Raw genomic sequence first — 69562 nt, forward strand, 5'->3', positions numbered from 1 at the left:
ATCCCTTCCCTCCAGTGTGTCGACTGCACCACACAGCTTGGTGTCGTCAGTGAACTTGATGAGGGTGCCCTCGATCCCACCGTCCACGTCGCAAAGAAAGATGTTGAACAGTATCGGCCCCAGTACCAATCCCTGAGGGACACCACTTGTCACTGGTCTCCACATGGACAATGAACTGTTGACCGCACCTCTTTGCGTGCGGCCATCCATCCAGTGGTCCATTCATCAAACCCATGTCTCTCCAATTTGGAGACAAGGATGTTGTGTGGGACAGTGTCAAACACTTTGCACAAGTCCAGGTAGATGATGTCAGTTGCTCTGCCCCATCTGTCAATGCTGTAGCTACATCATAGAAGGTCACCAAATTTGTCAGGCATGATTTTCCCTTTGTAAAGCCATGTTGGCTGTTACCAATCACCTCTTTGTTTTCCATGTGTCTTAGCATAGTTTCCAGGAGAATGTGCTCCATGATCTTGCCTGGAACAGAGGTGAGACTGACTGGTCTATAGTTCCCCAGGTCTTCTGCTTTCTCCTTTTTAAAAATGGACATTATATTTCCCATTTTCCAGTTATCAGGAACTTCACCTGACTGCCACCATTTTTCAAAAATGATGGATAGTGGCTTAGCAACTTGGTCTGCCAGCTCCCTCAGGACCTGCAGATGGATCTCATTGGGTCCCATGGACTTGTGCACATTCAGGTTCCTTAGATGGTCTTGAACCTGATCCTCTCCTACAGTGGGCTCAGGGTCTTCATTCTCCCAGTCCCTGCATTTGCCTTTCCTGACTTGGAGGATGTGGCTGGAGCACTTGCCGTTGAACACTGAGGCATAGAAGTCTTTGAGAACCTCAGTCATCTCTTTGTCCAGAGTAGCCAGGTCTCCCGTTTCCTTTCAGAGAGGGTCCACATTATCCCTAGTCTTTCTTTTGTTTGCAACATATCCATAGAAGCCCTTCCTGTTATCCTTGATATCCCTGGCCAGTCTCAATTCTAACTGGGCCTTGGCTTCCCTAACCTTGTCCCCAGCTGCCTGTACAATTTCCCTGTATTCTTCCCAGGCCACCTGTCCTCGTTTCCACTTCCTGAAAGTTTTCTCAACAACTCCTTATCCATTCATGGAGGCCTCCTGGCATTTTTGCCTGATATCCTCCTTGTTGGGATGCATCGCTCCTGAACTTGGAGGAGGTGATCCTGGAATATCAGCCAGCATTTTTGGGCCCCTCTGCCCCCCAGGGCTCTATCCCATGGGAGTCTACTGAGTAGGTCCTTGAAGAGGCCAAAGTCTGCTCTCCTAAAGTCCAAAACTGTGAGCTTGCTGTGTGCTCTCCTCACTACTCTGAGGATCTCAAACTCAACCATCTCATGGTCACTGCAGCCAAGGCTGCCTTGGAGCATCGCAATCCCCACCAGCTCCTCCCTGTTGGTGATCACAAGGTCCAGCATAGCACCTTTCCTTGTTGGCTGCTGTGGTGATTTAGGAATGGTACTCCCCAATTTGGAGACACAAAAGGTGAAAATCAGGGGTTGAGAGAAGAACAATTTACTGGAGAAAGAAATGAGATAAGAAAATGAACAGTAACAGCAACAATACTAATGACAGGGTACAAGAAAAGAAACACACCCACACACACACCCACACACACCATCGAGGTGGTATAGAATAACATCCAGGTCCTAGTCACTGCCCTTCCAGCTACTGCAAAAAATTAACCCTGTCCTGGCCAGAACCAGGATGTTATCCACCCCTTATTCCATACCATCTACATCATGCCCAGATCCTACACCTTTCCACTATATACATGTATATATAAATATATGTATATGTACACAAGCACATGTATCATTTCCATAGTCAATGGCTGTCCCTTCAAGATGTCTGTTGAGTTCATTAGTCCATGACTGTGGGTTCTATCCATCCTAAATGTCCTCCAGGGCAGGAGAGCTGGTGTGCTGTCAGCTGGTTGCAAACTGCATCAGGAGCTCATGTCTGCTGTATCTGGAGCAGTCCATCCTCATTGTCCATGGTAGTTATGACATACAGTGGCAGTGTCATTCAGCAACCAATATCATACAATTTAACATTACAGACTGTTCTCACAAAAAAATCAAATCCCCTTGAAGTACACATTGTGTTTCCCCGTTCCTCTGCAGTACCCACCAAGTGCACTCAGGTCCTTGAGCATAAACAATCCCACGGATGGGTTTGCCCTTGCTTGAGGCAGGACTAATCCAAACTGTCTTTCCTAACACATTCCTCATATGCACCACAGGGACTTTATCCCCTTCTGCGGTACATGGAGGTTCTGATTGGGCAGGGCCAGCTCAATTGATGGAGCCTCTAGTGTTAACTAACCAGGTGGCCTTTGCTAAATGTAGCTCCCAATGTTTGAAGGTCCCACCACCCATTGCATCAGTGGCATGATGTGTGAAGGGGACTTCCCCTTTGAACATCCAGACCAGTAGTGGCAGACGGGGTGCCAGGCCAAGCTGTGCTTTGGTACCAATCACTCTGAAAGCAGCTTGAACCCCTTCATAAGCTGCGAGTATGCCTTTTTCAGTTGGGGTGTAACAGGCCTCGGATCCTATGTATCCCCGACTCCAGAACCCCAAGGGTCATCCTCAAGAGAGGACTTACAATCTGACTGTAATCTGGAATATGCAACCTCCAAAAACCCACAGTGCCTAGGAAAGCCTGTGTTTCCTTCTTGTTGGTTGGTGGGGACAGAGCTGCTATTTTCTTGACCACGTCCATTGGAATTTGACAAGGTCCATCTTGCCATTCTACCCCTCAAACTTGAATTCCCAGGGCAGGTCCCTGGACCTTACTTTGCTTTATGGCAAAACCGGCCTTTAGGAGGATCTGGATTATCTTCCCCCTTTCTCAAAAGCTTCCTCTGCTGTGTTGCCTCATATGATCGTGTCATCAGTGTACTGCAAATGTTCTGAGGCCTCACCCTTTTCCAGTGCAGCTTGGATCAGTCCATGGCAAATAGACTCCTTGAAGGAGAGGCATCCAATACACCTGGAATCGACTGCCTCAGGGGTGGAAACACAGCCCCACTATTTGCCATGGACTGCTTTATGGTGAACTTGCTGCCGCAAGAGAGGAGCCCCGAAGAAAAGATACAAGGACTCCCTGAAACCACATCTCAGCCTTGGCCATATTGATCAACATAACTGGTCTACTCCAGCCTCAAATTGGGAGGTCTGGAGGCACACCATCTATAATGCTGCTGCTTCCTTTGAGAACGCACGCAGGATCACTCTTGAGGAGAAAAGACAACGCAGAAAGAACCGTGTCTTGCAGAATATACCACCTAAGGAGTCTTTCTGCTGTGCCTTTTGCAATCGGACATGTCTATCTCATATTGGCCTTATTAGCCACCAGCGTGCTTGTAACAAATGTGGATAGAGCCTTTCCCAAATCTTCCTTCGCGAAGCCTAGCCATGATGATGATGATGGATGCCTCTCCAGTGAAAGCAAACTGCAGCCTGTACTCTTCTGCCAAAGGAATGGAGAAAAACGCATTAGCAATGTCAGTGGTGGCACCACTTTGCTGCCTTGGACTCCAGTTTGTACTGAAGTTCCAGCATGTCCGACACAGCAGCACTCAGTGGTGGTGTGACTTCGTTCAGGCCACGTGTAGGAGTAGGTACCCTATCAGAAGAATTTGTAACAAGGAGTTAGGACTTGTTTTCGCTTAGGAAGTCTTTCCTGCCTAAGAGTAATTCTCTCAAAAATAGTTGGATGTTTTTCTTTCCCTTCTTCTTTTGCATTCCATAGAAAAGCTGCAGTCTCTCTCTGGTCTGAGGAGAGATAAACCCTCACAGTGTTACAGGCTGTGCCAGCGGTGAACCTGGCAGGGGAGACCAGAGAAGATAAGAAGCCTGGAAGAGATCAGGAGGCATGACTTTCTCAGACCCAGCACTTTCACAGGTGGTGCAGATTTTCCTTTGTAAGTTTTTAGTGTTCTAGCCTTCGAAATAAAGTTTTTTGGATTCTTTCCACTGCCTTGGCATTTTTGGGCGATACCTGCATGTATCTTACCTTACACCACAATAGTCTACTGTCAGTCTCCACTCTTCATTGGACTTATGCACTAGCCATATTGGACTACTAAAGCATGAGCAAGTCTTGCTGACCACTCCCTGGCTCCCCAGTTCATGAATCATCTCACGGATGGAGGTCACAGAGTCATGGTTGGTGTGGTATTGTTGACGGTGCACTGTTGTGGTAGCAATTGGTACCTGTTGTTCTTCGACCCTCAGCAGTCCCACAACAGAAGGGTCTTCTGAGAGACCAGGCAAGGCATTCAGCTGTCTAATTTCCTCTGTCTCCACAGCAGATATCCCAAAAGCCCAACGATGCCCTTTTGGGTCCTTGAAATACCCTCTCCTGAGGTAATCTATGCCAAGGATGCATGGGGCCTCTGGGCCAGTCGCAATGGGGTGTTTTTGCCATTCATTCCCAGTCAGGCTCCCTTCAGCTTCCAGTACAGTCAGCTTTTGGGATCTCCCTGTCACCTCAGAAATATAGAGATGGATTCTGCCCCCACATATCTTGATGGCATCGTGTGCCGATGTCAACTAAAGCCTTATACTCTTGTGAGTTTGATGTACCAGGCCATCGGATCCACACAGTCCAATAGATCTGATTGTCCCTTTCCTCCACTTGGCTGGAGGCAGGACACCTCTAGTCCTGGTCATAGTACTCGTTGCTCACTTCTTGTAAACATGACCTGGAAGTCATGTCCTGGAGGATTGGAAGTAACATCAGCCCTTCTATTCTGTCTGAAGATTTGCCCACTGGAAACTGGAGTGGCATTTATCCTTGAAGAATTTCCTGCAGTGGTTGTTTTTCCCTGTCAACTCATGTACCCATGCTGCTAGGGCAGAGGTGGATTTTCCATTCCACCTCCTCATGTCCTCTCTGTGGTCACACGGGTTAAACCACAGTTTACCTCATGCTGTGTCCCCTCACTCTCGAGCAGGGAGGCACATGCTCCTAATAGCAGAGACTCTGGTCCATACTGGCGGGGCATGGGACACTTCTTTAAGTTGCTGGTACTCCTCTTTAAATTGCTGGAGATCCTTGGACAGTCTTTCCACAGACAAAACACAGGTCCATAGCGAGGAGAGATACTTTCTTCATATAGCTGGAGTTTGGTAACCAAATTATCCACACTTTGTTCTCTTTCCATGACATCACTGCCAATGAGTTGGTATACAGTGATGGCATGCTCCATAGGAACTTCTGTCACATGGTTTGTGTACACTGAATTTCATCTGGATTTATAGGGGATTGCTCATTATTTGAATCCTTATAGAGTACCTCCAGCACAGCTCATTCTCACAGGTACTGGATACCTTTCTCCATGGTGTTCCACTTGGTGCACTAATAGATCATCCTTGAGAGAATACCTTTCCCTCACACTTGACAGGAGCCGCCTCCAGAGACTGAGAGTTTCTGTCCTCTTCCCTTGTCAATGCCCACATCCTGGGACAGGGATCCCAGTTGCTTGGCTTCCCTACCATCTAGTTTCACATTGTGGGATGCGATATCCCAGCATCAGAGCAGTCAGGTCACCAGGGCCTCACCCGACTGGCAATTGAAATCTTTTTACGTATCTTGCAGCTCACCCAGGGATAGGGATTGGGTGATTATCTCTGGCCCTGCCTCTTCCTCCTGTTCTGAGGGCCCTGCTTCCTCTTCATCCCTCACTAAGCAAACTGATTTGGCCTTGGATTTCTTCTTCTGTATAGGGGTGACTGCTACTGGCACAGGTTATTCCTCTGGTTCAACTGCAGTTTGAGTGGCCACAGTGCCTGTTGGTTTGCTTTCCTCCTCCTCCCCCTGAGGGTGCTGTCTAGTGACAAGCAGTGTCCAATAAATAGTAGCCAGGGCCCAGCACATTGCATAAGTTCACGCCTCTCTGGAACAGCCACAGCATTTTTCCTTCACATATTTTATCACTTTAACAGGATCCTGTATCTGTTCAGGGGTGAATTTCCAAACCATTGCAGCAGAATAGTCCTCCAAATACTGGTCCATGTCCTCCCACATTCCATGCCACTCATGACTATCCATCCTTGGGGCAGATCTCTGAATTATCTCCCTAGAAATCTCTTTCTTGACTCTAAACTTGGTGTGGACCACACTGAGGAGACCTGTCAGACTTAGCAACAAGAACATGCTTTCCTTAACATCCAGGGAAAATTTTAAATTCTCAAAAGCTGTTGTAACAGGCCTGAAGGAGGAAAAGAGTGTGAAATGCTGGGGAAAATCATCCTCCCCTGTTCCCCCCACAGACTGGGTATGGTTATTCATGGAATCCCAGAGGTAGCGCCCTAGACAAGGGCAGGACAGCAACACTTGAATACACATCCCAAATGACCATCATTGCCTTTGATGTTATCATGTCATAAACTGATATTCCTCAGTTTTTTTTCACTCTGAGTTTGCTCAGCAGCTCTTATTCATCCATGGAGGCCTCCTAGCAAATATAGCAAGCATATACTCAGGTATCTTTGTTGGAATTAAAGAAATTCACATGGGTATAGATCCTGTAAAATCTATTTCCATCAGATGATCAGATTTGCACAAGAGAATGCGATAAGAGCAGGCTTTGGTAGGCACTGAATTTAGTAACAAAACAGTATTGACCAACTGGTCAAAGGTATGAATTTTTCTTTAGTCTGTCTGAAAGTCTTTTCCAGATGCAACACAGATCCTAGAAGTTGCTTACAAATCTCTGAGGAATAGCAAACCTCTTGAGACAGAAGAAAGTTTTCAATACACACCTGTGCTTCACACAGTCAGACTGCCTTGCAAATCACCGCCAGTGCTCATCTAGCAAATGCATTGCCGGCTACCTCTAGGGAAGGTTGAAGAGCAAGATCCAGGGAATGAAACAAACCTCATTCAATTTGCAATAAAGCTCATTAATGACTATGAATAACAGTATGAGGAAAGTTGACCAGTTAGTCAGCATGTTTATCATTCTAATGAGCCAATAATTCTTGTCACAAACCAGCAATAATCCTTAATCAGACTAAAAATTCCATGCAGCAAACTGTCTCAACCACTGCCTAGCAGCAAATAGAAAACAAAGACATCCTTGACTATGCTCTCCTTTCACTTTCTAGCAGATAGCAGTTTAGTGTTTCTTCTTTAAAGAATGTCTGTTCTTCAGTAAATACATTTAAAGTTGAGGTCCCCATCATAAATAAAAAAATATTTCATCACCTCCCCCCCCTGGCAACTACAGAAAAGAACAAAAACAAATTTCCTTCATACTTGATAACATTTCTCAAAGACTGAGATTAAAAGCAGCAAAAATCTTCTTCAGAATCTTGAATGGGTCCAATATGCATCAATGGACAACTTTACTGGAATTCACACTGTTTTCAGGAAAGATATCTAGCTTCTCTTACCAGTTGATAGAGAAAAAGACCTTGTACATATCAGTGAAAAAGTCATTCTAGATTTCAGATCCTTACCATAAACAAAGGTACCTTCCATACCATCAGTATATACAGAGGGCACATCCCTCATAATAAGTAGATCAGTGAGTAATTAACCTGTCATCTTCCCTTTTAAAAAAGGATGGGAAGGGGAATGAAGAAGATGCAGTTCTCTGCCAATAGAGACACGATTAAGAAGAAAAATGGCAGTGATTACTGCAAATCATGCAGCAGTGACATGTCTACATGCAGCAGTCGGTGACTACTGTCACTAAAGTCAAGCTCTCTGGGGCCCAGCACTGACAAACTATCTCCAGCAGACATTCTTTAATATCCAAAGCTTACTAGAACCTACTAAAGGAATGGGCAAGCTTAGTCAAACAACTTCTTAAGCCTTTAAGGTAGACTTCCTTGCTGGTGTTTAATATCCTCAAGCAGAAAAACAAGAGAGGATGTATCATGGAAATGGATCATGGTTCATATATGACACAAGAGAAAGGCTGATAAACCACTAAAATTGCCCTGGGAAAGGAACAAAGTCAAAGATGCAAAACGTTGCATTGTTACATACTAGGAAATCAGATTTCATTCTGCTTTACATCCTCAAGCACTGAACAAAAGGGAGGGGGACAGTGCAAAAGAATATTTTCAGAAATTTTATGGTAGTAAAACATAAAAAACAAATTTTGTTTCAAGTGACATTTCCCAGGAAAATAAAAATTAAAAAGCTCAACCAAAAACAGAGCTCCTCAGTGAGTGACTAAAGAAAGTGTTTCTTGTTAAGGTGGCAGAAAAGAGGACCAAAGCATTACTTAGCTTTGCCATTAAGTAAATATAACATAAGGCAATCAATTCCTCAGTAAAAACATCACAGCTTCCCTGCTTCCATTTTTTAGTATGGTGAGGGGCAAACTGAAGCAACAGAGCAGGCAGATAACCATTTAAGCTAAGGGCTATGCAGACTGTTGACACCAGTTTCTGAACTAGCATGGTCAGAATGGACCACTGTGTTGGACTAGAACTGAATCCACAAGCATCAGTTGGTTAAGGTTATGCATCTGCACATCATCAAATCACCATATCAAACACAATAGACCTCAGAAATGCAAACACGGTGGTGTAGTATGAGTACAGAGTAATTATGTTGGGTGCATAGAGCGAGAATGGACAACACAGCAAATACAAGGGAAGTAGCCAAAAGTCACACTCATAGAAAACAAGTTACAAAAGCTGTAAAGGTGTTTTGTTCTACAAAGCAAAACAGTATTCAAGTCCTGTTACTTCCTTTGCTTACAACTCATTGTGACCTGTGCTTCTGTTACCAGTTTCAGTATGTAAAATTAGAGAAACAGAAGTACCAAGAATAACTATTATTTCTACTTTCTCTAAAGAAAATTTTCTCAGTTACAACCTGTAAATTTACCAAGTCTATACACTTAGTATAACACAATTCTTCTATAATTATAGTATCTTCTCAAAGAGTTAGTTACAGAAGTGACATTTGTCACTAAATTGAGGCCAGAGGAAAAAAATTCTGTGTCCAGCATTGAAAAACACCAAGGCAAAAAAAGTTTTCACTTAGTAGATAAAACTAGTACATTTGCATATCACTATTGTCACGTGAAAGGGGGGAGTTTAGATTTTTGCCTGTCAGTGCCCCCAGGAAAGTCGAGACCCTTGTATCCAGCAGTCTGTCAGCGTCTCATAATGAGACCCTTCACCAACAGATTCACAAGATCAGAGGGTGCTTCAACTACCCTTGTCTGGGAGGACTCAACAGAGTGAAGATCCCTCAGTGGATCCTGCCAAGGTGTTTTCTGCTGTCAGCAACTGAAAGGACTCACTTTAACAGTTCATGGAATAACACTCTTTATTAATACAAATTGTGACAGATTAATAAGGTTTGAAGGTTGTTGGTGATAGCGTCTACTGCAAAAATATGTTTTAAAGTAATCTACTGATATATTAAGCAAGCACAAGTTCTAATATGAATCAATCTACTAATATACTATAGGGCAAGCACAAACACAAGCTCTAGTCCTAAAAGCAGCATTCAATGTGCATAGAGTATAATTTTTGCCCAAGGCATCCCTGTGGGGCAAGAAGATAGGCTCAGCCTGTCAACTGATCCCAGCAGTTTCAGTGGAGTCTTCTCCAATTTTCCCCCTATCCTCCACTTATTTTTATACTATTTCTTTATGTTTAGGCAGAGTTTGAGTGGCTTTAGTCATAAATATCTTTTATTTCTGACTGGTGCAAAGTTCTCTCACCATACCTAATGGGAGGGGAGTGGTCATGGTTTGGCACCTGAGGAGGGGGTTTTTACATGGTTGTTTGCTCAGCAGCAGAACACCTTGATTCTCCCTTGGCTGACAGGTACTGTACGGCCTCATGATCTTCAAAGTGCCACAATGTTCCCCCTTTCTGCTGGGATTTGAATGGAGGGGGGCCATGTAGTCTCCACTTCGTTCCACGCTCCATTACATTCCTCTGAGCAGATGCTTATCGTTGTATGGAGAGCATGTCGACCACATTCCATCCAGGGAGTAGCTACTGTCTTTTACCCTAGAATTCTTAGTCTCTTCTAAATTTTAACCCTATCCATCATCCCACAACTATGATAGGCAGAAGATCCTGCTGATAGGATGAGACAACAGAGAATAAACTACACCAAGGTGTCAAAGTCAATAAAAAGAAAAAAACTGCCGAAGGGAAAGAGAAAGGTAAGGTATTACAAACAGGAAATACTTCATTACCAAAACAGCAGTTTTCTCTTTAAAAGAAGAAACATTTTTATCCTCTTAAATTTAGACAAAACAGCATATTTCAATACATTGTGCCAAAAATTAACTACACCATCAAGTGCATGCCTGTTCCAAGAAAAAAACCCACCTGACATCTTAATAGAAAACTGTTTAAAAAAACAAAAAAAACCCCACCACAAATGTGGGAGGCAATTGAGCTGTGGACAGCTTGGGCCCTGAATTTGAGTGGTTGTAGCTGTGAAGTTGTGAAGGAATGTAAACAACGAAGACGAGAAGGTGGACAGGGAGGACAGAGCTGCGGGGCAGCTATGATAGCCAGAGAGCCTGGACTGTTTGCTGAGTCACCCTGAGTTGCAGAAGCTATAGAGCAACCAATCTTAAGATGTGTATGTAGTAAGGGCACCAATGGTGGTGAAACACGCTGGCTAGGGGAGACTATAAATTAACAATGTTTGTATGAAATAAAGTTTTTTTCTGCGTAAAATCCCAGTGTGGTGTCTGTCCCGACAACAACACACAAACCCACACTTCCCATAAAAAAACACCCCTACCACCTTTGGCCCAAAACTGTTAGATGCCACCTTATAAAAACATCTTTTTCTAAAGAAGTTAAACATGAACAAAATATCAGCTTTATATTTTTTTTTTGCTATAGAGTTTTAAATTGCAAATTACTTACTATAAAAAGTAGTGTAAATTTCACGAGCTTGTGGTGCGTTGTTGGGAATTAGGCGAACTACCTTCAGACCTTCGTGATGCAGTCATCATCACCTTGTATAAGAAGAAAGGTACTAAATCAGACTGTTCAAATTACCGTGGTATTACTCTGCTCTCCATTGCTGGCAAAATCCTGGCAAGAATACTCCTGAACAGACTAATATCTGCTATAGCAGAAGGAATTCTACCTGAAAGTCAGTGTGGCTTCAGAACCAACAGGAGCACCACAGACATGATATTTGTTCTCAGACAACTGCAAGAGAAGTGTAGGGAACAGAACAGAGGTCTCTATGTAACCTTTGTCGACCTCACCAAGGCTTTCGATACTGTGAGCAGAAAAGGTCTTTGGCAGATTTTGGAACGTTTAGGTTGTCCCCCCAAGTTCCTTAAAATGATCATCTCACTCCATGAGGATCAGCACGGCCAAGTCAGATATGGCAACACACTTTCTGAGCCCTTTCTAATAAAGAATGGTGTGAAACAAGGCTGCGTTCTCGCTCCTACCCTATTCACAGTCTTTTTCAGCATGATGCTCCAAAGGGCCATGGCAGACCTCAATGATCAGGACGGTATCTACATTCGATATCGTACTGATGGAAGCCTATTCAACCTAAGGCGACTGAAGGCCCACACTAAGACCTTAAACCATCTTGTCCGGGAGCTGCTTTACGCTGATGACGCCGCCCTTGTTGCCCACACAGAAGCAGCCCTGCAGCGTTTAACATCCTGCTTTGCAGACGCTGCTGAGCTCTTTGGGCTGGAAGTCAGCTTAAAGAAGACAGAAGTTCTCCATCAACCTGCACCTCAGGAAGTCCCCCATCATCCCCACATCACCATCAGCCAATCAGAGCTCAAATCAGTCCAACAGTTTAATTACCTAGGCAGCCTCATCTCCTCGGATGGTAAGATTGACGGGGAGATAGACAACAGGTTAGCGAAGGCATATAGTGCTTTTGGTAAGCTTCATAAAAGAGTCTGGCGAAATAAACACTTGAAGAAAAGTACCAAGATCAGTGTTTACAGAGCCATAGTGCTGTCTACTCTTTTATATGGCTCCGAATCATGGGTCATCTACCGCCACCACCTACGTCTCCTAGAACGCTTCCATCAACGCTGTCTCCGTACAATCCTAAACATCCACTGGGCAGATTATGTGACCAATACATCTGTTCTTGAACAGGCAGCAATCACAAGTATTGAGGCCATGCTACTGAGAACACAGCTACGTTGGGCAGGGCACGTCTCTAGGATGAAGGACCACCGCCTCCCTAAGATCCTGCTTTACGGTGAACTTGCCACTGGCTGCCGCAAGAGAGGAGCCCCGAAGAAAAGATACAAGGACTCCCTGAAGCAACAACTCAGCCTCGGGCATATTGATCACCATAACTGGTCTACTCTGGCCTCCAATCGGGAAGCCTGGAGACAAACCATTTATAACGCTGCTGATGCTTTTGAGAAAGCACGCAGGATCACCCTTGAAGAGAAAAGACAACGCAGAAAGAATCGAGCCTCGCAGAATATACCACCTAAGGAGTCTTTCTGCTGTGTCTTTTGCAACCGGACATGCCTTTCTCGTATTGGTCTTTTTAGCCACCAACGCGCTTGCAAGAAACGTGGGTAGAGCCCTTCCCAAATCTTCGTTCGCGAAGCCTAGCCATGAAATGTATGTGACATCACCAAGAGTAGTTGTACTTATGAATTAATGTTCCATAGTTTGTACAACCCTTTGTAAAATATTTAAAGAACTAAAACAAACCAAAGAAAACTATAAATAATACAATAGTTTTTAAATATGTGATTTAATAAAGAAAATAATTTGACACAAAGTAAGCAAAACAGGTGCTTACTGCATAGATATACTTCTGCAGCTATAAAAGCAAGATCTGGTGATAAAAATATTTTTAACTCATTTTGAAATGCAGTCACTGTTGCCATAGTACATCTAATATAAAGGCAAACAAAACTTAAATAGATTTTAAAACAATACCCTTGATGCTATGCACTGAGCCAATACTCTGTAAATCAGTCTATTTTTCATGTAATAGACAAATCCAGTCAGCGTAATCATTTTTTCTGTACGTGTAGGAGACAGGAGGAATGGTTGACTGGCTCAAAACAACCATGTGGAAAAGTGGTGCGGGAACAAGGGTGAGTTCTGCATAGGTGGGCAGCGCACTGCTCCCTCCCACCCCTCTGCTGCACAGTGCATGCACATTTGAAAAGTCGGCCACAGTTGGCACTGTAATGGGGGCGGTCAACCACATGGGACCACGGTAAACCCCAAAATGGCACCGGGAACATTCTGGCTCTGTGTAAAGTGCAGGTGCGAGACTTTGGCGCTGAAATTAGCATAGGTCCACCTGGGGGAGGGGTACAGGGGACCAGAACTGATAAACAAACAGAAACACAGAATCACAGAATATGCCAAGTTGGAAGGGACCCACAAAGATCATCAAGTCCAACTCCTGGCCCTGCACAGGACCATCCCCAGGAGTCACACCGCATGCCTGAGAGTATTGTCCAAATGCTTCTTGAACTCTGGCAGGCTTGGTGCTGTGACCATTTCCCTGGGGAGACTGTTCCAGTGCCCAATCACCCTCTGGTTGAAGAACCTTTTTCTAATGTCCAACCTAAACCTCCCCTGACACAACTACAGGCCATTCCCTTGGCTCCTGTCACTGGTCACCACAGAGGAGAGATCATTGCCTGTCCCTCTTCTTCCCCTCATGAGGAAGTTGTAGACTGCGATGAGGTCTTCCCTCAGTCTCCTCTTCTGTAGGCTGAACAGACCAAGTGCCTTCAGCCACTCCTCATACGGCTTCCCCTCAAGGCCCGTCACCATCTTTGTTGTCCTCCTTTGGACGCTCTCTAATAGCTAAATATCTTTCTTCTATTGCGGTCACCAAAACTGCACACAATATTCAAGGTGAGGCCGAATCAGTGCAGAGTAGAGCGGGACAATCACCTCCCTTGACCAGCTGGTGATGCTTTGCCTGATGGCTGGGCATGTGCTGAGTGACACACTCTGCTACCCTGGATTTAAAAGCTGCTGAGACCATGCTGGATCCTAGGGTGGTGCCTATCTACCTCTCTCTCCTTTTTCTTTCTCTTTCTTCTCCTACCTTCTTCTTCTTGAAATAGATTGTAAGTCTGACCAAAAAATCCAGTCAAAGCCTTGCCAAGTGCCTCATTCTATCTGGATGTTCTAAAGTTTGCAAATAAAGTTGTTTGCTATTGAACCTCCTGAGAACTTTGTTGTTTCTCCCATGCCCCACCCAGAGTAAATCAAACTACCTTCCCCTAAACCCACTGAGCAGGATGGGGCATTACAGCACATGAATAGTATAATTAAATTGCTTTTTTTCCCCCCAAGAAACATGTTAACTGTGAGAATACTCAGTCTTGCAATACCCCACATAAAGCCTTCAAATTAAAGGTAAGTTCTAGGAATTTGAAACCGAAACATCAGGGCTTTTTTTCCGTTAATAATGATGACTACGTTATAAATGGCTAAAGAACAATTGTGTGTGGAAAAAGCAGAACAGTACAACAGCTCAATTAAGGAAAAGAGTTTTAGTGCACTTTTGTAGCCAACATGCTACATTGCCCTTTTTGCATACAAAGTGGACTCAAGGATTTCCATTTTAAGAAAGAAATTATTTGGCAAGCAAAACACTGTGTCAAGCTGCCTTTTTTTTTCCTAATATACTTGGACATATTAAGACAGAAGCCTTGCTAAATGTTACACAATTCCTTTTGTTTTTATTTTTGAGAAAGTCTGATTTATTACACTGTCACATTGCTACTCAGAAACGCTGCAGTGATGAAATCAGTCAATGTTGGGTCAACCCAAGTCCTCATTCTACATTTTTTCACAAAGAAATTACAGTAATGTTCAACACAACATTTCTTGCTTTCTTCTCTAATGGGGCATGTCACTACATCAATTAGAAATTTTTTTCCAAACAATTTTCATGGGATCAAAACAAGCTTCTACAGATGTTACAGAAATCTTCACACATCATCATCATCTGATGTATCACTGCTGCTTGTCTCTGAATCCTCATTCTCCAGAGCAGGTTTGAAAGTGCTGTTTTTCCAGGGGCTAAATTTAAAATCACAGATTAAGCCATTTTTCAAAATGCCATTTTTCCGAAGGCCATTTTTTTGTAACTGAAATGAGAAAACAAGATAGAGAAAGAAAAAGCTAAACACAACATTCTGTTGCATTTCAGCATTCTCTATGTCATCTATGGGCTACATTACATTCACTGCACAACCTATTATATATATATACACACAAAGGAAAATTCACCTGAGAGTCTTCACTTCTGGGCCAGCCACCTGCATCCAAGAGCCTCCAACTATACTAAACTAAGCTCCTGCAGTGAACAAGAGTTTACCACCTTCTAACCCACTTCCTCAGATATCTTGCCCCAGTGATCCCTCCCACATTGTCTCTCCTGTGATGCAGTCCCTTTTTTCATAGTGTGCTGCAAACATCTCTGCTAAGAAGGGCAGGTTCTGCAGTGAGGAAGGGGCCCAGGAAGAGAAGAAGCAGGGAGGAATGGGTATCCCAGTCTGTCCACCTGATGCAGTTGGAAAGTCAAAGACAGTGGAGAGAAGGAAATAATTTATTCTACAAGAAAGAAATTACTGCATTTTCAGACATAGTGCAGAAGCTGGGCAATAATCCAAGCACTTAAGAGTTAAATATTCCAAATGCTCTAATTAGCACCTGCATGGTTAGGCTCACGGAAATATCAAATGTTCAGATTTAACACTATGCAAGATTCTCCCTTCCAGCCTCTCCTCTCTCACTGACCCCTATCAGGTATATAAAACACTCCTAATAAAAAAAAAAAAAAGTTAATTTTTTTTTTAATTGGAGTCTACATTGCCTTTTCGACTTTTTTACTAGTGAATTAAGAGTCCCTCAATTTCCAACAGAGAAAATTCATATTTTGGAAAGCCAAGGAAACTGCATAAAAACCTTGAAAGAAAATTCCCTTTCCTCAGGCTAAGATGAAGAGTTGGAAAGCCTGTGCAATTCTACTACCAGCAATGCCGAAACTACTGAAAACCACTCCCCTACCCTTCCCTTGATATTTTGAGAACAGGCCTACTGTATCAGGGCTTAATTAGATGATGCTACTTTGGTCTGTGTTTGGCCCAGACACTTGTGAAAGTCTGTTCTTTTCCTGCCAAGTTATGAGAAAACAAGCACTGATAAATGAGAACTTCATCCTTGAAGCAAGCATCTTGTACAAACTGAAATTAATTGCTGTCTTATGATTGGCTCATTGCCTTTCAAGGGCGTTTGAAGGAGAAAGTGAAGAGGAGGAGGATGAAGTAAGCCCCCAGACTCATTTAGAAAAGACCCCTGAGGTATAATGCGCAAGCGCGGGGGGAATTCCAAGGTGTCTACACATGCGCAGAAGAGATGCCACTTGCATAACAAGGGGTGGGACTGAAGGCCTCTAGCTGGGCAGTGCTGGCCACACCTGCCCAGGTAGACGTCACCAATTAATTGTATAAAAAGCAGATAGCTCATGCTGGGGAGGCAAGCTTTACATCAAAGGACAACGTTGCCTTCTGTGGGGATGCCCGCTATCTTGTGAGCCTGCCGACTCTACGAGAATGCAGTTGCTGCTATGGGTAATTCTAGTCATTCTGGGTCAGTAAGATAACTTCATAAGCAACACCTGGGTGACTGGGGGAGTCATACTGAGGGCTTATTTTCCTACTCCTTCCTCTCTCTCAGGTTTTCGTTTTGTTGGCCACCTCTTGTCATAAATATTGGTTTTTGTTGAGCTTTCAACGGTGTATGGTTTCAGTTTCAGCATCCTTTCGAACTCTCCCTATTACACCTACCTACAATAAGTACTAGTCCCCTATCTTTTTAAAGCAACTATTATTCTGAAAGCACAAGGAGGTGAGAGAGAAAAGAAAAAGGGTGCTGAAATGGCAGCATCCATAACCATCAGAATTACTGGAGATCCCCCTTAAAGGTAGACACTTAGGGTAGCCATTGACAAGTTCATAAAGGAACATTACATTAGCGTTACCTGTTCACTAATGATTTGAAATTCCCTCATCTCATCCTCTGTTAGTGGAGCGCATGTTTCATCATTTTCACTGTCTTCCTGCCAGCCCATCTCCTTTAACAACCTTTAAAATAAAAAGGACAACATTAAGGAATTTGCTACACACACTCAGATGTTTCAAGCTCTACCTACGTAGATGTGTAAAAGACCTGTAATAAATGGATTAATTGGTCCATAATTATTTTAAACAAACTGTTACATAAAAGTAGTTTTGTTAAAAGCCTTACAAAAGATATATAAAGCATGAAAGTTGAGTAGTTCTCAGGTCCTTCACAGATGACCCTGTTTTACATCTACATGTTAAATTTCAAAGCTTGCAAAAATTAAACAGTAATACTTTATTTATAGAACATATTCTTATTTTCAAGCATATAACAACACCATCACTTGTACGTACCAAGTACTACATTTCCTGCCATCAGGTTTCACATAGACCCTGCTCTTCTGCCAACCCACTGAACATAAGGACACAAAAGCCAAATTTCATCATATTATCTCACTTAGAATCATCAAGGTTGGAAGAGACCTTTAAGATCATCAAGTCCAACCATCAACCCAGCACTACCAATGTAACCCCTAAACCACATCACCCAGCACCAGATCCAGATGCCTCTTAAACACCTCCAGGGATGGTGACTCCACCCCCTCCCTGGGGAACCTATTCCAATGCCTGACCACCCTAACAATGAAAAAAATTTTTCTAATATCTAATATGAATCTCCCCTGTATCAGCTTAAGCCCATGTCCTCTTGTCCTCTCACTGCAGGCACAGTAGAAGAGACTGGCCCCCACCTCCTACAACCTCCTTTCAAGTAGCTGTAGAGAGCAATGAGGTCTCCCCTGAGCCTCCTCAAGACTAAATAAACTCAGCTCCCTCAGCTGTTCCTCATAGGACATGTTCTCTAGTCCTTTCACAAGCCTTGTTGCCCCTCTCTGGACATGCCCCAGCACCTCAATGTCCTTTTTGAAGTGAGGGGCCCAGAACTGGACACAGTACTCAAGGTGCAGCCTCACCAATGCCAAGTACAGGGGGATGATCACTTCCCTGGTCCTGCTGGCCACACTATTTCTGACACAAACCAGGATGCCATTGGCCTTCTTGGCCACCTGGGCACACTGTTGGCTCATGTTCAGCTGACTGTCAACCAGCACACCCAGGTCCCTTTCTGCCAAACAGCTCTCAAGACACTCTTCCCCCAGCCTATAGCTGCATGGGGTTGCTGTAGCCCAGGTGCAAGACCTGGCACTTTGCCTAATTGAACCTCATGCAGTTGTCCTTGGCCCATTAAACAAGTCTGTCCAGGTCTCTCTGCAGAGCCTTCCTACCATCGAACAGATCAACACTCCCACCCAACTAGGTGTCATCTGCAAATTTACTGAGGGTGCACTTGATCCCCACAACCAGATCATCACTTCATGATCTTTATTACCAGCTGAAAAAAGGCTGACAGCTTTTCATATTCTGTTTCAATTGGATGGCTGCTCTCCAGGACTGCCGCAATAAAGAAAGCAAAAGATATAAGAATTTGGATCATCTGCAAGTTCAGCTGTTGATGCACAGGACTTCTCTTAAAAGCATATCTGGTATTGGGACTATGGACTTTACAGCCCATTAAGCTGCAACTTCCATCGTCAATATATTTGCATAAGAAGTTATCAAGGGCAAATGACTTTAGTAGAATCAAGTGACCCTGGCTACACTAGTTCAAGCAGGAATAAAGCAGATTCTAAGCAACTACCTTCATTTTAAGACAAGAAATCTCTGTCAGGTAGAAAAGTAAGAACGTATCTCCTTTCCATAACTGCTCTGATGGAGCAGCAGTGTAGGAATGCTGGCGATGTTCTTCCATGAGAACCAACATCAGAGGTGGTTCCTCATCTCAGACCCATAGTATCTTCTGCATCAAGTTTGGAGACAGAGTAATGCACATGAGAGAAACAGCATTGATCCTAAGTGACAGAAGCATGATTCAGGATGCGATGGCCTGTTTCTTTTTTTCTAGTACATGCTAATGTCAGAGCCAGGATAGGATTTTTTGCAATTGAATCTCACCTGACAGCTGATGCTGATATTCCAGCATAGACAGACTAAAACTAGGAGTGATTTTGGGATGAAGGGAAGAAAATAAATGGAGACAGATTCCTCCCATGACTAAGCTTGACATGTCCAAAGATGCAATAATAAGAGTGTTTCAGATAGTGCCAAAAGTGAGACAGCAGTATCTGAGAAGAAAGAAAGTGGTTTTAAGCCTGAAGACACTGTGAAAACAGGTTATCTGAGGATAAAGACACTGTGACATTTAACAAAGAAGATAGTAAGTTCTCTTGCTGCAGTTTGAACCAAAAGGATTAGCACCTTCTTCAAGAAAACCACACATCTGTTGACCTTAAATGTTAAAGGAGGTTAAAGCTATTTTACAAAAAATAAAGATGTTTCTAAAGTATATTCCAGAGCTGACACAAGAAACTGACACTTAGAGCTGAAGAATAGAATATACTAAAACAAAGAAGTTAGATGATAAGTTGATGTCATGTGCCAGGTATTCCACTTAGCCAGATATCAACAAGAAATGCCCTTCAACATAACTCTCCCTGCAAAAAATTCTAGGCAACAGTCCCAATACAATGGACATGCATTGGATGTGTCACTACAGGTGACTGATGACACCAAAGACTGTTGTTAATAATGGCCCATCTTCGCGAACGAAGATTTGGGGAAAGGTCTTTTACCTTTCCAGCCTGCGCAATGGATTTTTTAGGTGAGACACAGCCTGCGCTGAACTGAGCCCACCCTTTAATCCTAAGGTTCATCTGCCGGGGCCAAGCAAGCTTGGACAATGGCAGTGAGGTCCTCAGGACGTAGGTTTGTTTAGAGTGTCCTTCTCATAGATGGATGGCCACACAGGGCTAACGACCTCCATCAGGCCAGGAGACCGGGATTTGAACCCGTGGTCGCAGCAGTGAAAGTCCTGCACGCTAACCACTAGGCCACCAGGGGTCTCAAAGACTGTTGTTAAAACCATAATAAAAGCCTGAAATTGGGGGGGGGGAGAAAACAGAAATGGAAATTATATCCTTTGCAATGTTTGAACCAAACTGGACAACGTCACAGCCAGAAACAGTGAAATCCTCAGGAAGCAGTAGAAATAATATGCAAGTCATTCAAAGCCTCTCTTCTTTAACAGAATGTGTGCATTTGTATACACATACAGAAGAAGACACCATTATGCAATGCCAAAAGCAGTTCAATTATATTTTTAAGCAACAGCAATTTGAGGTAGAAAATTTTACTACAAGCAAGTGAAGATGTTAACAGTATTATGTACAGTAAAGTGAATAGTTACATAGTTCCTGTTAACGTAAATCAAATTTAGGGCAATAGCTAACTTTTAAGCAATGTCATCTAAAGTTAGCAGGACTGCTGACCCTTTAAAGAAACATTACCCTTCTAGAATGGTTAAAAGTGTGAACTAGATAAAATAATTAAGTTTCAGATTAACAAACTTGACACCAGCAGGATGAGTACATAATCACTGTGTGTTCGAAACTCCCCCAGCAGAAAGGAAGCCCAAGATATATTTTGTACAACAAGTTATTAAGTATGCGCAAGTATCCTGTGAGTTAACCTGGTCACTTCAAGTGCAATTTACCAGAAAAAGGTTTACCATAACATCTGTCTACATACATGCAGAGGTCTCAGCCAAAGGGCTGGTACAGTATGGAGACAAAGCATCTCTGGGATACCAGAAAGGAAGATGATTGCCCAGAAACCCAATGAAGGCCACGCAAAATCATTTGAATTGACAAATGAGAGTTAGATTTGACTTTTATTTTACTAGTCAAAAATCAGCAGCCTCTAGTGGCCAAGGTTTTCTGTCTCCATAGCCAATAGTGGAATAAAAGGAACAGAGCAGGGTACTTTTCATTTTTCATACTCATGAGGAATAAGAGGCCATGGAAGTTTCTTCTGTAGGTACTACAAAAGGAAAAGTTCTCTAGTCCAATGTATATGTAGAATCTATAACTAAAAAAAAAAAATATAATCTATCACTACATTTCTGTAGTTGCCAGAAACAGTAAAAATTTAGGAGAGCTCACCAGCAATTTATATAAGATGCAGCATTTAAAGTATAATTAATACAAATAGCAATTACATGCATTGTTTTTCCTAGACATGCAGACCAAAATCAGAGGGATGAAGTCACTATGTAGTTTGCTTTATTTCTTTATAATGAAATACATAAAATTTTTAGTAAAGCAAGTTTAAGATGTCACTACACAAGTCTAGTATAAAGTATATTCCATGTTAAATTAGTACATGTCTGAAATTTAGACTTTGACAGTATTCATTAAACATTTTATGTGTTCTCAGTTTTCAGATTCTGACTTCTGAACTAGTAAGAATTTAAGACATGCTTGCTTACCATAAAGGAACACTCTTTATATTACAATAAAGTACATACCTATGCTCTGCCTCAAGTGAGCTTGAAAGAACATCTGCCTGAGGGAAAGCTGAAGATTGAATGATCTGTTGAGCATTGCCATTCTCTTGCGGAATTTCATTTTCAAAGTTTCGGTTTATATCTCTTGCATGATGAGGACTGATGCTGTTGTGCAAGTTAAAGGACTCATCATCCTGTTAATAATAATTATTATTACAAAGTTTAACAGTAAATTTCATTCACAAGTAAATGTCTGCAAATGCTTCAATTCAATGATTGTGTTTAATTTAAATTAAGTTTAAATGGAGATGCTCTTACTACTTTGGGGGTAATTCTGTTCATACTTCTAGAGTTTGCAATACCTGGATACTACAGAAATCCTAAGTTATGCCACTGATCAAGTAATGTAGAAATCAACTCCCATGCTCAGTCTTAAACTTTTTTCTACAAAGCTTCAAACATATCTTAAAATTCAAATTTATTATTTCTATAAGTATGAAAGGCAGCTTAAATAAGTTATCTGTTGAACTCACAAACAAGGTTCCTACTTAAATATCAGAGCCATGTATGTCAGAACAGGTTTAAAAGCAAAAAGAGTTCTCAAGTTTGCTTAGTTTAAGGGGCAGGTCACAGCCAACTTACCTCGACCAGCAAATTAATCTGCCACAAGTTCAGAAAGATTGGATACTGTTCTTTACATTCAGACAACAGTTTCCCCTAAATGCATCACAGCTTCTCAGGCTGTTGTTACAACTGTAACTTACTAGCCATGAAATAAGAACTAGGAAGAAAGTTTATTTAGAAAGCAGACTGTTCAGGCTCACTCAAATATTAAAAGCTCTTTAATCCTATAAATCAGAGATGTTTCCTTTAACTTTACTCATTCAGCAACTTGTAATTCTTATTTAGTAATGAGCCAAATAGCCTCAGAAGTCTTACCAACTGTCAAAACAAAGAATAGTATGAACATTATCCAGCTAACATCCTTTTGACAACAAAATCCCTAAACTTGGCATATAACAGCATTATCCATAGCAGGAGGCAACTGCTCAACCAGCCAGTTCTGCACTTGTACAAATTCATACTTCAGAGTCCACAATCAAGACCATCCATCATCATTCCTGTCCCACTCACAGTGCTATTTCCAGAAATTTTAGAATGCTCAGCAAGAATTTCATAAGAACAAGTACCCAATAAACATATATTCACCTGTTAAATCATACACCTGAAGAATGCATCTCATATAAATCTCAAAATTAATAAAAAATAGTAAATAATTTTAATCTTTTAGGGAAAAATAGCTTCCAAGCATGATTCAGCTGCTGATCATGATTTGTCTCATTATTTCAGAGGTGAAATCTGTTACTGCAGACAGTAACAGCAGCATCAACAGGATCATGTCATAAAAAGTCTGTTACACAGTTATCTCCCTATCCATTCAGTTGCACACCATGCCTTCTACTGATGATCATTAAAATGAATGTTAGAAGTAGGACAACTATTAGTTACATGATTTTTTTTAACATCTTTTCAGACCTGTTAGTGAAACAGCAAGGGCAAGGAAGAGGATGCATGCACTTACTGAATAACTCCAGGCTATGTGATACCTGTCCAAGGACATTACAATTTTCACTACTAAACACCCCCCCCACACACACACTGCCTCTGAAAATCAGGGACAACAAAATGCATTTGACATAAGTATCATGAAGATATTAAGAACTCAAGACAATTTCAGGAACAGAAATTCTCACCAAATTCATGTTCAGAATTCTGAAGCTCAAGACAGTGTTTCCCATGATCTTTTTAATTTTAAATCAAAATTTTCTGTATTTCTGAAACACGGATGAACAGCATTTCCCCCACCATCCACCTCAGGGTGCTCAGCCATAAAATGCCTAATGGAAAGATGCATACCTTTTCCAACTGACACATACAGCTAAGTTGTACGTTCCCATTAGAACAAATTTTATTTTGCCCAAAATAGGAACTGGGTCAGAAAAGTGAATCTTACTTTTATGAGCAATGCATACTGGCACTGTTTCTTTTTTCATGTATCTGAATAACTCTGTAATGGTTTGAGAGCCCCAAAATCCAATTCCCGAGTCCTAGCCCCCCTCCCACATCTCAACCTGGTGTGAGAGGGGTTTTCCAGACAAAAACACGAGACTCAAAATGGGGGGAAGGGATTATATTACAATGCACTGTACAAATAAATATTATAATACATTACACACATAATCTTAACTATCTTTTCTATGATAAAGCAGTATTTACAATGGATCAAATCTCTTCTCCCTCCAAATAAAAGTCCAGGAGGGAAGAAGGAAGAGATCCTTTCCACTCTCAGAGCAGCAGTCTCTCTAGGGCAGCAGTCTCTCTTTCTCTCTTCCATGCAGCAGCTGTGGCTGGATTTCTTATCATTACAGACGAGGGGGGTCTCCAAGCCCCTCTCGGCCCTTCGACTCCAAGCGAGGGTCTTTCTCTTCCGTGGGCTGTGTTCACTGGGACAAAGGTCACTTCACCACGTCATATCACAAAGTGCAGGAGTCTTCGTGAAGGTCCCTATCATCAGGGGATTCAAGCTCCCTTACAGAGCTCCTGTGCTCTGATCTCAGGCTGCTAGTTTAGCAGCAATGGGGGGGGGGGACAAAGCCCTCCTCTGCATTCCATTCTGGCCATCCCGGTCCAGCTTTTCAGGATGCCTGAGCTTCTCAGCTCCTCTCTTTCTGGTGCTGTAGCACTCCAAGACTCCTCTCAAGTAAGAGTCCATCTCCTCCTCCTCTCTAGGAGGTCTCAGAGGGGTTTGGGGAGTTTGTTTTAGTTCTTACCCCAAACTCTGTCTCTGCAGGGCTTAGTCCTGCTCTCTCTCTCTCTTTTAGAGATCTGTGTCTTCCTTGGCTGCATGCTGTCTCTGCTGCTTCTCTCTTATCTCTTGGCTCTCCGCCACTGCCCTCCGTACGCTGCTGCTTCTGCCGCTGCTCCTGCTGTTGCTTACAGTGGGGAAAAAAACTCCCAGCTCTTAGCTACAGATACTTAGCCCAGTCTAACACTGTTCCAAGTCCCTGCAGCCCCCCAGCCGGGGCTGGGGGGGGCCTAGCCCCCAACGGGGCTCCGGGCCCCTTCCTCGTGGCTTTACAACATGGCCACTTCTCTCCAACAACTACAACATCCTTCTTTTCCGGTCTGGGGGGATATGTTTATATTTTGCAGAAGCGCTCATTGGCTCGACCCCAAAGATCACCACCCCCTAGGGAGTTACCATTTTATAACTCTAGGGGGAAAACTGTTTTTTCCCCCACCCCACTCTTCCTCAAAACCACTCATTTTATTTTTCTGACTGATTTGTAATTTGTGCCCCTTTTTTTTGTTTACACTTTAAATCACTCATTTAGAGCAAACATAGGCTTTTAATCACCTCATCCTGAATAATACATTTCTTCACTTGGACTATGTATGATAAATATGCTTATGGCTTGTTGGTGGCTGATAGCTCTGACAAAAATATTCTCAGATGCCAGATATGCACTGCATAAACTGATTCAAATTGAAAGAAAACTGACACATAATATTATACATAGTATAGACCTCCAAGTTCTCAATTAGGAAGTAAAAACAGGTTCTTTATATATACATAAATCAAACTACTGCCCCTATGACTAGACCAAGAATAGAGAACTTTTGGCTATCTAAACACTCCAATTAGAAAGGAAATGGTTTAAGAAGCAGAACCAAGTTTTTCCATTAATTGTTCTAGGATAAGTAACAGCCAAGGTGTGAAACACTGTCCTCCACAAATATTAGGTTAGTGTACTTTATTGTTGCTAATAAACTCAGACACATCTGTTTCTAACATGCATGAACAGATACTGCAGAAAGAAAAAAAAACCTAAGAAGCACTGAAGAAAGAGTAGTACTTGGAGCAACTTTTAAAAATTCATCAAAAGGTAATTACTTTCCTTCATTTAGAGATCAAGACCATGACTTAACAGCTGTTTACAGCCAAATAAAAAGTAGTGTATGTTTGGTCTGAGAACTGTTACTGCTGTATCAACAATAGTATGAACAAAACTACCTTCTCTTGCCCAGCATGATCCTTGTCTTCACGTTCCTCTTCCACTCTATCTTGTTTCAATGCTTTCAAAAATTCACTCTTATCATTCCGCATTCTTGTCAATTTTGTTAAACGAGGCTGACCAACTTTGTCAATAGGGGATGATAAATTTGACCAATTACACTAATGTAGGGGAAGGTCAGAAAAAAAGAAAAAAATATTAGAAGTCTATTTATTTAGAAAACTGTGAATGAAAGACAAAGACTCACAGGCACCTGTATTTTCATGTTTCATGTATATCCACAATAAAAAGTAGAGGGGAGATACAGTTCTTAGATGTAATCCCAGAGATGAAGGTTTACGAAGCCTTGCTAACAAACTGAACCTTTTGAAGTGTTCACACTATTAGCAGTTTTGAACTTTAAATCTACCAGGTTATCCTTCCAATGCACCATTTTCGCTCCAAATCAAACTTACAAAGCAAATACTGCAGTGCTTAAAGGCCAATGATGTACCTTCCATATTTCTCTCTCCCACACTAACTTCCACAAAAATAAACTTATTTAATATAGTTCTCCATAAGGCTTACTGATCCAGTTATCCAACCAACTAAATTTAAAATTTGATAGTTTTGATAAAAACTACCTCTTTTATTGAATTCTGTGATACAGTAAATGCCTTGGCAGTTGATTTGAGAGGACTGAAATTGCCAATACCATATGCAGATTCATGAGAAAATGGATTCCAAAGTTTATTTTCTTTTGCTTGGCTTTTCCACTGTGTAAGATAAACAAAAGTTTTAACAAAAATTTAGAGAGCCATTAACTACAACAGGATTATTTTCAGGAATATTTAGAAAAAATGACTAAACAAAAGCAAATCATAACTACAACCATAATTTAGAGCAAATGCCTGTTTTATTGTGGAAAAGAGACTGTTTACGAGCAATTAATCCTGTCTTACAAGTACTGTTTACACTTTTTATATAGAGATAAATTTACAAACAATTCAGATACTAATATTTAAAGTATTAAGAACCAAACACGAGTCTTTAAGAGCTGAAAGTAGTGTTTTTAATGTAGTATGTTAAGAGAGTTAATAACAGCTCCATCAGATGTTCTCAGGAGCACAGAAAAATTCCTGAAACAAAATCAAAATATGAACATGGAAAGTTGCATATGGAGAGGGACCAAAATGACACTAAGCACATCTATATCAATAATTGGGATAAATTCTGGAGGTACTTTTTTGCAAACTATAGTTTTCCACTAGGTATCTTTTTCTGTTAAAAACATATATACAAAAGGCATTTCTATTGCCTAAGTTAAAACATCCCTTTCACTCTCCCTTGGATACCTCTTGCACTTCTCAAAAAAAGGTAAATGAGAAACAGAGAGAGACAATTACAGTATAGTTTAAAAAGAAAAATGGGGAAAAGTGTTTCCATTTACTTTCAGAGTGTTCTGCACTTAGCAAGATTTGAAAGCATAATACTCTAGGAACAGTACTCTCAGGGGTGAAATAAGCGCATTCAGAATTAGAGCATGATTTTTTTTCAGGATGTTGTTCATGCCACCAGTATCCAAGACTCACCTTTGTGGGTGAAGTAGCAGGTTTAGGGATTAATCCTTTATAAACACTTGTGCCAGTTCCATTCTTTACTGTCTGTGAATGAAGACTTCCTACTATAGGGAATCCAGGTATCTGCAGTTCTTTTGTACTGCTCTTTTTAATGACCAGCATTCTCGGAGATCTAGATTTAGGATTCAAAGGGTAATCTGGGGGGAAAAAAAGAAGTGAAAAAGTGTGTGTGTATATATCTATCTATATATATATATATGCATGTGTATGTGTATATATTATTAAGTTCCTAGTTCATAGGGTACTGGATAGCCATATAGTCCAGAGCAAACAGGCATAAATCAGAAACCTGGTCTAGTATTAGTTCCCCAAATAACACACTGTACAAACCTGGGTAAAACCTTGTTCTGTTCCATTTTCCACAACCATCTTTTAAAAATATTTTACTTGGAAATGCAGGAATTGTACTTTCAGAAAATAGTGTGGTGGGTTGATTCTGGCTGGATGCCAGGTGCCCAACAATGCCACTATATCACTCCTCTCCTCAGCTGGACAGGGGAGAGAAAATACAACAAAAAGCTCATGGGTCGAAATAAGGACAGGGAGAGATCACTCACTGATTACCGTCACGGGCAAAACAGACTCGACTTGGAGAAATTAACTGAATTTATTACCAATCAAATCAGAGTATGATAATGAGAAATAATAATGGCCAGTCTTCGCGAACGAAGATTTGGGGAAAGGTCTTTTACCTTTCCAGCCTGCGCAATGGATTTTTTAGGTGAGACACAGCCTGTGCTGAACTGAGCCCACCCTTTAATCCTAAGGTTCATCTGCCGGGGCCAAGCAAGCTTGGACAGTGGCAGTGAGGTCCTCAGGACGTAGGTTTGTTTAGAGTGACCTTCTCATAGATGGATGGCCTCACAGGGCTAACGAGCTACCATCTGCCCGGGGGACTTGGGATTCGAACCCGTGGTCGCAGCAGTGAGAGTCCTGCATGCTAACCACTAGGCCACCAGGGGTCCCCTAATGAGAAATAAACCCAAATTTAAAAACACATTTCCCCCACTCCTCCCTTCTTCCTGGGCTTAACTTTACTTCCCAGTTCTCTACCTCCTCTCCCCTCCAGTAGCACAGGGGGGATAGGGAACAGGTGTTGCAGTCAGTTCATCCCACATTATCTCTGCCACTCCTTCCTCCTCAGGAGGAGGACTCTTCATACTCTTCCCCTACTTCAGCGTGGGGTCCCTCCCACAGGAGACAGTCCTCCACAAACTTCTTCAACATGGGTCCTTCCCACAGGCTACAGTTCTTCATGAACTGCTCCAGCATGGTCCCTTCCATGGGGTGCAGTCCTTCAGGAACAGCCTGCTCCAGCGTGGGTCCCCCACACACAGGGTCACAAGTCCTGCCAGCAAAACTGCTCCAGCATGGGCTCCTCTCTCTATGGTCCACAAGTCCTGCCAGGAGACTGCTCCAGGACAGGCTTCCCACAGGGTCACAGCCTCTTTCAAACACATCCACCTGCTCCAGAGGGGGGTCCTCCATGGGCTGCAGGGGAATATCTGCTCTACCATTAATTTCTATGGGCTGCAGGGGCACAATCTGCCTCACCATTGCCTTCACCATGGGCTGCAGGAGAATTGCTGCTCTGGCACCTGGAGCACCTCCTCCCTCTCCTTCACTGACTTTGGTGTCTGCAGAGTTGTTGCTCTCACATATTGTCACTCCTGATAGCACCTCACAGGTGTGCTGTCACCCTGGCAATTCCACAGAGACACAAATCACTGCAATGTGCTGGGGCCTGGCCCAGGCCTACCAAGGCACGTTTAACACTACTCAGTACCCTCAGGGGGAACATGTTGTCTCTGGATCTGACAATAATACAACAGGCCCTGCGGCTATTCAAACTGCAGTGACAGACACTGCAGCTGAACCAGAGAACCAACCCATGCTGCTATCAGTAGCCCCTATACACAAGAAGAAATGTACATGAAAGTCATCTTGTGAAAGAGCCTTAATAAAGGAGAATAAGGAGGGCGAAGATGGCAAAGCAGCAGGGCTATCACAAGGGCCATCCCAGGAACAGGAGGAAGAGACAAGAGGTAAGCACTACTTGATCCCTATCCTTGAGTGAGCTGTGGGAGATCCAAAAAGATTTAGGTGAGCATATTGCCACCTGGCTGCTCTGATGCTGGGATAACAGGGCTAGCAGTTTGGAATTAGAGGGTAAGGAAGCCAAGCAGTTGGAATCACTTTCTAAGGAAGCAGGCATTGACAAAGCAATGGGAAAAAAGGCACAAGCCCTTAGCCTCTGGAGGCCACTCCTGTCAAGCATGAGGGAAAGGTATCCTACAAGATGATATTCTGTGTCAGCCAGGCAAATTAACTGCAATAGAGAAAGGTATCCAATACCTGAGGGAATTAGCCATGCAAGAGATGATTTATTATGACCCAAACAATGCGCAGTTCCTGACAGATCCAGATGAAGTCTTATGCCTATGACCCACATGGCAGAAATTTTCAGAGTGCACCAATGGTACATGCCAAACCCTTGGAAATATTAATCTGGAAAGACAATGTGCCACCAACAGTGGATGAAGCAATTTGTCAAATCCGGGAATATGAAGGCAGTATTTCTTCCTCCCTTATCTCGGCTGTGGAGAAACTATCAGATAAATTGACCCAGGATTTCCATCAATTCAGAGAGGATATGTGCTACTCCCCACCTGTGTAGACCCACATCTCAGCGATTGACAGGAGGCATCCTTTCTCTCGAGAGAATATAGAAAGTACACACCATGGGGTACCCTGTGGTTTCACCTGCAAGACCACAGAGAGGAGATGAGGAAATGGAATGGAAAATCTACCTCAAGCATAGAGGCATGGGGACATGAATTGCAAGGAAAAACAATCACAAATGGAGTTGCTGTTCTGGTATCCAGTGGGCAGTTCCACAGGGAGAGTGGAAGGGATGATTTTTACTCCGGATCGTATGGGAAGAAATTCTAATCCATTTCTACAAGAAGTAAGTGGAGAAACCTATGACCAGGGCTATAGGGGTCCTGCCTCCAGCCAAGAGAAGGAAAGGGACAACCAGGCTTACTGGACTGTGTGGATCCGATGGCCTGGCACAATAGCCCCACAAGAGTATAAGGCTTTAGTAGACACTGGCCATCAAGATATGTGGGGGCAGAATCCATCTCTATTTCTGGGGTGACAGGGGGATCCCAACAGCTGGCTGTACTGGAAGCTGAAGGGAGCCTGACTGGAAACAAATGGCAAAAACACCCCATTGCGTCTGGCCCAGAGGCCCCGTGTATCCTTGGCGTAGAGTACCTCAGGAGAGGGTATTTCAAGGACTCAAAAGGGTGGGCTTTCAGTATAGCTGCCTTAGAGACAGATGAAATTAAGCAGCTGCCTACCTTGCCCGGTCTCTCAGAGGACCCTTCTGTTGTGGGACTGCTGAAGGTCAAAGAACAACAGGTGCTGATCATGGCAATATTTCACCAACCCAGACTACCTGATTCCCATCCATAAACTAATTCATTGACTGGAGAGACAAGGAGTGATCAGCAGGACCTGCTCATCCTTTAACAGTCCCATATGGCCCATGAGAAAGTTGAATGGAGACTAACAGTAGACTATTGTGGCCTGAATGAAGTCACGCCGCCTCTGAGCACTGCCGTACCGGACATGCTAGAACTTCAATATGAGCTGGAGTCAAAAGCAGCCCAGTGGTGCCACCATTGACATTGCTAATGTGTTTTTATCAATCCCTCTGGCAAGAGAGTGCAGGCCACAGTTTCCTTTCACTTGGAGGAGTGTCCAGTATACCTGGAATCGACTGTCCCAGGGGTGGAAACATGGCCCAACCATCTGCCATGGATTGATCCAGATTGCACTGGAAAAGAATGAAACTCTGGAACATCTGCAATATCTTGATGACATCATCGTGTCAAGACAGCAGAAGTTTTTGAGAAAGGGAAGAAAATAGTCCAAATCCTTCTGAAAGCTGGTTTTGCCATAAAACAAATTAAGGTCAAGGAACCTGCACAGGAGATCCAGTTTTCAGGAATAAAACGGCAAGATGGATGTCGTCAGATCCCAATGAATACAATCAACAAAATAACAGCAATGTCTCCACCAACTCATAAGAAAGAAGCACAAGCTTTCCTAGGTGTTGTGGGTTTTTGGAGAATGCACATTCCAAATTACAGTCTGATTGCCAGCCCTCTCCATCAAGAGACCAGGAAGAAGAATGATTTCCAATGAGGCCCTGAGCAATGACAAGGCTTTGAACAAATCAAACAGGAGATAGTTCATGCAGTAGCCCTTGGGCCAGTCAGGACAGGGCAACACGTGAAAAATGTGCTCTACACCACAGCTGGAGAGAATGGCCCTTGGCAGGAAGCACCAGAGGAGACTTGAGGTCAACCCCTCAGCTTTTGGAGTCAGGGATACAAAGGATCTGAAGCCCACTATACTCCAACTGAAAAAGAGATACTGGTAATTTATGAAGGGCTTCGAGCTGCTTCAGAGGTGATTGGTACTAAAGCACAGCTCCTCCTGGCACCCCAGTTACCTATGTTGGGCTGGGTTTATCTTTCTCTCTCTCCTTTTTATTGCTACTGTTTTTGTTATTACATTATATTTTATTTTGTTTCAATTGTTGGACTGTTCTCATATCAACTCACGAGTTTTACTTTTTATTTTTATTTTCCTGATTCTCCTCCCCATCCCACTGTTGGGGGGGAAGGTAGGCAAGCAGCTGTGTGCTGCTTGGTTGCTGGCTGGGGTTAAACCACGACACAGAGTCACCATATCCTACATTTTTAAAAGCCATCTTAAAAGTGTGATTTTAGCTTTGTTTAGCAGGTAGATGTTACAAAACGTTTGTGATAACTGTATATTTAGCTCTCATTAAAATTTATGAAAAGATTATTCATAGTACTCTCGTGCTTCCATCCCATATACACAAGGTAAAATGGAATCTAACAGAAGTATATGTTTTTAATAGTCATTAAAAGGGGATTGTTTTGAATATTAAGTTTCCTTTAACAGGGAATAAGAACAGCCTTAATTTCAGATTTTCAATCAGAAAACAAGGCTTGCAATAGCAGAACTGTAATAAAGTAAGATACCAAGCTGTAAGCTGTAACAAACTGCTGCATGCTAACTTACAGATCCATGTAGCTAACAGAACCATTTCTTCCTTTGCTTGTGAAGAGTGATACCTAGAAAGTCTGGAAACCTTGCTCTCCTTCATAACAAATTGAGCCACATCATGCAGCAGCCACTGCCAGAGGGCTGCAAAGGTTTTAAGACACTCAAGTTGCTATATAATTTTCCATAACTTGGTTAGGAAAAAAATTTAGCTATTGTTACTCTTATTGAAAGATATTTCCTGACTTTTGCATGAAAGCTGCTAAAAGAACAAAAATAGAAAGCAGTACTATTGTTTAGGCTCCTGCAAAAGTTCTTAGCAACTATATATTTATATTGAGGGGTTGGCCTACACCTAGTGTTACCTAGGAATGCAAAACATATTGGGGAAGTATGAGAAAAAGAATCAGCAAGTTAAAGTACCATTTAAAATGAGCAACAAGTTCCAGACCTCAGTATAAACAACAATTTAAGTTTTAGTTTTTATGTTTAAACTTATTTCCTCAAAAAGAATGGTTCTTATTTTGACTAAGTTTACTACTTTAAAACCTGTGCAGTCTAAAAGCTGCCACCTTCTTAGAGTGAACATTTCACTACTTAAAGCCCACGGAACTGTAAAGCAGTAGCCACATTTATCAGGTAGAGATGAGAAAACAAACCTAGACTACAGTTCAGTTAAAGGCCCACTCTCAGGACTGCCCTTCTTCCAAGTAATTCAGCAACACAACCAACAGCTTAAGACATAGGATTGGGTTTGTGTGGCCAGGTTTTGGTAGTGGGGGGGAGGGCTACAGGGGTGGCTTCTGTGAGAAGCTGCTATAAACTTCCCCCATATCTGACAGAGCCAATGCCAGCCAGCTGCAGGACAGACCCACCACTGTCTTTCCTTTATAAGAAGGAAAAAAACTTATCAGAGAGGTGCAATTGTGCTCAGAGAAGAGAGGAGTGAGAATATGTGAGGAACAACTCTGCAGACACCAAGGTCAGTGGAGAAGGAGGAGCAGGAGGTGCTCCAGGCACCAAGCAGAGATTCCCCTGCAGCCCGTGGTGAAGACCATGGTGAGGCAGCTGTGCCCCTGCAGCACATGGAAGTCAACAGGGGTGCAGAGATCCACCTACAGCCCATGGAGGAGCCCATGCAGGAGTAGGTGGATGCCTGAAAGAAGGCTGTGACCCCGTGGGAAGCCCGTGCTGGAGCAGGGTCCTGGCAGGACTTGTGATCCTGTGCGGGACCCATGCTAGAGCAGCCTGTGCCTGAAGGACTGTACCCCATGGAAAGGGACCCATGTTGGAGCAGTTTGTGAAGGACTGTTGCCCGTGGGAGGAACCCTACACTGGAGCAGGGGAAGGACTCTTCTCCCTGAGCAGCAGCAGAAACAACGTGTGATGAACTGACCATAACCCCCATTCCCCATCTCCCTGCACCACTGGGGGATGATAAGGGAGAGCTGGGGAAGGAGGGATGGGTGGGGGGAAGGTCTTTTTAAGATTTGCTTTACTTCTCATTATCCTGCTCTGATTTTGACTGGTAATAAATTCAATTAAGATCCCCAAGTTGAGTCTGTTTTGCCCATGACAGTAATCAGTGACTGATCTCTCCCAGTGCTTGTCTCAACTCATGAACCTTTTGTTATATTTTTTTTCTCTCCCCTGTCTGGCTGAGGAGGAGAGTGATAGAGCAGCTTTGTTGGGCACCTGGCATCAAGCCAGGGTCAACCCACCACAGACATTTGCTTCGAAGAAGAGCCCTTAAATCTCAAATTGTACCTCAAGTACTGTGTTCAGTTTTGGGCCTCTCACTATGAGAAAGACACTGAGGTGCTGGTGTGTGTCCAAAGAAGGGCAACAAAGGCACACCAAGCTTTGTGGTGCAGTTGATATGCTGGAGGGAATGGATGCCATCCAGAGGGACCTTGACAGGCTGGAGAGGTGGGCCGATGCAAACTTCAGGAAGTTCAACAAAGCAAAGTGCAAGGTCCTACACCTGGGTCATGGCAACCCCAGGCACACCTTCAGGTTGGGCAGAGAAGTGACTGAGAGCAGCCCTGCGGACAAGGACTCGGGGGTGATGGTTGATGAAAAACTCACCATGAGCCAGTAGTGTGTGCTCACAGCCCAGAAAGCCAACCATGTCCTTGGATGCATCAAAAGGAGCATGGCCAGCAGGTCAAGGGAGGTGATTCTCCCCCTCTACTCTGCTCTCATGAGACCCCACCTGGAGTACTGTGCACATTTCTGGTACCCCCAACATAAGAAGGACATGGAACTGTTGGAGCAAGTCCAGAGGAGGGACACTAAGTTGATAAGAGGACTGGAGCACCTCCCCTATGAAGACAGGCTGAGAAAGTTGCGGCTGTTCTGCCTGGAGAAGAGAAGGTTGCGTGGAGACCTCATAGGAACTATCTGAAGGGGCCTCCAGGCAAACAGAGAGGGACTCGTCATCATGAACTGTAGCGATAGGACAAGGAGTAATAGGTTGTCCTGCTTCTGGCCAGGACAGGGTTAATTTTTTCAGTAGCCAGGAGGGTCATGGCCAGGACCTGGATGTTATTCTATACCACCTCACATCATTTTCCAGGGACAGGGGAAGGGGTCCCTTCTGGGTTGCATTGCATGGTGGCACAGTGGGGTACTATCAGGGGTGAGTACTCGTGTGTGAATCATTTGTTTCTTGTACACTGTTATTAGTATTGTTGCTGTTACTGTTCTTTTCCTTATCACATTGCTCTTTCCAGAAAATTGTTTCTTATCTCAACCTGTGAACTTTACCTTTTGTGCCTCCAATTCTCCTCTCCAGCTCGCCACAGGGGGAGGGGGGAGTGAGCGAGTGATGCATGTTTTGGAGTGTCTCAGTGGGAACACTAAATTGGGGAATACCATTCCTAAACCATGACACAGGTACAAAGTGAAAGAGGGGAAATTTAGGTTAGATATTAGGAAGAAGTTCTTTACTGTGAAGGTGGTGAAGCACTGGCACAGGTTGCCCAGGGAGGTTGTGGATGCCCCAACCCTGGCAGTGTTGAAAGCCAGGTTGGATAAGGCCTTGAGCAACCTGGTCTAGTGGGAGGTGTCCCCGCCCATGGTGGGGGGGTTGGAACTAGATGATCTTTAAGGTCCCTTCCAACCCCTTAACATTCTATGATTCTATAACAAAGCTGGTGAAGGGTCTAGAGAACAAGTTCTATGAGGAGCAGCTGAAGGAATTGGGGTTTTTTAGTCTGGAAAAAAGGATGCTCATAGGGGACCTTCTCACTCTCTACAACTACCTGAAAGGAGGTTGTAGTGAGGTGGGTGTCAGTCTCTTCTCCCAAGTAACAAGTGACAGGATGAGAGGAAAATGCCTCAAGTTACACCAGGGGAGGTTTAGATTGGATATTAGGAACAATTTATTCACTGAAATGGTTATCAAGCATTAGAACAGATTGCTTAGGGAAGTGGTAGAGTTATTGTCCCTGAAGGTATTTAAAAGATGTGTAGATGTGGCACTTGGGGACATGGTTTAGTGGTAGACTTGGCAGCGGTTAGGTTAATAGTTGGACTTGATGATCTTAAAGGTGTTTTCCAACCTAAATGATTCTATGATAATCTGCAAACTAACCTGCTCTTCCCAGTCCTCCTAAGTTTCTCTCCAAGATCTTCCAACAGCTCTAATCAGGGGCATTCTTTTACCAAGTCTTGAGCTAGCAATCACATCACTAGTTTAGGTGACCCACCTTCATTGCATTTCCTCTTGGGAGATAAATTCTTGACATCTTTACAGATGGAAAGAATCCCAGTTGGGGTAACAGATTGATATCCAAATAGAAGTATCACCTCTCTAACAAAAAGATACTTACATTGTAATAATATTGAAGTTTCCTCAATTTCAATTTATATGTGTAATATTCCAAAAATTAAATTCTATGTTACAAATAAAACAACTTTAGATCTCTGCTACATTCTTACATTTAGAAACATCAAAAATACTCACCCCAAGCACCTGCAGCTAAAGAATTATTCTGGTTTGGTGTGCTCTCATATTCAGGATTCAAAGATGGCTGAAAGGAAGATTTATCATTATTAAATAAAATTTATTAATAAGTCTTGAATTGAACAATGAAATATAGAAACACAATAATATTGGAAGTATGACCTCTGCTGTCAAAGATTTTTAAATGGAGACAGACTAGACACTTCTCCCTGCAACCCAAATAGATCAACGCCCACTTGTTTCCTCTTCTCCAACAAAACATCTCAAACAGCAGTCAATACCAGTATACGAACTGTCCAAAGAAAGCAAAACACAGTGATGTATGGTTCTTCAAAGAGGAAGCTCATCCTTCCCCTGACATCCTACAATTTTAGGTTGAAGCATGGGACCTCAAACAGCCAGTGGCAGAAAGATCATTTTGTTAGTACTTCAGATTTCCAGTAAGGTACTTGTGTAGAATTTAATGCATACACATGCCACAGTAAACTGTGGTAAGATATTATGAAATAAACTTAGAACACAATTATAGTTTCACTTCAACACTTAAGTGACAATAACAAAATCATAATGATAAAAACTGGATATAGAAAGAGAAACAAGTTAGTGGACAAATGACTAACACCCTCTTACCTATGGGAAGGGTGATCCCTTATATGATGATCTGTAACTGGTGAAATCTCATGAAGTAGCTTGCAATGGACAAAATGGTGCAGAAACAATGAAACCTTGTTTATTATAATTACAATTAACTTACAAAATCCTCGGCCTCAAACTGTTTGGTTACTTCCTTGTCTTCCTTTTTCCCAGTTTCATTATCACATACATTGCTTTCATGCAGTCCTTGGCCTTTTCCACAGTGGAAAGTGCTGGTACAAGTGCGGGAACCTCTACCATGGTATCCCCCAAGATGGTTTATATTTTCTGTACCATCTCTGCCTTGTGAACGCCAACCATTCTTCTCTTTTCTCCCAAAATGCCCTTAGATTTTAAAATTTTAAATAAATGTAATTACTAATGGTTTTGAAAGAACATTCTACTTCTGCAAAATTGGCAGAGAAATTAAGCAAGCAGCTCTACACTCTGGGATGTGACAGTTTAGTAAACTTAGTTTTCATTTACATAATCAGCAGGGAAGAAGAATCTCACAAAACAGTGCCAAAAAAATAGAATAGTAATCCAGCATTAAGAAGTCAAACCCTTTTTCTGGCTATTCATTTTTATATTGTTAGCTAGAGAATTAACTTAACCACCTTGTTCTTAAGAGAGAAATACACCTGGAATCACACTACTTTAACCAACCCTTAGTCATCACATCATCTCCCAGAAGATCTATCTTTCCATTACCTCTATTCTACTATAGAATACAGCATTTGGCATAGGACAGCAACAACATAAAATATTTAAAATGTTCCATGAAAACTAAATTATACCTCCGTTAGGCCATCCAATGTTAGGATCAAACCCATCTGAAGAGTTGTGTCTTCTGCGATTTGCTTCATAATGACTGACTGTCCACAGAAAATTTTCAGAATGTTTCTCAAAGTTCAGTGATGACTGTAAAGGAGCACAAGTGGTAGACCTGAGATATCTGATTAATAACAAAACTGAATTATCGAAACTGTAATATGTACATTACTTGTGGTATATACAATCCATTTTTAGAAGGACTATGAATGGCAGACCATACAGCAGTTCTCAAGTATGCATATGTTCAGTTAGGTCATCATCTCCCATGCTAGCAGAAGCTATATCTTCTGCTCCAGGACACTGAAACAGTGCTGAGGACCATGCTTGTGACACAAAGTAAAAATCCCAAGCGTTTGGTTTGGCAGCACAACAGAGCACAAGTGACACATGGCAGCAGAGGAAAAATAAAAAAACGGTAACAAAGGATACAAGATCACAGTTTGGAAGGCAGGAAAGAAGTCTGGGATCTTAGAGCAGTTAGAGACTATACATGTATTGCATAGAAAGCAAAGAGTTGCTTCCACCAGACAGCTGTACCCAAAAAAGACCCAGTTTATTAGCTGTGTAATTACAATTTAATAAGGCAAATACAACTAGTTATGAAATACAAGTAAAATCTAGAGTCAAAAGTGTACAGATTCACAAATATACTTCAAATTACCAGATTATAAAGTAGGCACGGTAGAAATTTTAGAGAACTAAATCTTTATAAAGTACTTTCTATTGGTATATTAAACTAAAACCTTATGTTGAGAATAGCACTCAGAAATCCAAACAAATCCTGACTACAACTCATACCTAAGGGGATTAAACCAAAAAAGGATCATGTCTTACAGCAGCTGTCTTCCTTATTACTTCTATCTGGCTTTACTGTTTTAAAACTACAACATTTCTTCCACTGTTACACCTTAAAAATTCAAGAATAAATTTTCATTCTGCAAAAATAGTGTTTAGCCTTACTGTTGCCCGTAACAAAGACACAAACCGAGTGCCGGTTTATGCGGTGCTTTATTCGGGGCCCGGGAACCTGAGGACTAGCGTCCCAAGTCAGGATTCCAAAGACCCTCATTTTTCGTACAGCTTTTATACTCTCACACAAACATGTCTACGTGCAATTTCTACATGAAAGCAGTTACACCTAGTTACACACAAACTCATATTTCATACTGATAACAATTGGTAATCATCTACTCTAACTGTTAATTTTCCTTGGTTGTCTTACCCCTAGAAACTGTTCAACAGACCCTTAACACATCCAAGGTAACAAATCATTACATACATGCTTGACTAAATCCTTTGATTATTGTTTCCACTTCTTCAGTACATTCCATGCTCACAAACAAGGTTGCTAACTTACTACTTTGGAGTGTTGCTTTCTAGGCCTACTCTCCTACTAAGCCTTAGCCATTCTACTACTAAATTTAAATTGCTCTGTAACATTACTGTTGTACATGCTACACATACCCTAGTGATAGCAGAAAGCTGCATTACCCAGTACCTCCCTGCTTACATAGCCAACCTTTGATGCAGATGAAGCAAAGCCCCCTTCCCTCCACCACATACTGTGCACATGTCCATTGTATTGCACATGTTCAAGAGATCCAACACTTCCCAGGGCCATAATAGCTACAAATGCATAAATGTACATAAATGTGGAAATGTATTATGTGAGCAAAGTAAGTTTAGTGATTCCAGGGAGTATAAACTTCACTGCATGAAAAGTATCAACTTTGCTGCCTAAAGCTCACTCTGTCTCCAGACAGTAATAGTCAAGGGAAAAAAAAAGTATAGCGGTAACCGTGCGTGTTTGAAAATGAAAGCCTCAAGTTTATTTCAATAGTTATTATCCATTAATGTCTAAAGAAGTCATATTAATATCCAAAGTACTCCACTGGTCAAACTGAGAAGGAAAAAAAAAAGGAAATCACAGTAATAGTAACTGATTTAACTACTTTGGAAAATATGTTGAGACAATCACACAAAAAATGACACCTAAGTTCTAAGGACAATTCCCCCAGTGGAACTCAAAGTGCTGTTCAAAATCCACTGCTTAAAATTCAAACTCAAGTAAGTAATAGATATGTATTTCCAAACCATATAGAAATCAAATGAAAAGGGATTTCCCTCTCAATTTGAGACCTGTGAATTATTTCCTTGACAAACTTGGAGAGAAAAAAACAGAAAACCACAAGAAATTATCAAAAGAACCAAGTAGTTAACAAAAGAATCATTCGTTATAAACAAACTGAATAAACTACCAAAAGTTTCTGAAAGCTCCAGATCTGTTGATCATAGATGAAATTTTAGAAGTTAGCTTCACATGTTCATTTACATAAAACACCATTCTAATGTTGCCTTTGGAGTTTAACTTTTCTCCTATGAACTTTGAAGAACAAGCACATTTTCACAAGCTATAACTGACAGCACTTTATATATAGTGTTTGAGTTGTATTTGATATAATGCATCTAAAGTCTCTAAATTGCATGCAAAGGTCATGCAGTTTGCATTTTCCCCACATGAGGAAGGTATTAGTCTATCAAGTTTCTTGTAATCAACAGGAAACCTATTAGCAATTTCTGGAAGTTGAGAAATTATCTGACTTGATACAAGCAGCCAAGAAAGAAAGCAGCACAAATTTTTGAAGTATAAGAAGTCTTATTGCTTAACATGAAGTAACAGCAAACTTGCAAAAACTACATTTACCAATCTGCAATCTCCCCATACACATTTTACAGCAATTCTTTTAAAAAAGTTTCATCCATATCCCAAGATGGCTTCACTATTCACAAAGCTTTCCCATTTCCACCTGCTCAACTGCAATACTGCATTGATGCAAATATATTAGTTTCAGACCCAAACTAAAGTTACTGAGCAATGGATATCCAGCTATCTCAGTTGTCTTTGCCACATAAGTGATAGGGAGATGATATAAAAGCTTATCTTTAAGAGGAAATCATCAGCAATAATCAAGATGGATTTCATTCAAGCTGTAATCAGTCACATTAAGAAAACTCTTTCATGATCCCAGTTTCCTGGCATCAGGTCTTTCTAATGTTAGCCTTTACCTAGGTAAGGGAAAGCCTCAGCTACCCAGGACTGAGGGGGAAACTAAACTTGTAAAGACGCAATTCCTACAAGTGCCTTTCAGGGAAATAAAAACTGACTGGGCAGAGTTCAGTTTCTCCTTCTCAAGTTTAAATGTTGTCAATACCATAGCCTCATCCCAGCTCCATTCTGCATGAAGCATGAGACACTTTGCCTTCCTCACCCCCTTCTTCTTCATCCCTTTTATCTGCTCTTCCCTTCAGCAGCTGTCATATTGAGATATGGGAAGCAGAAATAAACATCTATCCTAGGAAATGGAGGGGACTGGGAGCAGAAGGGCACAACATTTGAGACCTCTATTGTAGAGGAATGTTAGAATAAGCTATATTCCATAAACTAGGAACTACTACACACTGGGTCGGACCAAAAAGACTTTTCAAGTGTTTAATATCCAAATGTGCTTTACATCACACAATGCTGATCACTGAGGGAGGAGGTAATACAAGGAAATAAGCTGCATTTCAAACAATGAAGGACAAAGACTATAATGGAGAAAGCATACAACTAAAGAGTTTTTGCAAGAGATGAAAGTCTATCTAAACTCCATGAGGCAAAGATTCGTGGAAGAGAACAGGATCCACAACATATACTTGCAATGAAATTTCCCATAATTGAGGAATTAGGTGACAAATACAACCCACACCCCAGATATATTCGAGTAGTACTGAGGTAGGGCTAGAACTTATTTTTATCTGGCTATATTGACACCTTAAATATGCAGGTAAAGCTCTTTCAGCAGATTCTTGAATTACATGGAAAAAGATTGTTTTGCAATTGTGACACCATGTTAAGCTAAGCTCTAATTACTTTTCTGATTGAAAATGTATTTAAATTGGAAAAAGCAGATCAGAAGAGCTGAATATCTCAGAAATCAAGTAGAATGAAAACAAAAAGATCACAGGAACCATTCTGGAAGAGATAGGCCTGATGTTCCCAGAACAGCAATTGACAGTTGCTGACAGACTATACTAAACAAAAGAAGCTAGATAGATCAGTGTAGAAGAAAGTTGAATAGAACAATATAATAAATAAGGACATTCAATGCATGCATGTGTGCAGACATATGAAAGTAAAGCAATGGGAACATACACTGACAGCTGACTGGGCATTTAACAATAGCACGAGCCTATTTCCATAACTTTATAAAGGCTAAACATTTTCCATGGACACGAAAGACAGCAAGAAACTTACATAAATACATTAAAGCAAGGCAATGCCACTCTCATAGCTGCAGATATTATAATGAAGACAACAGCTCTACAAATGGGGAAATAAAACAGATTACAGGAGTTTGAAATATCCAGTGCTGCCTCTGCTTCTGCAGTCACACAAATTAAGAAAGAGTAGGATAGCCCAGAAAAGGAAACATTTATGAGATAGACATATTCAAGACTTCCTAGAATACTTACAAATCCTAATGTTTCAGAGATTGCTATTTCTTGTTTCCAAGCTGTCCCATCGCATAAAGTGAGTAAAAGTAGTCTAGATGAAACCACCACAGCGAGAATGCACAACTATTTGAAAGCACCACACGCTACCAGTAGTAGCAAGCATCCTGCCAGCAACTGAGGAGCCATTTCAGAAAGTCTATTTCAAAAGCATTTTTTTATCACTTGGATGATAGACTAACACTTCTGTAAAATGTATAGGACATAGAGCAAAATCAGAAGCAAGAACATTAAGCACGTGCCTCTGTCTCGTTTCTTCTAGTACAAAATACTATAATTAAACTCCCAATGAAGGCAATCTTAATCCAACAGCTCTGACAACATGTCAGAACATACTTCTTTCCATGAACTCCCCTACCAGAGGTACAAGCTTGACAACCAAGGTCCAACTATTTAAATCATGACAGCAAGACTTGCTAAATAACATGTTATTGCCCTTCACATTTTCATAAAGAGATTTGTATTTTTACTATGATTGAGGTTATGACATTTAGACTTCTCTAATAACAAGACTGCCTGGTCAAAAGAATAGTGAAGAACATACCTTTGTTGATGGCGGAGTAGAAAAATTAAGCCAGGCTGGAGCAAAGTCATGCTGCGCCATTTAGGTCCAGTCTCTCTGAATCAAATGAAACAAGGCTTCAGCACCTCATGGCAAGTCCCTGTAATAAGAACAAACCAAGAAACGAGTACTTTTCAGATGCTTATCTTACAAGAGGATTACACTTGTGGTGTTTTGATCATTATTTCCATTCTGTTTTCTAGTATTATTTTCTCAGACAGATCTTTAACATGAGTCAGCATGTGCCCAGGTGGCCAAGAAGGCCAATGGCATCCTGGCCTGTATCAGAAATACTGTGGCCAGCAGGACCAGGGAAGGTGAGGCCACACCTCGAGTACTGTGCCCAGTTTTGGGCCCCTCACTACAAGGACACTGAGGTGCTGGAGTGTGTCCAGAGAAGGGCAATGAAGCTGGTGAAGGGACTGGAACATAAGTCCAATGAGGAGCAACTGAGGGAGCTGGGGGTGTTCAGTCTGGAGAAAAGGAGGCTCAAGGAAGAACTTATCACTCTCTACAACTACCTGAAAGGAGGTTGTAGCGAGGTGGGTGTCAACCCCTTCTTCCAGGCAACAAGAGGAAATGGTCTCAAACTGTGCCAGGGAGGTTCAGATCAGATATTAAGAAAAATTTCTTCACTGAAAGAGTGGTTAAGCATTGGAACAGGCTGGCCAGGGAAATGGTGGAGTCACCATCCCTGGAAATGTTCAAAAAAAAGAGTAGACATGGCACTTTGTGATATGGTTTAGTGGGCATGGTGGTACTCAGTCAAAGGTTGGACTCGATCTTGGAAGTCCTTTCCAACCTTAATGATTCTATCTGTTTTTAGAATTTAACTAGCCTCATCTCATTTACAGCATCACATCTGCACTTTTATTACCAAAGTGTCATACTAATCAAAGATATCACAGGTATCATGAAAATACATCTGTAACATTCAGTCCTTTATTTCCTCTTATAAATAGGATGAAGTATCTTGCATAAGGTCTAACCAGAAAGCGGTGGCAAAATTAGCTTTCTGAAATATTTTCCAGTACTATCTAGAATACATTGCAGGAGCTATTTCATTAGCTTCCTAGAAGAAGCTGATTTTTCAAATTAGTCCCTAAAAGTTAATCTTAGAGGCCATAATTAAAGTTCCTTAATAAAAGACTAGATGCTCAGAACCACCACATCCCCCATATTTTCTCTAGATTTAATGAAAACAGTGTTTACATGTCCAGAAATACTGTCAAAAATCCAGTTAAATTCTCTAGCTTGAAAACAAGCAAGAGAAGATAATTTCACAGAATATTCCGAGTTGGAAGGGACCCACAAGGATCATTGAGTCCAACTCTTAAGTGAATGGTCCATATGGGGTTCGAACCCACAACCTTGGTGTTATTAGCACCATGCTCTAACCAACTGAGCAAATCTCAGGGTTATAATGGCTTAAGAGAAAACCCAAGAGTACTTTTCCTACCCCATGCTCTCTCCACAGGTGAGAAAACATCTCTCAGTAAGCAAGATGATGAAAACTATATTACTTGAAGCTGAGCAATAGCACAGAAAGAAATGGATGAAACTGCCTAAATTACAAGGGTATAACAGAATCATGCTCTGCATCTAGATACTGCAAAATTGTCAATGACTCAAAAGTATCTTAAGTATGATATGCACACTCTTAGAAATTCAGCTAGTGAAAACAACATCCACACGCATTTCACAGGGGGACCCAAATAAACACATATTCCACATCTCTGCACAACAGAATGCAGATCTGTTAGTCAGTGAACACAGATGTAGTTCACTTTAATCTAAAGTTGCTGTCATTTGAGTAAATTTTAATAAGAGCTGTGTAATCCAAACCTGATAATTATTGTTCTATTCTGGCCTGAAGCGCACTACTGCAGACTTACAGTAACAGAGGAAAATGTTCCAACTTCCAAAAGGAAGTATAGTAGATTGTAAGCATTAAACTGCACTACTTGGTTGAGTTGCCAGTTCCTTTTTATGTAGTGAACTCATACAAAACTTTTTAGGTACCTCTGATACCAGAGTTAAACTATAAGGTAAGATGCACAAAATCTGCTATCATTAAATAGAGACAAGTTTAAAAGTATGTGTCACCCAAGTAACTTGTTATAAATTACTCTACTGAAGTCATCCAAAAGAAATTCCAGAGAAATTTTCTAAATAATCCAATTACGTCAGACTAGTTTAAATAAATGAAGAAAGTTCTAGTCACAGAACCATCACAAAAATGGCTCTTCTTTCTAACAGGAACCAAGTTCACTTTTACTGATTAATCATGCTCAGCAATGGTATAGAAACAGAAAAAGTGTCTACGTTTACAGATGAACCTATACAATTGATGCTAAATTAATGGCAAATTAAATGTGAACAGACTACAGCAAAAATTTTTTTTCTCCTTCCCTTGCATAGTGACTTCAGAAAAAAAAAAGTCTCCCATAGTCCATAAAATTTGTCATAAATATAACTCAGTCACCTACTTCAAGCCACACAAGCAGCTGAAATAAGAACACTGAACCAAGTATGCTTAACCAACATCCAAAAAGATTGGGCTGGGATTTTTTTATGGTTGGGTCAATAAGATCCTTTTGTAATAAAGTATTTGTCACCAGTTTTACAGCATCTGGAAACACTTTTTAAAACAAACTTATTTGTCTCATCCAAAGAACATTCAAGAAAATTTAATATCTTGCCTCTGTTTTAGAAAAAGAGGTAATACGCTGAGAAAAGGGAACCAGAAAGCCACCGCATGAACTGGAAGTCAAGACTTCTGCAAAAAGGCTAAGAATCAAATCTCAAAAAAAATAGATCTAAAATAACTATTAAGTTTAGCTTGTGCTTACCAAAGTAAAAGAAGAAATAAAATCTTAAACAGTAGTCATTTTTTCCTGCAGTACATTTTTCTTTTTTAAATCACCACAGGAAAAGATACTAGTAAAATCATATGTAGAATAACAGCACAGAAATTTAAACTTAGTGCAATAATGAACTATTACAGCAATCAGGGACAAAAAGAAGTATAAGAAAACTACTTGGGCTTGCTTTGCCTCACAAATTTAGGACCTAAGATATATTTAAACAGTGGTTATAAACATCTGAAGGAGTAAATTCCACCAATAAAAGATATCTTAATAAAAAAACAAACCAAACATAATAATCACAAGATACCAGCCATAATACATTTAGGCCAGACATATGGTTGCTTTGAAGATCAGAACAACAAAATTCTGGAACAACTTTAAGACTTAACACAAATATTTGAACCTCTCAATTCCTATTATAAGTCAGAATTGTGACAGTGTGCTTCTCCCCTTCCGCCTCTGGTTAAGCCATAACCACTAAGTGGAGGTTGTGATGGCTACATCCAGCTTACTTTATAAATAGCAGACAGCCCAGGACCCACTGAGCTCTCCTGCATGGCAGCAAGCTGTATGTCAGGTTCTCCCTTGAGTAGAGATGCCTCTCAAGGTTATTCCTTGAAGTTGAGAGATTCCTTGTCATAACAGATCCTCTGTAAGTGATTAACAGCATGCTAAACTTTGAAATGTTAGCTAAGTGATATAAAGGATTGGTATTGCACATATAATCCTTTAGACATAAAGCATTCACCAAGTGTGGAACTAGGATTGGATCCAACCACATCTAGACTCCTCTCTGAGAAGGAGTTTAGAATGCAAGGGGGTCCTTTCTGAACTTCATGACTCAACAGAAAGGTCTCCCTGACAATTCTGTCTGACCCTGTCCTCTATGCAGTAAATAAGCAACTGTACCTTGCCATTGAATCTTATTAAACCACTGTTGCATATACCTTTGAACTCTTAACTCACTGTTTTAAAAGCATACTGTTATTTCTTTCTTAAGAGTGAAATGCATCACTCCATTCACAAAACTAAAAATCTCCATGTAGTTATCACATAAAACAAGGGCATGAAATACATAGATCAAGGAGATCAAGTTGAACAAAAAACCCAAAACATAGAATGCTTACTCATTCTCATTGTTACAGATTTCACCCTCCTTCACTCCTGAACAATTTCACCAAATAGGCAGACTAGCAATACTAATATTCTAACCACTAGTGAAGCATGAGAGAGCATTATAGACTAAGCATACTGCAGAATCCTAGCAAGATCCATTAGTCCAGCTCATATCTCTCTGCATAGCACATAAAAAAAAATGGGGATACAATGCAGGCATGTACCAGACTCATTACAGACAGGGTAACTGCAGAGTCACTACAGACAGAATCAGGTGCATTTCTGAACTTGCTTAGCTGCAATGCTAAACCAGGAAGCAGTTGTGCTGAGAAAAGCCATGGACCAAAAAGATGAGGCAAGTAGACAGACATACACTTTTTTGTTTCCATGCCAGACATATAACATGTTGAAAACAATTAGAACTGACAAAGTTTTAAAACAAAACAAACAACAAAAGCTCAAGTTTCCAATTCAAACACTGGAACCCTTATGATCTAACCAGACTTTCTTCATATGCTAGAAATTCATATAACGTCTCCTGCACTGCTCCTGCTAACACAGTGGAACAATAGTAATTTCCTTTACAAATGTCTCCAACCTGGCCTTAAACATATCATCAAAAAAATAACGGATACAGAGGTCTGGAATAAACTGATTACACAAAAATTAATTTAAGTGATCACTCCTGCACCACTGTAAAGATGATCCTTTATCCTGAATTTCTTCTAGCTTCACTTCCATTATCAGATCTTTCTAGCATTAGAAATCCTCTCTCTCTGTCTACTCACACAACACTATAAATATCAAAATAGCATCTCTGGAAGTGTGTAATACTCTTCAGGAGTTGGAAAAATGCTTCCCATGACAATTACTCTCAAGGGAATCTCTGCACTGGCTACATAAGTGGATGTGAGGCACCGGGGAAGGGGAATGATCTGGGCTACTTCAGGAACAGAGCAGAGGAAATAGTTGTAGTCAAAGCATTCTGAATTTCAGTTCCATGTTTTGTTTTCTATAAACAGGTGAAATAAGAAAAAATGAGTTTGATTTTTAGAACACAGATTCCTAAAAGAATTGTGGCATATAAGGTAACATGCACTCACATTTAACTGCTGTGATTTTTTTATACTATTTTCATTTATTTTTCCAATGGTTCAAGTAGTTCTAACTAGAGGAAATGCATTTAGTATCACATTTTTAATATATTTAACTATAAATACTATAACAATTCTGTGAATCCTAATCAAGTGTAAAAACATGTAATCCTACCTTTTATTTTCCCACATCCATACCCATTGCAGATTATAGGAGGAATGTGGCTCTTTGCTAGACTCACTCTAAGTCCATATCTTTCTTGTACCAGAGAGCCTATAACTGGACACAGTACTCAACACGTGGCCTCATCAGTGCAAAGTAGAGAAGGATGAACTCCCCTCGGTCTGCTGGCAACACTCTTTCTAACATAGCCCAGAGTGCTGTTGGCCTTCTTTGTTGTGAGGATGCACTGCTGGCTCACAGTCAGCTTGCTGTCCAACAGGACCCCCAGGTCCTTTTCTGCTGAGCTGCTTACCAGCTGGTCAGGTCCCAGCCTGTACTAGCATATACAGCTACTACTCCCCAGATGTAGGACTTCACACTTTTCCCTTTACTGAACTTCATGAGGATCCTCTGTCCAGGTTCCTCTGAATGGCAGCACAAATATCTACTGTATCAGCCACTCCTCTCCATTTTGTATTATCTGCAAAGTTGCTGAGGGTAAACTCTGCCCTACATCCAGGTCATTAATGAAGATTTTAAATAGTACTGGCTCCAGTATTGAACCCTGGGAGTACAATATTAATGACTTTCTTCAAATGGCTTTTGTATTATTGATCACAACCCTGACGAGCTGGGCCTGGCCATTCAGTCAGTTTTTGATACACCTCATCGTTCACTTCTCTAACACATACTTTGCTAGCTTCTCTATGAGAGTGTCACGGAAGACAGCATCGAAAGCCTTATTGAAGTCAAGATAACCAACATCCATTGCTTCCTTCATCTACCAAGCTAGTCACCTGGCTTTAGAGAGCTACTAGCTTGGTTAATAATGATTTCCCCTTCATAAAACCATGCTGACTGCTCCTACTGACCTTCTTGTCCTTCATGTGTTTGGAAAGGGTTTCCAGGATTATTTGCTCTACCACCTTCCCATGGACTGAAGTGAGGTTGACCAACACGTAGTTCCTTGGATCCTCCTTCTTACAATTCTTGATGACAGGATTGACATTTGCTCTCTTCTAGTACTCAAGAGCCTCTCCCAATACCCATGACCTCTCAAAGATAATCAAGAATGGCCTTGCAATTACATCAGCACCCTCTGCACACATGGGTGCATCCTGTCAAGCCCCATAAACTTATGTATATCTAAGTATTTCCTAACCTGATCCTCTTTCATCGAGGGTGGAGAAAAAGAGCACAGCAAGAACTTTAAGATGACAAGGACATGAGATCAAAGACCATCCCCACCCAATTTTAAAGGCACGTTCTTTAACTTGTTTAACCAGTATTTAACTGGCAAAGACAGTCCCATTGGTATTGAACAGATCCAACTTCAGGAAGGTCTCTTCGGTGTACAAAATAAAAATATTTCCCTAGCCCAGAAAGCTGCCTTCAATATTGTGGTGGTACATCCCCTTCACCCCACCCCCCACCCCCTCTGCCGCACTATGATCTGAGACAGATTTCATTACTGTTGGCAAGATACAATTGATAACACTATTTGTCTGAACTACCTACACTAATTTTTCTAACATATTTTAAAATAACGTTAAAAATTAGAAAAAATCCATGTCAGTGGAACCCATGTCACCAGGAACTAGACACAAGGAAAAATAGTTCTGCATTTTCAGCTTCTATACTTCTCACACTCTGTGGATAGCCTAAATTATTTTACAGGAAGCAGTTTCTGTGACACTAGGTATTTCAGAGGTTGACAGAAGATTAAAATAAAAGGCAATATAAATTCAAATAGGTAGGAATACTTGAAGCTTGTGAGTTGAGTAGTAAAGTTATTAACAGAAAAAAAAAATTAAGTTTCAAGACATAAATTCCCAAAGTTAGAAAGGAAATACAAATTCAAATTTCTTGATGCTCCCTAAAGACCATTTAGAACTTCAGTCTACTGATTTGCATAAAGAAATCCATGAACAGAATGTTTAAAGCATGTGGATATATGTACATACGTAGTTTTCAGAAAATCTAAAATTAACATGTATGCATATCTAAGTGGCACATACCCAATTATCTTTTACCTAATGCCTCATAGATTATTACTAGAATAAGAACAGCACTCCATAAACTGCACGTGGAACTTTAACTCTACCCATCAGCTACACAGTTGTTTGATAACATTCCTCATCATATTTTTTAGTATAAAATTTATAAATGGGGTAAAAGAAGGTTTGAATCAACTAAAGTGCACTTACTACCTTTGTTTTGCATAAGCCTCTAGAATGTTGGTAGACTTGGTGGGATCAGGTGTACTAAAAATCCCAACTACTGCTCCTTATCATTTGGTCCCCTTTCCACATATAGATATGGTTCAAAAGCAACAGGGTTTACAACACTTCTGTGAATCAAATATTATTGTCACAAAAATCAAAACATCTTTTAGGAAATGTTTTAGAAAGAGACAAAATTAATGAGAGAGCTTAGAATACCTTGATCATCACTTTTATCCAAAGAACTTTTGCTTCTTGCACTGTACCAATATGTAAATTTAAAAAAAAAAAGCTAACTATTTTGTAACACAGAATAACTTGATATTTGAAGATAAACTACAACACGGTTCCTTCTGCTTGAAATCCTACACTTGCATTACCATTTAGCAGAAAGCTGGATAAACACTAATCTCTTGTCCTCTGCAAGGTTTAATGTCCAAAAGATGAAGCGTTAGCGTACTAACATCACCACCCAGTTCAGCATACATTATGTAACAAAATCACCAGGCCTGCCTTTGAACTTTGGAGTCTTCACAAGGATCTAAAGAAAAAGCAGTTGAAAAAGGTGGCAGTTTTAAAAATATCCTGAGCATATAAAGCAGAAAAACAATTCTATGTAATTTCAGCTGTTTCCCAAACTTTGTTTACCCAAAATATGAAAGATGATGATTGTGGAAGAGTTGATAGCACCACATTATCATCAGCCACTGTGTAATACTACTGCACAAAACCACATAGTAACCAAAAAAAAAAAACAAAAAGACCAACAAAAAACATACCAAGTCTCGTTCAAGTTTGTTTATAATAAAGTCTGCAAATAATTCTCCTTGCAGGACAGAATTTACTCCTAGTACTAAAAAATAAAGAACTAAGAGCAACTTCCTCAGAAATTACTGATAAACTATCACTGTCAAACTGTTTTATCCATACATTTTGAACAGATGAATCTCACTAGAATGGAGAAAGAGCTTGAAGTACATTAGCTTGTGAAGTACTAACAAAGTAAATATCTACACATTTACTAACAAAGTAAATATCTACACATTTCCCTTATATCATTGTACAGATTTTATTCCAATTAAGCTGTGCTGCAAGTTTAAACTCAAAAGCTTCTACCAGCAGTTTTTTCACAGAAGAGCAGCCTACCCCTTTCAATATAATTTCTCAATACAAAGAATTCTACCAGAATAACTGCATCAGTAAAAGAGTCAAGTTGCTGACAGTTATTCCAGTACAAAAGCTATGTTTACATCAAGGCTTAAAGTATAAGCTCTCCAGGGCAAGGACCCCTTCATAGTTGTCTGCAAACCACTTAGACTGTGAGCATTATACAAATAAAAATCTAAAGAAGAACCAGAATGCTAGGCATTTTCTCCTCAATGGTCCTCACCCAAGCATTAATTTTGCTTGGGGTATAAGGGCACAGGCCTGAATCTGTGTCAAATACAATATGCATACAAATAAGAACAACTGCACTTCCCAAATGCAAAACACAGTGAAAAGAAAAAAAAAGAACTATCCTACCAGCAACCAGAAAAATGTAAAGAAATTTACATTTAATAAAGCTAAAAAGCAAACTCTTCAAAACATCCAGAAGAGAAAGAGTCCAGGTAAAGATGTCACCCAAAATAGTAAGTGGAGAGAATGCAGTTACTTAATTTCAGTGAGAACCTCTTGTCCAGAGGTAAAAGTCTCATAGCACTGAAAGTTAATAGCTTGAATAAGACAGACATCCCTTTTTCTATGATTTAAAAAGTCAGTACTTGTATTGCTATCTTTATGGTCACATAATAGGCAAAATCTAATAAAATGGCCACTCACATCTGAATTCTTCCCATTTAGCACGTGCTTTCAAGCAAAACACTGACACAACTAAAAGAATGAGGAAGGTAATTCTATTCTGTTAGTTTGGTTGCTTTATGTGTGGCTTAGTTCATTCAGTCAAGCCCAGCCACACCAAGACTCCATCTAGAAGAGCCACAAGCCACAGCCACAAGATTACAGAAACACTCCTATTTACATCCACAGTTTCCGTGTTTTCAAAACAGTAAAACTGAAATGTAAGTTAAAATAACAAAACAGCAAAACATTCAAAGAAAGCAAAATACTGAAACTAGATCAACTTTTTGATACTGACAAGACAACACACAGAACAGAACTACTTCAGTGAGCTTAAGAATTTAAAATACTTATTTAGTTGCAAGTCTTTCATTTATAGTCAAAAAAACAAGTTACAGGGAAGAAAAAGAAAAAAAAACACACAAAACCACCACTGTAGTAATCTTTAGACAAAGTTTCACATGCTTAAAATTACTTTTCTACAAGGTTTTAACACAAACCATCTTCTCAAACATCTTTGCAGTGCCCTTAGAGAAAACAATTTTTTTCATTAACTCACTATTAGTAATATTTCAATACTGAAGAAGCTCTGAAAAATTTTGGAAAAGGTCACATCTAAGGTAAATGTGTCACCTTTACCAGACAGTCTACCCAATACTACTTTAATTATTTAAAACTTTATGAATAATCAAGGTGGGGAAAGGGGGGAGGACTTAGAAAAATTACCTCTGACTTCTGAATTAAGTTGTTCTGTCCATCTTAATTTTCTTCAAAGCAGTAGTAATTCAGCTGAAAGCAAACCTACAAAAAAGATTGTAAATATATTCATTTCAATATCTAAACTATATCTATATTCAGAAACATCTAACCACTACAGGGGGAAGGAGACAGCAATACATCTAACAGTAACATGTAACATTGGTTAGTTCACCACTATATTTTGTTTTGAATTCTTCCAAAAAGATTTTGGGGAGGTTGCTATGGTATACTTTCAAACTAATCAATCAGACTCATTCATTCCCATTACAGAACAGGAAATTACTCTAAATGCAACCTTAAAATATCAACACATATAAAAGCCAGTTTGCATAAGCAGCAAATTATTTTTTTTCAATAAATATCTGGCTTCCATAAGTAACAAAGAACATTGAAAGGAAATAAGTTTTTAAAAAGCTACATTATAAGTACCTTTATGCTGAAAAAACGTCTAATGCAAATGGAAAGACTGAGACACACAAGCCTTACAGCAGACTTGTTCAATAAGTATAAAAGCTCATTGTTGTGATTACAATATTAATATGAAGTTACCTACTGATTCAGTCTAGATGCACATATTTTTAGTCTCCCAGAAAAAACACTCATACTAACAAATTTCTCTTTGTAGTAATACATGTATTCTGTAAATTCTTAAAAATATTCCATTAATTATTAAAATGGCAAGTAAAAGATTCTGCAAGCTCATTTCAATGTTCTCCAAAAAAAAACCCCAATATCCTCTAGGCAGTAATATTACTGGCTTAACCATACACTTGAATAAACCGTTTATCAGTAGAAACTTGATTTATGAACACTACGATACTTACCTAATCCAAGAGGGCTGCACAATGTATTAGTACTGTGTGACTTATATTTTTCCAGTTTGTTTTCCTCAAGATAACATCCGGAGTTCTTATCAATACTACATTTGTAGTTGTTTGACATAGATCTGACCTCACAGAAATCAGTTACCCATCCTTCCTGTTTACAGATTCTGTGAGGCTATTTCCAAAATTTGCCAAGTCTCTGCCTTAAGAAGCTTTTTTTTTCCTCTGACAGTTTCTTCGCTTGTCTATTCCATGTACATTTCACTATAAGGAGCATCAGCTACAGGTGAAACAAATACACTTTTTACACCACAGCCTGTGAAACCAAAAATCCAAATTCCAGATGTGAACTGAGGAACATTTCCTACCTTCAGGTAACACAGGCACTTGTAAACAACAGCTATCTGGATACCACTGTATTGCTTATTGGCAACAACATTTTTCACTAAAAATATTTAATAAAATATAAAAGACAAAATTATAAATAAATTTATATCAGACACTTCATTTAGAAAGTAGGTCTCATTGCAAAATTACAGTAGGCTATATCAAAAAATGTAAAAAATAAGGGTAAAAATATGTCATTAAACTTTTCAGCAACATCTACACAGTAACTCAGGCTACATTTAACCTGGAGCCAATTAACAAAACTGGTTATGCCTGTGACTCAGGCAGAATGCACATGGAAGAAAAAAATAACTAAATGCAAAACAGCATTTTATTTTGGCAGGTGAAGTATTCAGAACTTGATAAATTTAGCTGTGTATCCATGCCAGGTAGACAAAAGCATCCGAGGGTGAGGTGCTCTACACTGCTAGAAAGAAAAAGCTCATGACTTCAACTTCCAATTCACTTGGATGCCTAATGATTGTTCCAGAAGCCTTTTCAGGAGGAAGCACTTGGACAAATAATCCCAGATCAGTGTCCGATATTTCTCCCCTTTCACAACAAACAACTGGCGCAGGACGGTTCCCCCTTTTTTTCCTCCCTACCAGCTGCAGCAAAAGGCTCCAAATATCCAGGACTCTGTAACGCAAATTGCCTAGAGGGAAAAGAACCAGATCAGTTTTTCCACTGGAATTCTGAATTGGCATTAGACAAGTACATAAATCTGAGTCTTAAAAGCAAACGCATGCAATCCAGCAGCCAAACCCGAGTACAGAAGCCTCAGTTAAACATTCATTAACATTCTGAAGAAAACAGCAGGCATATTTATCAGAGAACACAGCGTATCAGCAAAAACGTTTTCCTGTCTCTAATTTCCGGGAATAATAAACAACCGGAAAGAGGCATTTCTCATTTTACTGGGAAAGATAATAGATCTGCAGGAGGCATATGGGGAAGGCGCTGATCTGGGCCAGGGAAACGGAGCTTAAGCACAGAACGAGCCTAGAGGAGCAGCGGGAGCCGCCTAGGGAAGCCCCCAGCACAGCCCTGGGGGGAAGCCTCACCGCTTCGGGGCTGGCTGCCTGTGAAGTGCGCGAGCAGACCCCCAGCTACCCGGCCCAAATGGGGGCTTTTGGTGTGGAGCCGCGGCTGCCCCCGAGAAGGGCTCCGACGGCCCGCGCTGGGCGCTCGCCCTGACTTCCAGGGGAGCCGCGGCCCGCATTCAGGCACTCACCAGCCCCGCTACTCCCACACAACAACAACAACAACAACAACAGCAGCAGCAGCAGCAGCAGCAGCAGCAGCAGCAGCAGCCACCGTCGCCACGCCGGAGACAGCTCCCCTTGACCGCCTCGCCGCGAGGAAAGGAATAGGGTGAGCCCCCCGCGCCTGCGGTCCCGGCGCCCCAGGCCCACCACCGCCAGGCCACGCCTAACGGGATCTGCCCCCTCCCGCCACCCAAGAGCCGTGGGAACCCTAGACGCGAGAACGACGCGCGCGCGCACACATAAACACACGCACCCCTCTCGTCTTACTCCCAAAATGGTGTCGCTCCGAGACACAATCCTCTGCATGCCCAAGCCTCGCAAGATTGGCCGCACGACCCCCCGGGCGTCCGGGGTGGAGCTTCCCGGCCGCCACCAAGGGTGCTACTCCGCCCTGCTGGCGGGAGTCCCCCTGCCGTGACGTCACGGGAACAATCCCGAACGTTCCGCGCGGGGCGGCGGGGAAATCCCCGGCGCCGCCGCCGTAATTAACTGTGCGGTGGCACAGCTCTACTGTGTCACTCTTATTGACACAACAAGACTCGGGAGACTGGCCTGAGGAGAAGACGGGCACTCGGGAAGCAACGACAGCCCTAGCTGGCATTTCACACCGCTGCGGCCTGGATTGTGTACTGTAATGCCGAAACCGAGATTCGGGTCATACAGACCAGCCTGGGTGGGCACCGCGAGGCCCTAGCTGACCGCTGGAAGGTCCATGCGCGGCATACGGCCAGGTGCCGGCCCCACTGCGGGCCTGCGACTGCGGGCGTGGAACGGCCGATGAGTGCAACCCTCATCCCGCCTGCCTCGAGAGCAACCTGTTTGGTAGCACTGCTGCCCCCATGAGTGAGGCGTGTGGGCCGTGGGGGTACAGTGTGCCTGCAGCTGCAGGCAGAGAGAGCAGAGACTGAAGGTCTTCTGTACCTCTTTGACACTGAGCAAATCGTGCAAATGCAACAGAATTAAATCATGGCGCCAGCAGGGCCTGAAGCGAGTAAAAGAGTCTATAACCACCATTTAAACAAGAAAAAAAATAGCATCTTCACTGAATTGCTAGAAATAGCTTCAATTTACAAACTTAAGAGTAGAAATATATTTAATGTCTGTATAGTCGTTTAACATGCGCTTTAAAAAAAATATGATGGATATTTTCAGCTTGGTAACTAAATGTCTGAATTAAGATTTTGCAATTTTGAAATATTTTTTCAATTTTTAAATTTTGAGATCCATCTGTCAGAGAAGGGGAAGAACATCTCCTGTCATAGGCTTGCCAAGCTGGTAAAGAGGACTTTACACTAAAGTTGCTGGGGGAAGGGGACCACAATCCATCTCACTCCTACCACTTTGATGCCAGTGCCAGCAAGAGATGCCCAGAGCCTGCAGAGGGATCACAGGTCAGCATGAGAGCAGCTGAAGGGCAGCACAAAGGAATTCCAGCAACTCCAGACATTAATTCAGCTTCATTGTGGGCCAAACTTAAATGCCTCTATGCAAACACATGCAGCAAGAGGAGTTAAAGATGTGCAAACCTCTGCAGGGCTACGACCTTATTGGCATTGCAGAGACATGGCAGGAGAACTCTATGAGTGGAGTGTTGGAATGGAAGGATACAGGTTCTTTAGGGAGGACAGGCAGGGGAGACGAGGAGGCAGTGTTGCCCTCTATGTCAATGACCAACTGGAGTGCATGGAGCTCTGTCCAGGGATGGATGAGAAGCTGACCGAGAGTTTATGGGTCAGGATTAAAGGGAGGGCAGGGACAGGTGACATTATAGTGGGGGTCTGCTACAGGCCACCTGACCAGGAAGACAGATCTATAGACAGATAGGAGCAGCCTCATGTTCACAAACCTTGGTCCTCAAGGGGGACTTCAACCACCCTGATGTCTGTTGGAGGGACAAAACAGCAGGGCATAAGCAACCCAGGAAGTTCCTGGAATGCACTGATGACAACTTCCTTCTTCAAGTGACAGAGGAGTGTCATGGTTTAGGAATGGTACTCCCCAGTTCAGTACCCCCACTGAGACTCCCAAACCAGACGCCACTCACTCACTCCCCCCTTCCCCCCCACTTCCTGCTCTGGCAGGATGGCATTGAGAATTGGAGGAACAAAAGGTGAAAATGTGGGTTGAGATAAGAACAATTTACTGGAAACAGCAATGAGATAAGAAAACTAACAGTAACAGCAACAATAGTAATAACAAAAGGTATAAAACAAAGAAACTATTTACACAGAAAACCACACAAATACTCTTTCCCAACCACATTTTTCTCCCAACTGGGAAAGAACACCCTTCCTCTTGGAAGCAAGAGTGAGTCCCCTTCCCCCACCCCAGCCAATGACGAGGTGATATAGAATAACATCCAGGTCCTAGTCACTCCCCCTCCCAGCTACTGCAAAAAATTAACCCTGTCCTGGCCAGAACCAGGATGTTATCCACCCCTTATTCTATACCATCTACATCATGCCCAGATCCTACACCTTTCCACTATATACTCACCTCACCTCATGGCTAGGCTTCACAAACGAAGATTTAGGAAGGCTCTATCCACATTTGTTACAAGCACGCTGGTGGCTAATGAGGCCAATACGAGATAGACATGTCCGATTGCAAAAGGCACAGCAGAAAGACTCCTTAGGTGGTATATTCTGCAAGACACGGTTCTTTCTGCGTTGTCTTTTCTCCTCGAGAGTGATCCTGCGTGCGTTCTCAAAGGAGACAGCTGCATTATAGATGGTGTGTCTCCAGACCTCCCGATTGGAGGCCAGAGTAGACCAGTTATGATGATCAATATGGCCAAGGCTGAGATGTTGTTTCAGGGAGTCCTTGTATCTTTTCTTTGGGGCTCCTCTCTTGCGGCAGCCGGTGGCAAGTTCACCATAGAGCAAGATCTTAGGGAAGCGGTGGTCCTTCATCCTGGAGACGTGCCCTGCCCATTGCAGCTGTGTTCTCAGCAACATGGCCTCAATACTTGTGACTGCTGCTTGTTCTAGAACAGATGTATTGGTCACATAATCTGACCAGTGGATGTTTAGGATTGTACGGAGGCAGCGTTGATGGAACTGTTCTAGGAGACACAGGTGGTGGCGGTAGATGACCCATGATTCAGAACCATATAAGAGAGTAGACAGCACAATGGCTCTGTAAACACTGATCTTTGTACTTTTCTTCAAGTGTTTATTACGCCATACTCTTTTATGGAGTTTTCCAAAAGCACTATATGCCTTTGCTAACCTGTTGACTATCTCTCCGTCAATCTTACCATCCAAGGAGATGAGGCTACCTAGGTAATTAAACTGCTGGACTGATTTGAGCTCTGATTCGCCAATGGTGATGTGGGGATGATGGAGGACTTCCTGAGGTGCAGGTTGATAGAGAACTTCTGTCTTCTTTAAGCTGACTTCCAGCCCAAAGAGCTCAGCAGCGTCTGCAAAGCAGGATGTTAAACGCTGCAGAGCTGCTTCTGTGTGGGCAACAAGGGCGGTGTCATCGGCATAAAGCAGCTCCTGGACAAGATGGTTTAAGGTCTTGGCGTGTGCCTTCAGTTGCCTTAGGTTGAATAGGCTCCCATCGGTACGATATCGAATGCAGATACCGTCCTGATCATCGAGGTCTGCCATGGCCCTTTGGAGCATCATGCTGAAAAAGACTGTGAATAGGGTAGGAGCGAGAACGCAGCCTTGTTTCACACCATTCTTTATTAGAAAGGGCTCAGAAATTGTGTTGCCATATCTGACTTGGCGGTGCTGATCCTCATGAAGTGAGATGATCATTTTAAGGAACTTGGGGGGACAACCTAAACGTTTCAAAATCTGCCACAGACCTTTTCTGCTCACAGTATCGAAAGCCTTGGTGAGGTCGACAAAGGTTACATAGAGATCTTTGTTCTGTTCCCTACACTTCTCTTGCAGTTGTCTGAGAACAAATACCATGTCTGTGGTACTCCTGTTGGCTCTGAAACCACACTGACTTTCAGGTAGAATTCCTTCTGCTATAGCGGGTATTAGTCTGTTCAGGAGTATTCTTGCCAGGATCTTGCCAGCAATGGAGAGCAGAGTAATACCACGGTAATTTGAGCAATCTGATTTAATTCCTTTCTTCTTATACAAAGTCATGATGACTGCATCACGAAGGTCTGATGGTAGTTGGCCTAGTTCCCAACAGCGCACCACAAACTCGTGAAATTTGGTATGGAGTGCAAGGCCCCCATGTTTCCAGACTTCAGGTGGAATTCCATCAACCTCAGCTGCCTTGCCGATTTTCACCTGCTGTATGGCCTTTAGGGTTTCTCCTAAAGTGGGGGCAGTATCCAATTCGTATTTCACTGGTTGTTGTGTGATGGACTGAATTGCTGAGTCTTGGACTACACAGTTGGTACTGAAAAGAGTCTGAAAATGTTCAGACCATCGATTCAGAATGGAGGTTTTATCTGTGAGAAGCGTTTGACCATCTGCGCTGAGTAGAGGGCTTTGTACCTGGTATGTAGGCCCATATGCTGTTTTCAGGGCCTCATAGAATCCTTTGTGATCACCTGTATCTGTGCATAGAGTTTTTTCAGCTAGATCGATCCACCACTTGTTCTGGATGTCACGGAGTTTCTGTTGGAGCTTGCTGCATGCAAGACGAAAGGCTGTTTTTCTTGCATGACAGGATGGCAGTGCAAGGTGTGCTTGGTGGGCGGTTCTCTTCTTCCTCAACAATTCCTGGATCTCTTGATTGTTTTCATCAAACCAGTCCTTGTTCTTCTTGAGGGAGAACCCTAAGAATTCTTCGGAGGATTGCAGGATGCTGTTTTTGATATGGTGCCAAATTGTGTCAGGAGGGGAATCTGTAGAATCTGTGGAAAGGTTTTCGAGCCTAGTTTGAAGGTTTGCCTGGAATTTGTCTTTCACTGTGGCTGAATGGAGATTGTTAACTTGGAGTCTTCTCCTTGGGATACTGCCCCTTTTAGGTTTGAATTTGAGATTGAAGCTGAGTTTTCAGCGTACAAGCCAATGGTCTGTTTGGCATTCTGTGCTGGGCATCATGCGGGTATGGTGTACATCGCAGACATCTCTCCGTCGCACCAAGACATAATCAATGAGGTGCCAGTGCTTAGATCTGGGGTGCATCCAGGTTGTCTTCAGACTATCTTTCTGCTGAAAGATAGTATTAGTGATGGTGAGTTGTTGCTTTGCGCAGAATTCTAGCAGAAGTCGACCCAGATCCTACACCTTTCCACTATATACATGTATATATAAATATATGTATATGTACACAAGCACATGTATAATTTTCCATAGTCAATGGCCGTCCCTTCAAGATGTCTGTTGAGTTCATTTAGTCCATGACTGTGGGTTCTGTCCATCCTAAATGTCTTCCAGGGCAGGAGAGCTGGTGTGCTGTCAGCTGGTTGCAAACTGCATCAGGAGCTCATGTCTGCTGTATCTGGAGCAGTCCATCCTCATTGTCCATGGTAGTTATGACATACAGTGGCAGTGTCATTCAGCAACCAATATCATACAATTTAACATTACAGACTGTTCTCACAAAAAAATCAAATCCCCTTGAAGTACACATTGTGTTTCCCCGTTCCTCTGCAGTACCCACCAAGTGCACTCAGGTCCTTGAGCATAAACAATCCCACGGATGGGTTTGCCCTTGCTTGAGGCAGGACTAATCCAAACTGTCTTTCCTAACACATTCCTCATATGCACCACAGGGACTTTATCCCCTTCTGCGGTACATGGAGGTTCTGATTGGGCAGGGCCAGCTCAACTGATGGAGCCTCTAGTGTTAACTAACCAGGTGGCCTTTGCTAAATGTAGCTCCCAATGTTTGAAGGTCCCACCACCCATTGCTTTCAGTGTGGGTTTTAACAGTCCATTGTACTGTTCAACATTCCCAGCGGCTGATGCATGATAGGGAATATGATACATCTGCTCAATACTATGCTCTTTAGCCCAGGTGTCTATGAGACTATTTTTGAAATGAGTCCCATGGTCCGACTCCGTTCTTTCTGGAGTGCCATGTCGCCACAGGACTTGCTTTTCAAAGCCCAGGATGGTGTTCTGGGCAGTGGCATGAGGCACAGGGTATGTCTCCAGCCATCCAGGAGTTGTTTTCACCATGGTAAGCACGTAGTGCTTGTGTCATGGTTAAAGTAGGTTTTGTTTTCCATCCCCTTTTCCAACACTGTTTTGGAACACTGTTTCTTTAAGAGCAAACCCCTCACTGCAGCCATGTGGCTGGGGAGTGGGGGGGGGAAGAGGAAGACGCTACCAGGAAGGAACAGGAAGACCCTCTCCATCTTGGATCACGCTGCTGGCTGTTGGGGCAGAGAGAGGAAGATGCACAGACTGTTGGAGCCACCCCTGGGAGAAACTGCTACACCAGCACCCTCCCCTGCACCCCCGCTGGGGACTCCTTGAAAGGGTGCTGCCCGGGGCCGCAGTTGCCGCAGCCAGAGAGAAAACGGAAGTAGAACTAACTCTGCAGTCCCCGTGCCGTTTTGCAGTCCCTGACACCATCCTGCCTCTTGGGAGTTGCGAGAAATCATAACTGCTACCGAAACCAACAAGCTATAACTGTTGCTGGGTTCATGGGAGGGTTGGAGCCACCCCCAGGAGCCACCACTGCTCCTGGACCCACCAACTGCAGCCGCTGCCCTGCCGCAAGCCGCTCCAAAGCTTGCGCAATTGCTAACTGCTTTTTGCTAGCTGCCGCCAGGAATATGCTGCGCCACTTCCACAGGAGCTGAACTGAGCCAAGTCGGAGCAGAGCTGAGCCCCGCAGGTGTCGGAGGCAGCTGTGTGGGAACAAGCCTTAGCCGAGCCGCGAGGAGCTACCTTCTCCAGCAACGGTCTGCGGGTTTGCAGCCGAGCCGAATGAGACCTTAGCCTAGGCGAGTGACGTGAACTGAGCAGTTTAATAGTATAACTTTTTGTGGACAGAGTTTTTCCTAGGTTTTGCTTTTGTCCATGGAATTTTGGGAGGGGTCAGGGGGAGACTAGAGGCGATCTTTATCTGTTGTTGGTTTGAACCATTCTGTTTGTATTGTTATTGCTGTTATATTTCTTGTCAGTAAACTGTTATTTTTTCACTTATATCTACTCGCATTTTTTCTCTCTGTATTGGTGAAAGGGGGAGAATTTTTTTAAAAAAGGGGAGGTGACCCGTTTGTTGGAGTCTCTGCCCAAGTATTTGTCTTTAAACTAAGACAGCTTGCCTTGGTGGGTTTGCAGGAGTGTGATGTAATTAATCTGCCAGGCCTCCCCATATTTATATTTTGACCATTGTCCCCCATGCCGCAGAGGCTTTACCTGCTTGACCTGCTTGATTGCAGAGCATGTTTCACAGTTGTGGATAACCTCAGAGATAATGTCCATGTTTAAGTTAATCCCTCAATCACGAGCCCATCTGTATGTTGAATCTCTTCCTTGATGACCCTAGACATCATGGGCCCACCGAGCCAGAAGTAATTCACCCTTGTGTTGCCAGTCCAGATCCACCTGAGACACTTAAATCTTGGCAGCCCGATTCACCTGTCCATTGTGATGTTCTTCAGTAGCCCGACTCTTGGATACATGTGCATCTACATGATGGACTTTCACAGCCAACTTCTCTACCCGAGCAGTGATGTCTTCCCAAAATTCAGCAGCCCACATGAGTTTCCCTCTGTGCTGGCAATTGGTCTTTTTCCATCAGTCCAACCACCCCCACAGAGTGTTTGCCACCATCCATGAGTCAGTGCAGAGGTCGAGCACTGGCCATTTCTCTCATTCAGCGATATCTAAAGCCAGCTGGACAGCCTTCAGCTCTGCAACCTGACTTGATCCACCTTGTCCCTCAATTGCTTCTGCGACTTGTCATGTAGGACTCCATATGACAGCTTTCCATTTTTGATGTATCCCTACGATACGGCAGGAACTGTCAATTAAGAGAGTGTGTCACTTTTCATTTCCTGGTAGCTGATTATATGGTGGCGCCTCCTCAGCACGTCACCTTCTCCTCCTCCTTGTCCTCTGATGATAGTCCAAAATGTTCACTTTCAGGCCAGTTAGTGATGACGTGAAAGATCCCTAGAAAATAAGGGTTTCCTATCTGAGCTCACTGTGTGATCAGCATGACCCACTTGCTTCATGTGGCATCAGTGGCATGATGTATGGAGGGGACTTTTCCTTTGAACATCCAGACCAGCAGTGGCAGTTGGGGTGCGAGGACAAGCTGTGCTTTGGTGCCCATCACTTCGGAAGTGGCTTGAACCCCTTCAAAGGCTGCAAGGATGTCTTTTTCGGTTGGGGTGTAACAGGCCTTGGATACTTTGTATCCCTGACTCCAGAACCCCAAGGGTTGTCCTTGAGTCTCCCCAGGTACTTTTTGCCAGAGGCCCCAGGAAGGACCATTCTGCCCGACTGCAGTGTAGAGCACATTTTTCACATCTCATCCTGTCCTGACTGGCCCAAGGGCTACTACAGTAACAGTCTCCTGTTTAATCTGTTCTAAAGCTTGTTGTTTTCAGGACTTCACTTGAAATCATTCTTCTTCTGTGTCACATGATGGAGAGGGCTGACAATCTGACTAATCTGGAATATGCATCCTCCAAAAACCCACAACACCTAGGAAAGCCTGTGTTTCCTTCTTGCTGGTTGGTAGGGACATAGCTGCTATTTTGTTGATCACATCCATTGGAATCTGACGATGTCCATCTTGCCATTTTACTCCTAAAACCTGAATTTCTTGGGCACATACCTTGACCTTACTTCGCTTTATGGCAAAACTGGTTTTTACTTGGACATCGTGCCATTGACTGCAACTCAGCAGCTCTTGGCAGCCAATCAGATGAGCAAGGGGCGTTGCCAGGCACATTTGCATGTGATTTAAATAGCTCTAGGGAGTTCGAGCAACCCTGAGTGTGGCAAATGGGCGTGGCACGTCAGAGAGGGCACGGCACTGCAGTTTGTGCAACAGTTCAAGCAGGCAGGGTGAGCAGGAAGGGCACAGCCACCCTCCCGGCTCCTGGTGGTGGGTTGTGTTAGATGTGGATGTGGTGGTTTGGGGTTTTTTTGGTTTTTTGGTTTTGGGTTTTTTTTCTGCTCAGTCTGACTAGATCTAGCGATGGTTTACAAACAGTCAAAAGCCATTGCTCCTGCTGCTAGCAGGAGTGTGCCAACCCAGACAGAACTCCCCAAGAAACATGTAGCTGTCTAGGTCACTGGCTGAAGGGAATGTCTGAGCCTGGTGTTAGTATCGGATGACAGTGCAAAAGACACTTGCATATGATTTGAACAGGTGAATGATCTGCTCTGTCTAGTGGCAGAGCTTAAGGAAGAAGTAGAAAGGCTGAGGAGTATCAGGGAGAGCAAAAAAGAAATAGACTGGTGGAGTTATACCCTTCCAACACTGAGAGAAGCTCAGCAGGAGTCAGAGATGCCCTGCCCCTCTTGCCATCAGGCAGAAGGAGGAGGCCTAGTAGATGGAGGGGAATGGAAAAGGGTCCCTGCTCAGGGAGGTAAAAGAATCCCCTCCCAACCCCCATCACCATCCCAGGTGCCCTTACAGAACAGGTATGAGGCCCTGGATCTAGAGGATCAGGCAGATGACACTAGAGAAAAAAATCTGTCTGTAGGGTCTCCCAGTTGCACTCCATCTATCAGACATATCACAACCTCAGGTATTAAAAAAAAGGGTATATGTAGTAGGTGATTCCCTTCTGAGGGGAAATGAGGGCCCTGTATGCCGAGCAGACCCATCTCACAGGGAAGTCTGCTGCCTCCTTGGGGCCCAGGTAAGGGTTATTACCAGGAGACTCCCTGAACTAATTCAGCCCTCTGATTATTACCCACTGTTGGTTGTCCAGATTGGCAGTGATGATGTGGATAAGAGGGGTACCAGGGTAATTAAAAAGGACTTCAAGGCTCTGGGTCGATGGGTTGATAGGATAGGAGTGCAGGTGGTGTTCTGCTCAATTTCTGCAGTAGCAGGGATGAACAATGAAAAGAACAGGAAAACCCATGTTATCAATAAGTGGCTTAAGGACTGGTGCCATCAGTGGAATTTTGTTTTTTTTTTTATCATGGGGCAATTTTTATGGCACCAGGCCTGCTAGAGTCAGATGGGCTTCATCTATCTAGCAAGGGCAAAAGGATTCTAGCCCACGAGTTGGCAGGGCTGATTGAGAAGACTTTAAACTAGGTTTGAAGGGGGAAGGAGATGAAACCGGGGTCTCCAGAGATGGGCCTAAGGGTGGTAAGCCAGAGTTAGGGGTGAAATCAGCAGCCCAGCTGAAATGTATCTACATCAATGCGCACAGTATGGGTAACAAAGAAGAGGAGCAGGAAGCCATTGTACAGCAGGAAAGCTATGACATAGTTGCCATCACAGAAAGATGGTAGGATGACTCACATGACTGGAATGCTGCAATGAATGGCTACATGCTCTTCAGAAGAGATAGGGGAGGTTGGAGAGGTGGAGGGCTGGCTCTGTGTATTAGAGTCTCTTGACTCTATAGGAACTTGAGGTTAGTGATGATAAGGTTGAATGCTGTAGTGGGTTGACCCTGGCTGGATGCCAGGTACCCACTGAAGCTGCTCTCTCACTCCCCTCTGCAACTGGACAGAGGAGAGAAAAAAAAACCAGCTAAGGATTCATGAGTTGAGATAAGAGCTGGGAGAGGTCAGTTACTTATCACCATCATGGGCAAGACAGACTCAAAGTGGGGATATTAATTGAATTTATTACAAACAGGATCAGAGCAAAGGAGTGAGAAGTAAAATAATCTTAAAAACACCTTCCCCCCACCCCTCCTTCCTTCCAAACTCTACCTTCTCCCCCCCAGCAGTGCAGGGGGACAGGAAATGGGGGTTACAGTCAGTTGTTGTTTCTGCCGCTGCTCAGAGAGAGGAGTCCTTCCCCTGCTCCCGTGGGGTCCCTCCCATGGGAGACAGTCCTTCATGGACCTCTCTGGCATGAGTACATCCCACAGGCAACAGTTCTTCACAAACTGCTGTCACTTCACCATGGGGTGTAGTCCTTCACAAATGAGCTGTAACGGCGTAGGTCCCCCACAGGGGCCACAAGTCCTACCTGGGAAAAACCTGTTCCAGGGTGAGCTTCTCTCTCCATGGGCTGCAGGTCCCTGGCAGGACCCTGCTCCATCTTGGGCCTCCCACGGGGTCACAGCCTCCTCACAACAACCTTCTGTTCTTAAATATGTTATCACAGAGGCATTACTATCACTCCTGATTGGCTTGGCCTTGGGCAGCGGCAGGAAGCCTGTCCTGGAGCCGGCTGGCATTGGCTCCACCAGACAGGGGAAGCTTCTAGCAGCTTTCAACAGAAGCCACCCCTGTAGCCCCCCCCACTACCAAAACCTAGCCACAGAAACCCACTACAAATGCCTATGGGAAAGAATCCGGGGGAAGGCCAACAAGGCCGACATCCTAGTGGGAGTGTGTTCTAGACCACCCAACCAGGATAAAGAGGTGGATGAATTATTCTATAAGCGGCTGACAGATGTTTCATGATCTCAAGCCCTTGTTCTTGTGGGAGACTTTAACCTGCCAGATGTCTGCTGGGAACTCAATGCAGCAGAGAAGAGGCAGTCTAGGAGGTTCTTGGAGTGTATGGAAGAGAACTTCCTGACACAGCTGGTGAGTGAGCCTGTCGGGGTTGACAGCGGGTCTGTCAGCACCTTGGCACTTACTGATGAAGCAATGGATGCTGACCAGATTAAGGTATACCCCTGAGATGGACTGAAAAGAAAGGACTTAAAATGGAGGCCCTGATCCTGACAACATACTGCAGCATCCTGAAGACACTATCCCATGGGAACAGAGAACAGTGTCTCATGAAAACAAGAACATTGTCTCATGAGAACAGAGACCTGTTTTGAACAAGAGTGATCGGGAAAAACATCAACATGGGAGAAAAACAAGTGCAGGTGCTTGGACTGTTGTGGGAACTTTACAGGGCTGTTTTGAGAAAGAGCAAAGTTGTTATGAGAAAGTAGAGTTTAGAAAATGCACCTATTAGCTGTTAGAATTTTGGTGTGTGAGTTTGAACTGTCCTATCCGTGTGGATTACGTGTGCTCAAAAACTGTACTTAAGGAGCTGTCACACAGCTCCGCTGTTCCGCTTTTTTCCTGGAAATAAACTTTACTGGAACCTTTTTATGTCGCACGACCGTTCCTACCGCGACATGAGCCTACCAGGGGTGGGGCCCCACTAGACCTGCTGTTTACAAACAGAGAAGAGCCGGTGGAGATGTGGTGGTTGGAGGTCGTCTGGGGTACACTGACCATGAAATGATAGAGTTATCAATACTCAGTGAAACAAGGAGGGGCATCAACAAAACCTCTACCCTGGTGATGCCTGCTCAGCTGGTGCTAAGAAAAAATCCAGGAACCGTTAATCGAGGGTGAGATAAGGATAGGGTTTAATTGTGCCAAGGCAAGAGATGTTACACGACGCGCGCTGGCTGTGCCTGAGATGTTACATTTTATAACAATATCTGTCCAATCCCAAGTGTTTCCACCCCGTAACTTTTGCTCTGGTCCACCCCCTGGCCCACCCCCTGGGGAATTGGGTCTGGGGGCTTTGAGACCCTGTCTTCATCAATCTTCATCTTCTTCGGGGTACAGAGAGCACAGAGTCACCCAGTTCTTTGACTCTGTTCTGCGGTTTAAGCCAAGATACAAGCGTTCTCCAAACAGGACAGTCCTTGCCTTGACAAGAGACTAAACATTTTCTACTGGATACGGGGGTAGGGTTGGTATAGGGTACATGGAATGGGGTAAGAGGGTTAAGGAATTTGTAAACTAAAGGGTGCTACTGGCTAGAGGGATAAGGGCTGCTGCTTTTAAAATCTACTTCTACTCCTTATGAAACTTATAAGGCTTACAAATATTAGAAAAATAAAAAACCATTAGGGGCTTAAGGCATCACTGGACTTCCAGAGGGCAGACTTTGGCCTATTCAGGATGCTGATTCGGAGAGTATCTTGGGAAACAGCCCTTAAAAACAAGGGGTCCAGGAAGGATGGACATACTTCAAGAAAGAAATCTTGAAGGTGCAGGAGCAGGCTGTCCCTATGTGCTGAAAGATGGTCCAGCGGGGAAGACTGATAGGAGAAATAGAAACATTACTCACAGCATTCTGGAATGCCCAAATAAGGAACAATAGAAGTCCTAGAGAATTAGATAAGGGATGTAACTCAAGCAAACAAGATGTAAGCTGAGCTCTGTGTACCCAGATAAGACAAAAAACAATGTTACAATTTTTGTAGTGAAACAAAATGATGCTGTGCCTGCTCAAGAACCGAGGTCAAGAAGAAGACGACCTGTAAGGACCAAATAAGGACTTCCAATAGAGGTGCGACTTTGTAAAGTGTCGTGGTTTGAAAGCTCCCAAAAATCCACTTTCCAAGCTCCCCCACAATTTGCCTCAAAGTAAAAGAGAAGTTTTCAAACAGGCACAACTCAGCATGGGGAATTATATCAAAATTTATTAATAACAGAATAAAAACCATAGAAACTAAAAAGCAAATAAATACACAGTATTAATACTATTTCTACCACCCTTGGGGGTCCTCCCACATCAGTTCAGAAGAAAAACCTTCAGGGCGATAGCTAAAGTCTCTCTCTTATTGGGGTATCAGGGAAGGGGTCTTCTTTATCCCCACCAGCTGCTTGGCCTCTGCTGATCTCTCCTCCTGAGCTGCACACTTGCTCCATCAGGTCTTCATCACGAACTACAGGGAGTCAGCTTTTGAGTCCTTTCTCCCTGTTTCGTGAAGGTTCCTCCCACAGAGTAAGATGTCCACTCTTCCTTTCCAGGTTGCCGTATGTTATCAGTAACAAGAGCAAAACTCTTTTAAAGTTTTACAAAAGTTTATTTAAGGCAGATGGGCAAACAGCGCTGGGCGGATGGGGTTTTGCTTCCCCATATATTCCGCAAAATTCAATAAGTTTCAGTTTTTCTTTTTATAGCCCCAAATCCCCTCCCAGATTTCTAGTTACTAGTTCATTCTGCGCATGTTCTGTCTTGGTTACCAGGGAATCTTTTCCCTGTTTCTTGTCTTCCTTATCAGTCTCTCCTGGCGTCTTCTTTCTTGACAAGTCTGGCCGCCTCCTTCCTCTTATCAGATTGTGCCGGCTAAGGGTGTCTGGATTGTTAGAGCCCCTTTGCTTTATGAC

General features: G+C 42.5%; 1 protein-coding gene across 4 annotated transcripts; it reads right to left on the minus strand.

Moving 5' to 3' along the window:
• Positions 1-14960: 14960 nt before the first annotated feature.
• On the minus strand, positions 14961-42891 carry LOC113960787 (vasculin-like). 4 transcript variants are annotated; one of them, XM_027670543.1, is made up of 10 exons: positions 42832-42891; positions 37697-37820; positions 37021-37244; positions 36267-36333; positions 27142-27327; positions 26195-26334; positions 25571-25732; positions 21517-21689; positions 17015-17117; positions 14961-15119 (listed from the first exon to the last, which is right to left on the minus strand). In XM_027670543.1, exons 1-10 carry the CDS (start codon positions 42889-42891, stop codon positions 14961-14963), a joined length of 1398 nt encoding a protein of 465 aa, XP_027526344.1. The 4 variants fall into 4 exon arrangements, with proteins under 4 accessions (XP_027526344.1, XP_027526342.1, XP_027526345.1 ...); XM_027670541.1 differs by having other exon boundaries at positions 37697-37839; positions 42830-42891; XM_027670544.1 differs by having other exon boundaries at positions 25571-25687; positions 26192-26334; positions 37697-37839; positions 42830-42891.
• Positions 42892-69562: the final 26671 nt, after the last annotated feature.

The sequence above is a fragment of the Neopelma chrysocephalum genome, unplaced genomic scaffold (assembly GCF_003984885.1).
Source record: "Neopelma chrysocephalum unplaced genomic scaffold, ASM398488v2 Primary Assembly neopelma1_96887, whole genome shotgun sequence".
Lineage (NCBI taxonomy): Eukaryota > Metazoa > Chordata > Aves > Passeriformes > Pipridae > Neopelma > Neopelma chrysocephalum.

What these genes read in the sequence shown, in the direction of transcription:
- LOC113960787 (XM_027670541.1), bottom strand. Translation starts at nt 42,891, where the DNA reads ATGGCGCAGCATGACTTTGCTCCAGCCTGGCTTAATTTTTCTACTCCG. An exon ending in TTTAGCTGCAGGTGCTTGGG is followed by an intron (nt 27,328 to 36,266) that starts GTGAGTATTTTT and finishes TTTTCCCCCCAG; the next exon opens with ATTACCCTTTGAATCCTAAA. An exon ending in TCACTTGAGGCAGAGCATAG is followed by an intron (nt 17,118 to 21,516) that starts GTATGTACTTTA and finishes TTTATTTTAAAG; the next exon opens with GTTGTTAAAGGAGATGGGCT.